Here is a 63,122-nt window from a genome sequence, read left to right as displayed (position 1 = left end):
TGCTCATCGGCCATTGGACATAAACATTACACAACCAGTTGGAAATCCAAAATTAAAAAATGAGTGGTTTGGAAGGAAGTGGCTAACTGCAAGCGTTCCAAAGCAATCACTAGCCTGCTATTCAGTGGAGAGGATGTGTGGTCCAAGTCTGGGTTTAAGGGTCTCTTTTCCAAGCTTAAAAGGATAAACACTCAAATGCTAGCACCATGGGTCAGAAAATGTTGAATACATTGGCCATGCTGTCAATCCAGCATGACTTCTGCCGTGTTCAAAACAACTGGATACTCGGAACTGGGAAATCTCAGACTTCAGTGAGTTCAAGACAACTGGGGACTTGGAACAAAATGAGCTCTGACTAGGAAAATACGTTTTGAACGGTAATCCAAATCGGAATTCCAAGTCAGGAACTCAGGTCTCTTTCTAGAGCTCCGACCTGAAGATCACTGGCGTCATGACTCAACCTTGTTTTTTTGTTGTCTTGAAAGCACCATACATCCAGAGAATGCCAGACTTTGTTGACAAAGTTTGCTGACAAAATTTACCCACAAAAAGTATTGCAGCACCAACAAGGTGAGTCCAAAAATGTATTGTATGCTGCTGCATAGATTATGCAATATACCAGAGAGATATATATACAGTAGCTAAGAAAGTAATACTAAGTGTATGTTGTGTAGTAAGCTCTTAGTACACACTAGTCTCACACTAATAATTTGGTCTATACCCCTCCTAACTTAGCCTACGGTTCTGACTTGGTGGTGCACATGTAACCTATAGCCTGTTTTAGAGAAATATCATCATCGAATATTGTAAGGGCTTTCATTGTCTTCTTACATGCCCCATTATTTATCCTACGCTTCTGACTTGGTGTACAGGGAGAATACTGTCGCTGTACATTTCAAAATTAATGAACAAATAGTTATATTGACTACGTCCATCTTATTTCACTCATTAATGTCTTAATTGAAATTAAGGATTGCCTCTTATCCGCTTATCGTTCCCGTGTGCCATATTTTGTATATCTCAATTGTCAGTAGAAACCACATTTGTTTAAGCAAATCAGCCATATCAGCTATGTTTTTTAAACTTTTTGTAAATGAGGATGAATGAACTGTTTCGCTGCCAGACAATGCTCCTCTGATAGCCAGGTGTAGCTGTTGTAAGGATTCAATCCATGTTGCTGAAAAGAAACCTCTGATGTTGGGACAACATTAAATAGGCCCTACAGTTTGTGGACACCGTTTGTCAATGTTATAATGCAAGTAATGTATTGTTTAGTGTTGTGTTGTGTAGTGGCTTTCCTGACATGCAGCTTCTCAGTCAGTGAGCGAGCACTGCAATTCCTCTTCCAACTACATACGGTCCCCGAACCCACATCAGATCTATATTGTACATACTGATCAATGCATTTCTAGGTTGTTATTGATCATACCTCTGACTGCTCTATTTTCATACTCTGGTTGGCACTGGTTGTCTCTGTTGTGTTGTGTTGGTGGTGGCGACTCATCAATGAAAGATAAAAATTCTAATTGACATAGCAAAGGGATAGTTTACCTACATTACAAAATGACAAAGTAATTTAATGCAGATGCTACCATGATTACGGATAATCCTGAATGAACCGCGAATTATGATAAGTGAAAAAATTAGACGCATAAATATCATACCCCCAAGGCATGCTAACGTCTCACCATTGCAATAACAGGGGAGGTTAGCATTTTTGGGGGGGTGTGATACTTGTTTCAGAACCCCGGAGTCACCTCTTCACTTTTGTCATTGAGACGGGTGTTTTGCGGGTAATGAAGCTGCTAGTTGAGAGCTTGTGAGACGTCTGTTTCTCAAACTAGACACTGTAATGTACTTGTCCTCTTGCTCAGTTGTGCACCTAGGCCTCCCACTCCTCCTCTATTCTGGATAGAGCCAGCAGTAGACAGCATTGTACGAGTTCAGTTTCTTGGCAATTTCTCACATGGAATAGCCTTCATTTCTCAGAACAAGAATAGACTGACGAGTTTCAGAAGAAAGTACTTTGATTCTGGCCATTTTGAGCCTGTAATCGAACCCACAAATGCTGATGCTCCAGACACTCATAGTATAAAGGCCAGTTTTATTGCTTCTTTAAATCAGAACAAGAGTTTTCAGCTGTGCTAACGTAATTGCAAAAGGGTTTTCTAATGATCAATTAGCCTTTTAAAATTATAAACTTGGATTAGCTAACACAACGTGTGATTGGAACACATGAGTTATGGTTGCAGATAATGTGCCTCTGTATGCCTATGTAGATATTGCATTAAAAATCTGCCCGTTTCCAGCAACAATAGTCATTTACAACATTAACAATGTATACACTGTATTTCTAGACCCACTCCCATTTGCATACAACCCCCACAGATGATGCAATCTCTATTGCACTCCACACAGCCCTTTCCTACCTGGACAAAAGGAACACCTAGGTGAGAATGTTATTCATTGACTGCAGCTCAGCGTTCAACACCATAGTGCCCTCAAAGCTCATCAATACCCTGGGACTAAACACCTCCCTCTGCAACTGGATCCTGGACTTCCTGACGGGCCGCCCCCAGGTGGTAAGTGTAGGTAATAGAGGTCGACCGATTATGATTTTTTAACACCGATACCTATTCCGATTATTGGAGGACCAAAAAAGCCGACAGTGATTAATCGGACGATTTAAAAAAAAATGTATTTGTAATAATGACAATTACAGTAATACTGAACAACAATAAATTCAATTTAGCCTCAAGTAAATAATGAAATAATGAATAATGAAATAATTAATATTTGTTGTATTATTTGTTCTGTCTTTTCAGGTGGATTAAACTGAAATTGCAACCAACTTTCTAAGGCTGGTTTAAAAAAATAAAGATATTTTGGAGATTATTTCCTTTTCAAACAACCGAAAGTGGGCCGGTGTAATCTGAATAAAGGGAAAAAGGCCCTTCTTGAACATAGGATGAGACATTCATACCAATTTACTAGAGAACCAGTTTTGATTTAAGTATAACTTCTGTATGACTGATGCCTCTAGTGAGAGGTCTAATGCTTTAATATTTAATAATTTCTGCCCTCCGGATTCATATTCATTGTATAAATAGACCCTTTAAATTTCATCTGGCTTGCCCTTCCAAATAAAATTGAATATTTTTGGTTCATATAATTTAAAAAGCAGGTCACGAGGTGTAGTCAAAACCATACACAAATAGGTAAACTGTGATATAACTAAAGAGTTAATCAGGGTGATTTTTCCACAAATAAACAGGTATTTTCCTTTCCATGGTAGCAAGATCTTATCTATTTTTGCTAACTTTCTATAAAAATGTATTGGAGTGAGATCATTTCTTTCTTTTTGGGATTTGTATACCGAGTATGTCCACATCTCCGTCAGACCATTTAATTGGTAAACTACATGGTAATGTAAAATTAGCATTTTTTTAGTGATCCAATACGTAATGGTCACGACAGATTTCCTCCGAAGAGGTGTAGCAAGGATCGGACCAATAGGCAGCGTGGTAGGTGTCCATGTTATTTAATAAGAAAACTCAACATGAACACAAATACAAAATATCAAAGTGAACTGGCAACGAAACTGTCCCGTGTGGCACAGACACAGGAAACAATCACCCACAAAACCCAACACAAAACAGGCTACCTAAATATGGTTCCCAATCAGAGACAATGACTAACACCTGCATCTGATTGAGAACCATATCAGGCCAAACATAGAAATAGACAAACTAGACATACAACATAGAATGCCCAATCAGCTTACGTCCTGACCAACACTAAAACTAAGAAAACACAAAAGAACTATGGTCAGAACGTGACAGTAATATAGTACAATTATCATAATTTAGTTTTAATCCAGAAAGGATAGCAAAAGTATCTAGATCCTCTATGAGGCCGTGGATAGACTAATTGTAGTTTTAAAAGAAAACATGAATCATTAGCGTACAATGACACCTTAGTTTTTAAGCCACGGATTTCTAACCCCTTAATATTATTGTTTGATCTAATCTTAACAGCTAACATTTCGATGGCAATAATAAACAGACATGCTGATAGTGGACAACCTTGTTTTACTCCTCTAGATAGTTTAAAACTTTGAGATGTAGCCATTATTTACTATTTTACACCTAGGTTACTATACATAACTTTAACCCATTTTATAAGAGATTAAAATATTCTAGGCATTTATATATAAACTCCAGTCATACTTTAACAAAAGCCTTTTCAAAATCAGCTATGAAAACCAGGCCTGGTGTCCCCGATATTTCACAGTGTTCTATTGTTTCTAGTACTTGTCTTGTATTATCTCCAATGTATCGTCCATGTAAAAGACCTGTCTGATTAGGATAAATAATATCTGACAATACTTTAATTCTATGCGCCAAGCATTGTGCTAGGATTTTTGCATCACAACACTGAAGTGTAACAGGTCTCCAATTTTTTTAATGGACTGGATCTTTATATATACCACTTGGGTCCTGTTTCAGTAATAATGATGTCAGACCTTGTTGCGTATCTGATAATCTACTATTTATATAGGAGTGGTTAAAACATTCTAATATTGGTCCTTTGAGTATATCAAAAAAAGTTTTGCAAACTTCCACTGGTATGTCATCCAGCCCTGGAGTTTTCCCATCCTTAAAGGCCCCAATTGCCTCAAGCGGTTCCTCCTCTGTAATTTACCTTCACATGAGTCTTTCTGTACAGATGTTCATTTTACATGATTATTAGGAAGAAAAGCCATACAATTCGTTTCAGTTAGTGGAGATGGAGGAGCCTGAAACAAAAACATATTCTTAAAGTACTTTACTTTTGTAATGGTTTTCTTCCGCTGAAGGAGGACCAAAATGCAGCGTGGTTAGAGTTCAACATGTTTAATCAAGACCATACACGCGAACACTACAAAATAACAAATGTGAAAACCGAAAGAATCCTATCTGGTACAATGACACAAACACCAAAGACAATCACCCCCAAAGAACATGGCTGCCTAAATATGGTCCCAATCAGAGACAATGACAGACAGCTGCCTCTAATTGAGAACCAATCTAGGCAACCATAGACATACAAAACTACCTAGAAAGGTCACAGCCCCATAAACATACAAAACCCCTAGACCAGGGAAACACATAAATCCCCCATGTCACACCCTGACCTAACCAAAATAATAAAGAAAACAAAGACAACTAAGGCCAGGGCGTGACAACTTTCCTCTTTCATAATATCATTTGGTGAATCATGCGTGACTCCATCATTTGTAACAAGTTTCAATACATTTTTTGGGGTAGCATTTCTATATAAAAAATTGAAAAAGAATTTGGTGCATTTTTCCCCATATTCCATCCAGTTCACTTTATTTTTTATAATATATTACACTGGATCTTTCTTGAATAAATTCCTCCATTTCCTTTTTTTTTTCCTCTAACTTATTCTGTGCCTCTATGGTACCGTTTTCATTGCTATCCAACTGTACTGTTAGTCCTTCCATTTCCTTTGTTAATATGGACTCTTTTGATCTAAATTGCTTTTGTTTTACAGATGACTACTGAATTGCATGGACTCTAAAGGCACACATAAAAGTGTCCCATACAATATGGGGATCTGCTGTACCTATGCTATGTCTGGAAAAAGTAAGTTATACATTCTTCTGTCCTAGCTCTAAGCAATTTATCATCTAGTAGGCTTTGATTAAATTTCCAATATCCTCGCCCACGTGGAAATTCTGTAAGAGTAACATATATGCCGATTATGTGATGATCTGACCGCATTCTGTCCCCTATCAACACTTTTTAAACTTTTGGAGCTAGAGAGAATGGCATAAGAAAGTAATCAAGACGACTAGCTTGATTAAGCCTCTGCCATGTATATCTCACTAGGTCAGGGTATTTAAGTCTCCATATATCCACTAATTCCAATATATTCATGACATTCATGATTTCCTTAAGTGCCTGAGGGTGATAGTTTGTAGTGTGATTTCCTTTCCGGTCCATAGAGGGATTTATATTAAAAACTCCCACTATAATAATAGTCTAGTGTTGCTTGTAGAGTTGATAAATTCTTATATGTATTTTCAAAGAAGCTTGGATCATCATTATTCGGACCGTACAGGTTAATAAGCCATATCTGTCCAATAACATATTTAAATAATCCATCTACCTTGGGGATCTGTTTGGACAATTTGCACATTTGGATCCAAATTATTGTTAATTAATGACACGCCCTGGCCATAGAGAGGCTTTTATTCTCTATTTTGGTTTGGCCAGGATGTGACTAGGGTGGGCATTCTAGTTTCTTTATTTCTATGTTTTCTATTTCTTTGTGTTTGGCCGGGTGTGGTTCTCAATCAGAGGCAGCTGTCTATCGTTGTCTCTGATTGAGAATCATACTTTGGCAGCTTGTTCCCACCCGTGTTTTGTGGGTAGTTATTTTCGGTTTTGTGTTTCTGCACCTGACAGTTCGTTGTTGTTTTGCTCTTTGTTATTTTATTCAAGTGTTTTGAGAATAAATCATGAACACTCACCACGCTGCCCTCTGGTCCACTTCTTCATCAGATGAGCGTTAAAACCATCACCTCTTTTGAATTTCTTTGACCACTGCCCTCTGGTCCACTTCATCAGATGAGCGTTAAAACCATCACCCCTTTTGAATTTCTTTGACCACTGCCCTCTGGTCCACTTCATCAGATGAGCGTTAAAACCATCACCCCTTTTGAATTTCTTTGCCCACTGCCCTCTGGTCCACTTCTTCATCAGATGAGCGTTAAAACCATCACCCCTTTTGAATTTCTTTGCCCACTGCCCTCTGGTCCACTTCTTCATCAGATGAGCGTTAAAACCATCACCCCTTTTGAATTTCTTTGCCCACTGCCCTCTGGTCCACTTCATCAGATGAGCGTTAAAACCATCACCCCTTTTGAATTTCTTTGCCCACTGCCCTCTGGTCCACTTCTTCATCAGATGAGCGTTAAAACCATCACCCCTTTTGAATTTCTTTGCCCACTGCCCTCTGGTCCACTTCATCAGATGAGCGTTAAAACCATCACCCCTTTTGAATTTCTTTGACCACTGCCCTCTGGTCCACTTCATCAGATGAGCGTTAAAACCACCACCCCTTTTGAATTTCTTTGCCCACTGCCCTCTGGTCCACTTCTTCATCAGATGAGCGTTAAAACCACCACCCCTTTTGAATTTCTTTGCCCACTGCCCTCTGGTCCACTTCTTCATCAGATGAGCGTTAAAACCATCACCCCTTTTGAATTTCTTTGCCCACTGCCCTCTGGTCCACTTCTTCATCAGATGAGCGTTAAAACCATCACCCCTTTTGAATTTCTTTGCCCACTGCCCTCTGGTCCACTTCATCAGATGAGCGTTAAAACCATCACCCCTTTTGAATTTCTTTGACCACTGCCCTCTGGTCCACTTCATCAGATGAGCGTTAAAACCATCACCCCTTTTGAATTTCTTTGCCCACTGCCCTCTGGTCCACTTCATCAGATGAGCGTTAAAACCATCACCCCTTTTGAATTTCTTTGCCCACTGCCCTCTGGTCCACTTCTTCATCAGATGAGCGTTAAAACCATCACCCCTTTTGAATTTCTTTGCCCATGGGCTAAATATATTTCGCCTCCCCAGTTCTTTTTCCACAAAACTTCATCTAAAATTGTTGAATGGGTTTCCTGTAAACAATAGATATTAAATTCCTTCTCTTTTAGCCAGGTAAATGCTGATCGTCTTGTCTTATTATCTGCTAGGCCATTACAATTCTAACTGGCTATACTTATTTCACCACTTACCATAATGAGACACAACTTTCAATTATTTTCATCAAAATATATGTTTGTAAACACACCATTAAAAATAACATGACATGATGATTGAGTGTCTATATAGCTGTACCATAATATTTTCATTGCTACTAGGTCCCTACTATTCCACCCGCTAAAAGCCCTCCTCATCCCGAGTTGGGTTGTCATCCCAATGCCCGGCAGACCACCTGTATCCCATAGCCTTGAACCGACTGGGATCCATCCTTTGAAAAGAGCACACAGTGCCATTCACCGAATTGAAGTAGATCAACTGCCAAATGCATTTCCATCGCCCTCAACTCGATTTGTATTATATATAGCTGTGAATCATCCTCTATTGTCCCTAACATCTTTTACTCCTTCGCAACGGTTGTGGGATACACACATACCCACACACACTCAACCCTTTCCCCCCACACAACCATAAGATCACATTCTCAACAACTGCACCATCCCAAAGCCCAACTCAAGAAATGTCTTGATTTGCAAATGCACTACAGAAGGCCTGCAAGACCACGCAAAATAATGGGCAGAAATTGAGATTTTATTAACCATTGTCACATCCTAGATGATGGAGGTCAAGTGTACACCTTTTCCCTGAAACACTCACAATACGGTCACCCGTATTGACCATATTCCCAAGCATCTCCATGCAGTCAAACCCTGCCACCAGGGTCACAATAATATACCCCCTCTCTGAATGTCCGAGTGTGACCCCTCTCCATGGGTTACTGCAGCTAGTGTTGCCAGCACTGCCACTGCCTGGGTGGGGCACCCCACCGGAATCCCCACCAGCTAGGTACAAGGTCGTCAAGGTTCTCATTAGCAGCTTTGAGAATTTCCTTGTGTAGTATGCTCTCCCTTTAGGGGGCTTTGGCTTTACAGGACCAACCCTGCCAAGCAGGCTCAGAATCTTGAGGGGGCAGTGCTGCTCTTGGTCTCTGACCTCATTTTGGCTGCATACAGACCACTTACAGCAGGCCCATAAAACAGTTAGGGACTTCTCCTTAGTATCTGGGTCATTCAGGTGGGTGTCTAGGGTATAGGGTCGTGGACCATACCATTAAAATAGGATCATAAATAAATAATTAGATATAATTTATTTAAAAAATTTAGTTCCCCATGATAGGACAGTAAATAAATTAAATGAATAATTTATTTTAAAATTGTTCCACAATCATAGGACAATAAATACATAAGACGTATAATTCATTATAAAAGACATTGTGGCAGCAGACTTTGTGAAAATGTATATTTGTGTCAGTCTCAAAACTTTTGGCCGCGGGTGTGGTGTCCAAATAATATCCAAGCGCTCCGATTGGTTGGGAATAGCAGCGTTATAATGGGTGAGGGATAACTAAGGTAGGCTGAACAGCCAAACTAAGTCAGGTAGAGAGGAGCAGGACAGATTTTTTTACAGGCCTACTGCATAGAAAATGTATGTTTGTGAAAGTGGAGGAGAGAAAGTGCATTGGTGTGACTACTTTTGGCCGGTTATGATAACATTGTCGCACTGATGCATTGCAAATGGTGGCACAGGACATACAGAGATGAACACAGTGAAAAAGCAGACCCAATGGAATTGACAACCATTACAAAAATGGAAATCACTTGCAAACCACTTAAGCAATGAGGCAATGACATGCTGTAAAATATGTGCAGGCTAAACTGAGTTTGTTGTTGAATTACTACATTTAAGTATGAATTACTATATTATTTCTCGTTAGGCCTACATTTACATTGCAGTATTATTTGCAGTTGTCACTATGACAATGAACACACACTGTAAGCACTGAATGGTCTGAACCAGTGTCTGTGAGTTCGAGACCTCATGAATGGTCTTGTGTTAGCACCTTATCAATAGGCAGCTTGCTGTAGGATAGGTTGATCAGTTGATTGAAAGGGTAGGACTGTAGAACGATAAATGATAAACTTTCCTTTAGTGTGGATGCTCACCAACGTTTTACAGTTACTGTATGTAGCCTATAGTTGATCATTAGTTGTTGTTATAGTTATTGGCTTGCTGGGTGGCCCAGGCCTTAACTATACAACACTAACATTATTATCACAACAGAACTAGCCTACTATAAAGTTTACTTACACTAATTCATGATTACTTGACTTTTATTCTCCTAAAATTGACTCTTTCAAATAATTGACTCTGGCAAGTTTGGCACCGGCGTGCTGCAGTAGAGGTAAAGCGGAAGTCGAATCCATCACTTCTGTCATTTGGTTGTGCTCATAGCAACGTTCGAAAATGGGGTGGATTTGAGCTTAAAAATTACATTTACATGTCGGCTATGCCCAGAAATGCCCTTGTCTGGAGCAAAGGATCCCAATTTCAAACTCTCCCAAAAAATTGTTCCAAACTCAAAAAAACTGCCAATAATGAATATTACATGAAAAAAGATTGTATGTAGTTTCTTGCAATTGTCCTCTCTGACTTTAAATAATATCTCTCTCAAAACTGTGATCCCTAAAAAATGTGTCCGGGGATTTGGTCAGATTTGTCTAACATCCTACATTTATCAGGAATGAGCAGGGTTAAACCATAAGGACCCCTTCTCCAGCTAGCCTGTTCTCTCTGTTGCTGCACGGCAAGCGGTACCGATTCAACTTCAGAAACTTCACAGAAAATGATTTGGTTATTACTATGTAATTACCAATTACCATTTCATTTCTAAAGTCAAGTATTGTGAGGTGTAGTAAAATAGATGTACTTGTTTAATATGATGAAAGACACATTTTCATTCAAGACCAGGGTCATGTTCCATTAGGCCACACAATGGAAAAAGAAGTCCAGGTTGTCCCTCTCAATCAGTCAGTTTTCTTTCGTTTGGTGACTACTGAACATGACCCAGAGAGGTCAGCATTACTGGACCCTTCCTGCAGAGACAGAGGATTTGGGACGTTTGGGTGTCCTTGGTCCCAATACGTGGGATGGTTCAGAAGAGTGGTGCTTGCGCACATGGCGCAGCAGCAGCTGGCGGTCCGGTGTAGCGTACGGACAGAGGTGGCAGGGGAAAGACTCGCCTGTGTGGTGGCGTCGTGCGTGGAGATCTAAGCTCTTTTTCTGGATGCTACAGAAAGATTGAAAGAGAAAGAGGGAGATAGTGAGAGCGAGACAGACAGGGAGGGAGAGAGAGAGCTAACTTACAATGTCGGCAGTGTGGGAGACTGGCGAGGCACACAGAGTAGGTCATTGAGGAGTAGAGATAGAGTTAGCAAACGATTAACGTGAACTCTAAACATGCATTAGTGGGTGTGTGTGTGGTTACCTGCTGTAGGGACAGTACTGGCAGCAGTAGGGCCTCTCCTGTGTGTGCGTGCGGGAGTGTCGGCGCAGGGAGCTGCTGTCGATGGAGGCGTAGGGACACTGAAGGCATTTGAAGGGCTTCTCACCTACAGGTAGATAGTTGACAGCTCAGAGGTCACAAAGACAGTAAGGCTTCAATCTGAACCTTTTATCACATATTATTGTCACACTAAAAACTCTGTACAAGATTATTGGTGGGCTCAGAACATTGTTTTTCAATTTGAAAAGCTGGCTTTTCACTAGTCACTACAGTAGGTATTTAAAGGCAAGTACAACAATCTATGTGACTGTGGCCCTCAAGGACAGGTTGGGAACTCTGCACCCCTTGTATAGTAGAAAGACATTTTTAAACCGAAAGCTGCTGTAGATAACTGTTTTATTGGGCCAGAGTAGGTAGCTACTTAAAGGGCAATTTCACCACTTTTCAACCTCATTTTCATAATCTTCAGCAAAAAAACAGTTACTATTATGGGGTTCAGTAGCTTTCCAAACTATTGACAAAAAAAATGTTTTGCTCAGAATCAAACTGCAAATTATTACTCTGTTGACCTGTGCACCCCAATTCCCCAAAAAAATGGCTGCATTATGTAGTAAATATTGGTGTCGGCTTTCCTGCATGTTTCTCGGGGTAGCCCTATCTGGGAGAAACACGGAATTCCCCTAAACATTGTGTTTGTTATGTATATATCATGTCAGTGGAATGGAAAATTGACCTATATGGGATGAACATTTCAGTCTTCAACCTGATGGCATATTATACAACTTCACTACTGTTACCATGGCCACACAGCTCTCAAAGTCATTGCTGGGAGAGAAGGTGCGGGAAAAGTTTTCTAATAAATTTGGGCTACGGCAACATCCCCCCGCCCCTTGGTAAGAACCAACGCACAATGGGCAAATAATTGAGTTACTCCTCCAGCAGTGTTCCCGACACTGGATTTTGAATGTCCAGCTATTCTGGACTTGTCTCTTCACAATACAAATGTAACACTCCAAAACGTACACATTTCCCACATGTACAAGTCACACACACAGTAATATGTGCCTTACTACACAGGTACAACAATGTAATGAATAACACAGTTATTGTGTGTGTCCTTGTGCGGACTACAGCACCAGCTAGGATGATTGAACATGGTCTAAAGACGTTACCTGTATGAACACGGAGGTGCTGTACCAGTGAGGCCTTGAGCCGGGTGCTGTAGTGGCAATGGGGACACTCAAAGGGCTTGTCCCCCTGGTGGATGCCCATGTGGCGACGCATGGTCAGCTTGGTGGAGAACTTCCTGTCATGGCAGGAAAAAGGGCTCATTGAGATGCATTTACAACCTGGTCATACTTTAAATAAACAACACGTTATGAAGGCTTTATATGTCATTCAGAAAGTCTTTATAAGCACTACATCAATGCTTCAGAAATTGTGTATACATTAGGCCTTAAAGGTTGTAGTTTGTTTAAAGTGGGCTTCCTCTATGCATGTCTCTCAAACCCACACTGTAGCATTTACTTGATATGTGCTGCAATTATACCACCATAAAGTGGCAATGATTCTATGAAAGTTTTACACATAGAATTAGAACACTAGAACATGAACCTTCTTATAAACCACGTTTCCATCCACAGCTTTTATGTGCATGTTACGGATACAGTTATCCTGTGTTTCTTTTCTCTCCTTCTCCCCTCTCAGGTGAAAATCATCACTCCCCAATCAGTCAACAATCAATCATCAATCAGAAGACACACCTCCTCATATTTCCTAAACCTATCACAGTTCCTTCCCCATGGTTTAAAAACCCCATCATTTGTTTGTTCAAGAGCTCAGCTCAATCTCTCTGTAAATGCCATGTCTGTAGGTCTCTGTGTTTCACTCTCGCTTTGTGTCGTAACCTCTCTTTTGTTTAAGCACCTCATAGCACTTTGTCATCACCTGTGAGTATTGTTTTTGGTTATGGTGTTTGTGTTTGATTGCTGGTGGAAAAGGGGGAAACCAAGACAAGTCGCCCATGGGCATACACTACCCGTAGGTGAACTTTGTTAAATACACTAGTTAGAACTGGGCGGACCACCCACTGTATTTTTGGTTAGTTAGCTGTTGTTAAAGTAGGCTAGTCTAGCTTAGGGGTGTTTTTGAATACTTATAGTTTCTTTCCTTGGGTCCAGCTCAGCCCCTTTTCCTGCTCCCCCCATTACCGTGTGTTTATAAATAAACCTAGAGTTTGACGGTAGATTTCAGTTGTTGTGCTTATTTCGTTCACACTTTTCCTTTGTCACAATAATAATTTGCATGAGTTATGTTACGAGTCTCATTACCATCCCCCCCCTAGACTGTCGGGCCAAAAGGGATTCGTAACAGTGCATAAAGTCATACCATATATAAAAAAAAATCATGACAGCTGTGATTGAAACAGGAAGCTTCAGTACAATTTTGTAAATGCCGACAGATCATTTGTTCGTTTGACATGGTGGGAACTTTTTGTGTTGGTAAAATTAATTATGCAAGAAATGTCAGTAATGCTTTTATGCGCAAATATTGATATAATAACCATCATATCAAAGTAAACTTCATGTCACACGATGACATGTCCTCCCACTACAACTCGTCAGGAAAGCATGCAGTTTGCTAGGCTACAGATGTAATAAGTTATGATGAACTGATGAGCTTGATGTTCCTTCACAAAAAATATTGAGGGTCTTATTCTGGTGACATGATGATCGATGCTTGGCAAACTAAAATATTATCGCTCTTATCATAATAATCTCATCATTTAGACTAGCCTACCTGCACTGTATCCGTTATTGGCTAGAGCACACGTGCCAAGACCAGAGGAGGTACATTTGCTATTTAACCTAAAGGTTTTTGTGACAAAACTCAGGAGTGAGTGGAGTGGAAAATGTGATGCAAACACATTGAACTTTAGATTTTTATTTTGAACATGAAAACTTAAGCGAAAATTACTTTGTGTGCACTACGCCATCACACACTGGGGCGGCAGGGTAGCCTAGTGGTTAGAGCTGAGCTGACAAGGTACAAATCTGTCGTTCTGCCCCTGAACAGGCAGTTAACCCACTGTTCCTAGGCCGTCATTGAAAATAAGAATTTGTTTTTAACTGACTTGCCTAGTTAAATAAAGGTAAAAAAAATAAGCAAATAAGATTCTATCCGCACAAAGTCCATTTGGTGGAGACACCACTGGTGAAAAAAAATATATTTTCTTAATGCAGATTTTTGAATATTCGCATTAAAATCTGTCGCCAATTGGATTGAAACCTAGCTACTGATGCAGTAAGGCCAATGGAACTCGATCCAAACAATGGAAACGCACGGGGGAAAGATTTGACGAATATCCACTTTGTTAAAATAAGATTTGTTGAATGTGCACCAATCTGGCATCCTTCTATCCGCCATGGTCTCCGTTCAATTGACCTCTTTACCACATCTATGATGGTATGAAAGGTCAGCGATTTTGGCAAGGGAGTTGTTCAACTATGGTTTGCCAGTGCTGTGCTAAGAATCTTAAAAAATTCATAGTGTAAAACTATCTGCACTGTATGTTTGTTAGCTAGCTAGCCATCCATTTCCATAAATGTTTCTAAATAACTGCCAATATGGCAACATTCCATTTGTACGAAACCTGTGTAAACAGTATTTTTAATTGTTAAATGTGATACGCCGTGTGTAACATCCATTTGTTGTTTACTCCGCTACTTGAGTCATCATCACCTATGTCAGTCAGTCACTCACTCCACACAGACCTAGTACCACACCGTCACTTAAGGAGCGCTCTACCAGTGCTGGCAGGGGCCTAAATCCGTATGTTGTTTGTGCAACAGTATCTTCCAAATCAAATAGGAATAGGCGAAGCATGAATATGTTGGCTACATGAATAAAGATTTAATGTAACCAAAGATTATAGGGTCCCCAAAGAAACACAGAACATCACTTTGGTTCCTACCCTGTCACAATAACTCGTCCATGACATTTTCATTTGTTGTCATGTCAAACACACACCTTATTCAAAGTGCCCAGTATTATTTATATTCTAACTATAGACTTGTAATAGAACATTCTATTTCCATGATTCCAAAAGTTCATCCAAGTGTTTTGATCTATATCACAATTGCAACATTTGGTTAAAAATAAGGCCTAGTTTTTTTTGCCCATATCGTGACAGTGTGGAAATTATCTCAAATGAGTGCAAGAAATGCTGAAATTGATGGAAATGCAGGAAATTATTTTAGGTTGAAGTTGAATTGAACAGTATAAAACAATCAATCAGAATGGAGAAAGACCCATTGAAATAATTTAGAATGTATGTGTTTCCACCCTAGGGTCACGTACTACTCAATGTAGAACTTTTATTGATCAAAAACATAAAATACCTTCAAATAGTCATACCGTAAAATTAAAATACCATTTATGATATAATATTTTGGCCATATCGCCCAGCCCTAATCACATGCCTTACTTTTATTGTCCTGCACAAGTAAAAGCAGGAAATGCATCACCTATGCCTCTACTGCCATTCATTAGACTGGTTTGGATTTCTCTCGGACCACAATGGCTGCCATTTTCAGACCATTCTGGAACTTTGAGGGGTTTAATTTAATAGGATCTCTATGGTTTTACAGCCCAGTTTTACATGGTACTGAAAACACACAGAAAAGGAAATAAACAAAGCTTCTGCAATACTCTTTTCTTCCACAACAAACTGTACTCTGACCCCTTGTGGTAAAATGTATTACTGACACTTCTGAGTGACTGTACCTGTTGCAGAGGGCACAGCAGAACTCTTTCCTCCCTTTCTTCCTCACCGATTCCTCCGCTTTCTGCCCTTGCTCCTCTCTGCGCTCCTCTCTGCCCTCCTCTCCGTCCTTTCTTCCCCTCTGCTTCGGAATCCACTTATTCCACTTTTCTGGCTCCACTCCTTGCAGATCTTGTGGGTAATTACTTTCGTGGGTGAACTTCCTCAAAGCACAACTGTGGGTTGGAGATGGCAACGTTAAATGGACAATCTGCACTTGAAAACAACAACAAATCGGTCACGACGCCATTGTCGTTTTGGTAAACAGCTGAGGGATGGATGGGTTGTCGAAATATAACCAGTCTCAAATTCATAAAGACAGCCATTAATGCAAGGGCTGACCATCCATGAGATCATTATAGTTTTAACCATGAGGCTATAAAGTGTCTATAAAAGCATTCGGGAAATATTCAAACCCCGTTACTTTACAGCCTAAAATGGATTCAACTGTTTTCCCAAATCAATCTACACACAATACCCCATAATGACGAAGCAAAAACACACACCTGATTCCAGGGTTTTTCTTAATTTTTTACAATTTTCTACATTGTAGAATAATAGTGAAGACATCAGAACTATGAAATAAGACACACGGAATCATGTAGTAAGCATAAGTGTCAAATCAAAAAATATATATATATATTTGAGATTCTTCAAAGTATCCACCTTTTGCGTTGATGACAACTTTGCACATTCTTAGCATTCAACCAGCTTCATGAGGTAGTCACCTGGAATCCATTTCAATTAACAAGTGTGACTTGTTAAAAATGAATTTCTGGATTTTTTTTCCCTTCTTAATGCGTTTTAGACAATCAGTTGTGTTGTGTCAAGGTAGGAGTGGTATACAGAAGATAGCCCTATTTGGTAAAAGACAAAGCCCATATTATGGGAAGAAAAGCTCAAATAACCAAAGAGAAACAACAGTCCATCACTACTTTAAGACATAAAGGTCAGTCAATACGGAAAATTTGCAGTTGCAAAAACCATCAAGCACTATGATGAAACTGGCTCTCATGAGGACCTTTCTGTTTCCAACCACTGTCTTTGTGAGACACGGAGCGAGGTGAACAGATGATCTCAGCATGTGTGGTTCCCACCGTGAAGCATGGAGGTATGATGGTGCTTTGCTGGTGACACTGTCAGTGATTCTTTAGCAATACGCCATCCCATCTGTTTAGCGCTTAGCGGGACTATCATTTGTTTTTCAACAGGACGTGCTGCATCAGATGACCTGGCCTCCACAATCACCCAACCTCAACCCAATTGAGATGGTTTGGGATGAGTTGGACCGCAGAGTGAAGGAAAAGCAACCAACAAGTGCTCAGCATATGTGGGAACTCCTTCAAGGCTGTTGGAAAAGCATTCCAGGTGAAGCTGGTTGAGAGAATGCCAAGAGTGTGCAAAGCTGTCATCAGCTACTATGAAGAATCTAAAATATATTTAGATTTGTTTAAAAAAAACTTGGTTACTATATGATTTGATGTCTTCACTACTATTCTACAATGTAGAAAACAGTAAAAATAAATAAAAACCCTTGACTGAGTAGGTGTGTCCAAACTTTTGACTAGTACTGTAACTATTCAGACGCTTTATTCAGTATGGACCTTTGGCAGCGATAACAGCCTCGAGTCTTCTTGGGAATGATGCTACAAGCTTGGCACACTTGTATTTGGAGGTTTCTCCCATTTCTTCTCTGCAGGTAATCCATCTCAAAGCATCACTGCAGAGCTATTTTCAGGTATCTTCAGAGATGTTCGATCGTGTTCAAGTCCGGGCTCTGGCTGGGCCCCTCAAGGCATTCAGGTTTCGTCAGACCAGAGAATCTTGTTTCTCATGGTCAGAGTCCTTTAGGGGCCACTCCAAGCGGGCTGTCGTGCCTTTTACTGAGGAGTGGCTGGCCACTCTACCATAAAGGCCTGACTGGTGGAGCGCTGCAGAGATGGTTGTCCTTCTGGAAGGTTCTCCCATCTCCACAGAGAAACTCTGGAGCTCTGTTATTAGTGACCATTGGCTTCTTGGGCACCTCCCTGACCAAGACCCTTCTCCCCCGATTGCTCAGTTTGGCCGAGCGGCCAGCTCTAGGAAGAGTCTTGGTGGTTCTAAACCTATTGGGGAACTTCAATGCTGCAGACATTTTTTGGTACCCTTCCCCAGATCTGTGCCTCGACACAATCCTTTCTCGGAGCTCTATGGAAAATTCCTTCGACGTCATGGCTTGGTTTTTTCTCTGACATGCACTGTCAACTGTGGGAACTTATACAGACAGGTGTGTGCCTTTCCAAATCATGTCCAATCAATTGAATTTACCACAGGTAAATTTCTACCACCAATCAAGTGGTAGAAACATCAAGGGTGATCAATGGAAACAGGATGCACCTGAGCTCAATGAGTCACAAGGGTCTGAATACTTATATAAATAAAATTTCATAAATGCCTTATTTACATATTTTTTTTTTTTTACTGTTTGAGACAAAAGTTATATTCTTCACTAATCAATGGGTATACAGTATATCTTTACCAAGTATATTATCAAGTCCAAAATGGTTGTACCAATACCAGATTGCCCCTTTAATGGTCAAAGACGTATGGTTGAGATAATCAACTCTCAACTGTGTTCCAAGACCAACTTGTGAAAATTCATCCAAATAGATTTTAAACAGTATTCCCATTAAAATTCTTTAAAAAGTTAATTTTTTCCTGAAAGCTATTTGATTGAGCCATTGTGCCATGTCTAATCATTGATTACTTCACAGAATAGAGGGAAGAAGGATGCATTTTTATGAAACTCAAATATGGCATATGTCCAGACCAAATGCTTTTTAAATATTTTGGGTGCACACAATGAGTAGGTTGGTTTGTTGCTCTCAGACTATGGCGCGGGAAGGGAACAGGCAAACTACTTACACGACATGGGTGCTCAGTCCATCCGGGTTTGTCAGTCTGTCTCCAAAGGCTTTGTGCTCTGAGAGAATGTGTTTGTGCAGCTTGTCCCACGACTTATCTGGAAGACAGACAGAGATGGTACAGCTGGGTAAAATTTGTATCATCTGTATTAATGTAAATGTGTTCATCGCTGAATAGAGTTGGAAAGCTGCTGGTAATTTACCAAAGTTAACAGAATCTTTGGTAACTTGGGGAATTAAAGACACTCTCCTGATATTTTCCTTTTGAAAAACAATATCCCAAGAATAAATACAGTACTGTACACACACAGGGTAAAAAAAATACATTGCGCAAATGGTGTACTTTTTAGATTGAATGTCCTTCTTGAAGCTTGCAGTTCTAGGAGTTGTTCTGATCGTGGTATTGTCGGTCCCCACCCTTTCTTGCGGGAACAATTAGCTTGAGTTATCAGGCTATGGTTTGGAGGGCTACTCCAATCCAGACTCATTGCGGAGAAGAAACTAATGTACGTGAGCGTGGCTTTTAGCCGGAGCAAGGAGTCTGGGTAGCCAGTCAACCCAAACCCCACACCAAGCCCAACCCAATGGCCAGTATACAGTATCAGTTTGACAAGTTGTATGAAGCTGCAACTCAGAGCATTGTTTATTCATACTATGTAATGTACTGCCAGTGTTTTTTGTGATGTTTTTGTTTTTTTCCCTGATCAGAGAAATTAGCAATTGAAGTCGCTTGCGTTTCCCCCCAAAATGAAGTGAAAGTACCAGCTACCGGGCTGTTCCTGCTTTTATCCTCTTGTGTAATCAAATGTATCACAGCATTTTCTTTGCAGCTTTGGGTAGAAAACCAATAGCTTTTTGTGTGGTTATCCTCACAAGTTAAGCCAGTCCCCCATGAAAGCAATTCATTTTGTCCTTCTCTTAGCAACCAAACTCTCCTTGAATATGTCCCACATGTGGCAGCTCTCTGAGAAGGCTATGCCTATGGTGCAATTATCATATGAAGCCCAATAATGTGATGGAGAAATGGGTTATTGACTAAACACAACCCAATACCATTACAAAACACTATACAGTGTATGTTTGGGACTTTTATCATTGAAAACCCTTAGAGACTATAACATAACTGCTGTAGCCTAACGGTTTGCTGTAGTCTAAGGGAATAAACCACACACAGGGGCAGTTTCCTGGACATAGATTAAGCCTAAGGGAAGGAAAAACTGAATTGCTTTCATTGAGGACTGGCTTGAATTGTGAGGATGATCAATTTATTTTCATCACAAAAGCTATTGGTTTTCTACCCAAGGTTTGAAAGATAATGTTGTGATACACTTAATAAACACAAGAGACCAGCAAAATGGATAAACGGGTGTGGCAATAGCAGGAACAGCATCTGGTGAGCAAAAGCTGGTACATTGACACTTATTTATGGGGGGAAATTACACTTATTTATGGGGGAAAATGCAGGTGACTTCAATTAATACTCTTTCTGAATGGGCAAAAAGCATCAGCAACAATACTCCAAGCAGCAGCTTCATACTACTTGTCAAACATAGAGAACTGATACTGTATACTGGCCGTTGGGGTGGGCGGCTTAAAAACAAAAGTCTTACTCATTGTTAGGATGAAGTTTTGTCCAGATGTTACGTACTATATTTATTGAATGTTATCTGAATCCTATAAATTAAAATTGCCAATTTGGGTGCAATCAATTAGATTAAATTCTTCAGAGATCAAATTATATTTTAACAAAACAATATTGCAGAAATGCTTATCTTATTAGTTTCTAACTACAGAAACAATTTCAGAACAATCTTAGATGTTGGGTGTCAAAATCCTCTCGCATTTTGAGGTGGAACGACCCCAGAGATAATTACAGACATCTGTGATAATATGTACCCAAAAAGGCAACCGGATGTCACCTGATAAAATTTTAAAAAACTTGACAGATACCAAAATTTGAGTAGTTTACTGGTAAAGATTCCAGTAATAAACCCTCCCTTTGCAACTCTATCCCGGAACAAGTTCAATGTTAGGTGGAATAGTAGGGTAAAATTGGAACAAACACGGGAACAGATCCTCACCACTGTAGTCACAGTGCTGGCACGTGAAGCATTCTTGAGGACTCCGCCGTTGACTGTGGTGCCGCCGCTCATGTGCATCCCGGGACTTAACACTCCGGAACTTCCGGAGACAAACCTGGCAGCCATGGGGCCTTATCCCCCTCTCTTTCTCTTTTTTCCCTCGTCGCATCCTCTTCCCGTGGGCCCTCCAGTGGCGCTCCATCTCCCCCCACCCGGCCGACGTCCAGCCGCACTGAAGGCACTTGAAGCCCCTGTCCCCGTTGTGGCATTTAAGGTGGACCTCAAGCAAGTGTCTAGAGGTCAGGGTGGCGCGGCAGAGGACACAGAACAGTGACCTCCGCTGCTTGGAGCCATGAGGAGGAGGGGACTGCTTTCCCTGGGACTGGGGCATTTTGTCATCCAGGGAGGTGTCTGACTCCAAACCCTCTTGCCCGATGGGAGTTGAGGGAAGCTGGGTAACCGCTCGGCCTGAGAGGCCCTTGTTGGCTGTGGAGATGCGACAGAGGCCCAGGGTCATGAGGTGAGCTGACTGGGCCATTTCATCATCCTTGGCCTCGTTTTTCACCACCGAGCCCATTGGACACGACAGGTTGACGGAGTCGGCAGCATCCAATCGGAACACGCTCTCCTCTTCGTCCTCCTCAACATGTCTCTCGTCCTCCTCAAACAAAGTGCTCACCTGTATAGGACCAGAGCAGGATAAACAAAACTGATTCTCAGCTAAAAATCTGTGAATATATTGCCTACATAGAATTGGAAATTACTAGTCCACCTTTAGTGACGAATCCACTCGACTGGAATTTTCACTGCATTTGAAACACAATTTTTTCCCACTCCAGTTAAACTTCTCTCTTACCTCACAGGTCTGTGCAACGTGGAGGCTCCCGTCCGAGTTGGAACTCAGGGCCATGTCACATGACCGGGGACTGATATTGGGCAGCATGCCATACATGGGCAGCAGGAAGGACATGCGCTCCAAGCCCATATGATCCATCTGGTCATCATCAGCATCCTTTGAGACAGAATGGAGGTCATCCTCCAGGTTGTATCCTGGGGAGCCATTTTGGTCCAATTCATCATCATCATCATCTTCCCTGTCAACTCCCACCCCTACCTCAAGGCCATTGTCCTTCTCAAGACAGGGAAGACCAGGGCAGGAGGAGGCTCCTAAATCATGCCTCTCCAGTACGTGTGTTTGGATACTGCCTTTTAGGCCACTGGTGAACTGGCACACTCTGCAGCGGTAGACTTCAACCAGGAAGGCTTCCACTAAGGAAGCCACTTGGGCCTCCAGCCCCTTAGCAGTGACACAGTACAAGGAGGTGACCGTCTCTTCTGGAAGGTGTAGTGTGACTGGCCTGATGTCCTGGAAATCATAATTGACTGGACTCATCATCTGGGTTGAGCTAACATGGGGAGACAGAGGGATTGCATGAGATTAGCATAACTAAAATGTTGGGGATGCAACATTAGCTTCGTTTGAACTACACTTGTCCTAACCATACTCCGATTAAGGAAGATATTCTGTATTCAAGAGACATAATGAATAGAGAAAGTCTTGCTTAGTGTCTAACCTTACACTTGTTGACCATGCATAATAGGAAGAACTTAGTCATAGCACTACAAGTCAAGCTGGCTAGCTGTGGAAAATGCATGCATGCGAAACTGAAATCTACATTAAATACAAGCACATGCACGTAGGTAGATAATGAAGAACACACTGAATTTGCTGAAATATGCAACGTTTCTATTTACCACGATAGCTAGTTAGCGTTCATTACGTTTAATAAACATGGAATCGCGCTGAATTAAACTCGCTCGTCACCACAGAGCCAAATTCCAGGTAGCTAGGTAGCTAACGTTACCTAGATCTACAGTACATAGCAAGACATATTCGACAATAACGTCACATTTATATCAGCGATGAGTTCATGCTGTATGAAATGTAAACACGTCCGAAACGAACTAGATCCCAGCTGCCAATGAGCCAACCTGCTGACTTTTTTAGGGACCACTGACTGTTAATGGAATAGTTCGTTTCAGTACAGTAAATTACATTTTGTCTTATTGACTTAGAATTATATAATAGTGTGTCACATCAAAATATAGGCCCAAAGAAGATTCATTATTTCGAAATCTCTTATATAGGGGATACAAACAAAACGCAAAATTGTCATTACTTTACAGACAGTGCCTTGCCTTGTCTTCCTATCCATTGCGCATGTCCAAAGTTAACAATGAAAATGGCTGCTATGGGTTTCATACCTGGCGACGGCGAGAGAAAACAAGCGTAAGACATTTTTAAAATTGTGTTTTAGGCAAGATGTATAGTTGTCGCGATAGGGTATTCTGCGTGTGGTCGTAACTAAAGTTAATGAGAAAAAAATATATATCGTATATAACAGAGAGCCTGTTTCAGTACTGTAGCTAACTATCGCGGCTAACTACAGTAGCTAACGTTAGAAGAAATTTGCCCTTTAATTGAAACTAGCTAACTTAGTTATATAGCTAGGTGTTTAACGTTATTTAGGTAGGTAGCTAACGTTATGTAGCTATCTTCCAAGTCAATGTCAGTCAATGTCAGTTATGAAACTCGGAGAAATACTGGAATCAGGTGTGCTTGTTCAAGACTAGAACACATTGTGAAACGACTGAGGGTCCCCAAGGAAAGGTCTGAGAAACACTTAAGTTGCGCCACTAACGTTAGTAGTTGTGGAATAAACCAGCATTAGTTGTCAAATGAACCAATTACAATAGACCTTCCCAATTGACTAATCATTACCCTTTCCTATATCTTTTTCGTTCGCAGGGGAGAGGATGCAGAGAGCTCAGAGAGGAGTGGCAATGAAGAGGAAAATGAGGACCTGTCATGTGAAGAAGGAAGTTCCGGGAAGGTCGAAGCCGGTTCGTTGAAGCTCTGTGTTGCCGTGAGCTCGGCCCAGACCAAGAAGAAGAAACACAAGCACCGCAGCAAACACAAGCGACAGAAGCACATCTCCCCAGAGGTCAAGGAGCGGCGCCACGGGCACCGGCACAAGCACAAGAGGCACAAGCGTAAAGACAACCCCTCAACCTACGTCTTCTCAAACTGTGGCGATGACGACGCTTCCCTGTACTCCTCCTCTGCCAAGCACCCAAGACTGGAAGATGATGAGATGGCACTTCTGGAGGAGCTGGAGAAACAGAGGGCCCTGATCCAAGCCGAGCTAGACGGTGAACTGACTGAGGGGGGCAGGGGGGTACAGTCGGACGTGAGGCTCATACTCCAGGGCTCTGAAGAGGAGGAGGATGGGGAGCTTCAGGTGGAGAGGGAGCACAATGGGCAGCACTGGTGTATAGGGGCAACAGGTCCCGGGTCCGGCTCACAGACCGCTAAGGACACCTGTAGAGGACGGCGAGAGTCGACAGATGCCGGAAAAGCTAAGCAGAGCAATCCCAATAAAAATGCCAGGAAAAGCAGGACAGACGGGAAGACTAAGGATCGGATGAGAGGACGGAGCACGTCCAGGGATAGAGACGGCAGAAGACATTCCAGGAGTTCAGTGTGCTTTAGGTCTCCTCCTGGCACCAGCAAGCAGCCTTCCCCACCGGCTCAGAGCAGAGGAGCCCAAAACCAGGAGCCCAGCGGCAGCAACCACAAGTCACCCGAGCACTACAAGGCCAGGTGGCCAGATAAGGAAGGGGACAAGGACAAGAAGGCGACCAAGTCCCCCGCCAAGGACGCTTCCTCTGGGAAGGAGAACCGCTCTCCAGGCCTGCGAGTGAGGCCGCCAGGCCCCTCCCTCCAGCTGCAGCACAGCACGTCCCCATCACAATGTCAGAACTCCCTGGACTCATCCTCAGGCCCCCAGGCAGCTGAGCGAAGGGCCATGTCACCGTCACCACCCAGAGGGGGTCACCCACGCTCCCCGGAGAGTCGAAGGAGAGTGATTGACCGACTGAGACTTCCACCTGGCAGGTCAGAATTTTTGGGGGCCAAATGTCAATTCCAAAACAAACACAGGTGTGTCATAAACATACACACATCTGTCATAAACACACACATTCATTTGTGTTAAATACAGATAAACATGAGCTATTGTTTTCGAGGAGGAGATGTGTCCCCTCGCAACCAGGTACAGAATCCACAAATGAATTTACTGGTAACATAGTGTGACAACCATCAGCTCCTGGGTTATCACTCTCCTCCCGGGATAGACCATGAGCATTGGAATGGGAAGCCCTGGAGTGTATTAATTAGTTTACTCTAACGCCTTTTTTTGCAACAGAAAATGTTTTGAAACGAAAATTAGCGGGGAGGAGGATACTTGCAATATCACTGTTATTGCAGGTAGACCCTTGACAGCTATCAGCGGAAACGGTGGCAATAAGAAAAAACAAGTGCAGATGTTAGTGCAAGAAAGACAAGTACTTAATTGCTATATGGGAGATGGCACTTTACATGTCGTCATGCCACAATATTCCCAAACAAACACGGTCCATTGTACATCATCCCCACATTGAATCCTGTCCAAATAAAATCAGGCCCACTTTAGGTAATGCATGGAGAATGTTGAACACCTTATCCTTTTGTCACGTGATCTTCAGGATGTGGAGCCAGGAAGAGGCAGGAGTCCGTAGGGACACTAGCCCGGCCCAAGATGCCCGGCGACGGTCCAGCAGGTCACCATTCAGGAGGAGATCGCGCTCTCCCAGGAGATGCAGCAGGTCACCATTCAGGAGGAGGTGGGTGGAGGACAGGTTCAAAAGTGTTTTTTAGTATCCATATTGGTGCATGTCTCATTATCTGTATAACCACTACCTGTGTTACGTATTTGAGTCTAAAACTACAGATGCAGTGCCTTTGGAAAGTATTCAGACCCCTTGAATTTTACCACATTTTGTTACGTTACAGCCTTATTCTAAAATGGATTAAATAAAGAAAAATCCTCAGCAATCTACACACAATACCCCATAATGACAAAGTGAAAACCGCTTCTTAGAAATGTTTGCAAATGTATTAAAAATAAACAACAAATGCCTTATTTACACATGTATTCAGACCTTCTGCTATGAGAGTAATTGAAATTGAGCTCAGGTGCATCCTGCTTCCATTGATCATCCTTGATGTTTCTACAACTTGATTAGAGTAAATTCAATTGATTGGACATGATTTGGAAAGGCACACTTCTGTCTATATAAGGTCCCACAGTTGACTGCATGTCAGAGCAAAGCCATGAGGTCGAAAGAATTGTCTAAGACTCTTCCTAAAGCTGACCGCCTGACTAAATTAAGCAATCGGAGGAGAAGGTCCTTGGTCCGGGAGGTTACCAAGAACCCGATGGTCACTCTGACAGCGCACCAGAGTTCCTTTGTGGGCATTGGAGAACCTTCCAGAAGGACAACCATCTGTGCAGCACTCCACCAATCAGCCCTGAATGATAGAGTGGCTAGACAGAAGCCATTCATCAATAAAAGGCACATGACAACCAACTTGGAGTTTTCCAAAAGGCACCTAATGGACTCTCAGACCATGAGAAACGAGATTCTCTGGTTTGATGGAACCAAGATTGAACTCTTTGGCCTGAGTGACAAGCATCACATCTGGAAGAAACCTGGCACCATCCCTACGGTGAAGCATGGTGGTGGCAGCATCATGCTGTGGGGATGTTTTCTGGTGCAGGGACTGGAAGACTAGTCAGGATCAAGGGAAAGCTCACCGGAGCAAAGTACAGAGAGATCCTTGATGAAAATCTCTGACTGGGGCAAAGGTTCACCTTCAAACAAGACAACGACCATAAGCACACAGCCAAGACAATGCAGGAGTGGCTTCGGGACAAGTCTATGAATGTCCTAGAGTGGCCCAGCCAGAGCCCGGACTTGAACCCGATTGAACATCACTGGAGAGACCTGAAAATGGCTATACAGCTACGCTCCCCATCCAACCTGACAGAGCTTGAGGATCTGCAGAGAAGATTGGGAGAAACTCCCCAAATACAGGTGTGCGTAGTAGAGGTCGGCCGATTTTATGATTTTTCAACGCCGATACCGATTATTGGAGGGCCCAAAAAAAGCAGATGCCGATTTTTATTTTATTTTTTATTTTATTTTTTTTAATATATATATTTTTTTAATTAATGACAATTACAACAATACTTAATATAATACATCAATAAATTCAATTTAGCCTCAAATAAATAATGAAACATGTTTAAATAATGGAAAAACAAAGTCTTGGAGAAGAAAGTAAAAGTGCAATATGTGCTATGTAAGAAAGCTAACGTTTAAGTTCCTTGCTCAGAACATATGAAAGCTGGTGGTTACTTTTAACATGAGTTAAAGAATTTTTGGGTTGTAGTTATTATAGGACTATTTCCCTCTATACCATTTGTATTTCATTAACCTTTGACTATTGGATTTTCTTATAGGCACTTTAGTATTGCCAGTGTAACAGTATAGCTTCCGTCCCTCTCCTCGCTCCTCCCTGGGCTCGAACCAGGAACACAATGACAACAGCCACCCTCGAAGCAGCGTTACTCATGCAGAGCAAGGGAAACAACCACAGGCTCAGAGCGAGTGACGTTTAAAACGCTATTATCCCGCTCTAACTAGCCAGCCATTTCACTTCGGTTACACCAGCCTCATCTCGGGAGTTGATAGGCTTAAAGGCATAAACAGCGCAATGCTTGACCCACAAGGAAGAGCTGCTGACAAAACAAACAAGTGCTGTTTGAATTAATGTTTACGCGCCTGCTTCTGCCTACCACCGTTCAGTCATACTTAGATGCTTGTATGCTCAGTCAGATTATATGCAATGCAGGACACGCTAGATAATATCTAGTAATATCATCAACCATGTGTAGTTATCCTGTGATTATGATTGATTGTTTTTTATAAGATAAGTTTAATGTTAGTTAGCAACTTACCTTAGCTTACAACATTCGCGTAACAGGCAGTCTCCTTGTGGAGTGCAACGATAGAGCCAGGTCGTTATTGTGTTGGACTAGTTAACTGTAAGGTTGCAAGATTGGATCCCCCGAGCTGACAAGGTGAAAATCTGTCGTTGTGCCCCTGAACGAGGCAGTTAACCCACCGTTCCTCGGCCGTCATTGAAAATAAGAATGTGTTCTTCACTGCCTTGCCTAGTTAAATAAAGATTAAATAAAGGTGTATGAAAAGAAATCCAAAAATACCGATTTCCGATTGTTATGAAAACTTGAAATCGGCACTAATTAATCGGCCATTCCGATTAATCGGTCGACCTCTAGTGCGAAGCTTGTTGTGTCATACCCAAGAAGACTTGAGGCTGTAATCACTGCCAAAGGTGCTTCAACAAAGTACTGAGAGTAAAGCATCAGAATGCTTAGTGGCAAGAAAAGGTATGTAAACCCTTTGGAAATACCTGGATATCTGCATAAATTGGTCATAAAATGTGAACTGATCTTCATCTCGGTCACAACAATAGACATACAGTCTGCTTAAACTAATTACACGCAAACAATTATACGTGTTCATGTCTATTGAACTCAGCGTGTAAACATTCACAGTGCAGGTTGGAAAAAGTATGTGTAACTGGTAGACCCTCCTTTGGCAGCAATATCCTCAACCAAACGTCTTCTCAGACCTGCACAATGGTCAGGAGGAATTTTGGACCATTTCACTTCACAAAACTATTTTATTTCAGCAATATTCTTGGGATGTCTGGTGTGAACTGCTCTCTTGAGGTCATGCCACAGCACCCCAATTGGGTTGAGGTCACGACTGGGCCACTCCAGAAGGCGTTTGGGCCACTCCAGAAGCCCCAAACCACGATGCTCCCTCCACCATACTTTACAGGTGGGATGAGGTTTTTCAAGGCGTGGCTCACATCAGAAAATGCTTCTTGTGAATAGCAAACATTTTGTGAGTTATTTTATTTTCTTGGGCAAGGCAGCTCTAACCAACATCTCCAATCTCATCTCATTGATTAGACTCCAAGTTAGCTGACTGCTGACTCCAATTAGCTTTTGAAGAAGTAATTAGCCTAGGGTTTCACATACTTTTTCTTTCCATAGTGGTTCATCCTTTAAAAGTTGCAGTACAGCTTGCGTGATGCTGCAGAATTCTATGGCACGTTATTTAAGTGCCAACCACTGGTACCATTAATGCTAGTTAGTGCTAGTTTGACCACCAAGAGGGCATCTTTGAGAAGCATTTGATAGCCTTCAATAGTGGCTGTACTAGAAAATGTAAAACCTTTTTTTGTAAGAACACAGTATATGGGACTGATTTTAAGAAATTTAGCTTAATTAATTTGTTTAATATTATGGTGTTTCTAGTCCAAGAACAACTAAAATTTCTCTGGGTTTCCATTAGGATGGAACGGAAAATGTCACTACAGCGTGACGGTCGGGAGTAGGCTACAGTACTTGGCTATTTCGCTAAAGAATCCCTCTGTCGTGCAGGAGACGGGTTCAATTCTCTGACGGGAGGAAGGAGTAGGCTGTCCTTGTAAATAAGAATTTGTTCTTAACTGACTTGCCTACCCAAACGGAGATTCAGTGAAAATAAAAATCTCATTGATTTATCAAGACCATGCTAGTCTCAGAGCAGTGCGAATCAGTGCTAAAATAGTTGTGGGCTATTGCTTCAAATCCAATTGCTTCTAACTTCAAATGCTCTTCAAAGAAATAAGACCATTTTTAACTGCACATTACTCAACACTAGTGGCAGCCAGCACCGGGAGACCCATGAGGCCGCTTTTGGATTTAATTCTGAATCCTCTATATGTCATTATTGGCAGTCACGTCATATTTTTCAATATACTGTAGGCCTGAGTAATGTGCTGTTAAAAGTGGTGTAGGTCTTATTTGAAGAGTATATTGAAGTTGGAAGCAATAGAATTTGAAGCACAAAGTATCAAAATACAGAGCGGTGTTGGTAAAGGAATATTGTCCTGCTAATAGCCCATAATGGGCTATAATATTACTGTACATGGTGTCCAGGTCAGGAAAACCAAAGCATTTCTTAATTAAAGACTTTATTTGTTTTGATCCAAAGCCATGAATGAGTGAGTCACTCAGCTTTATGTAGGTGCCGGCTATATGACTTTGCCATCAACTTGAAAATATATAACAATATTTTGGAGGTTGTTTTGTTTTTAAACGAAAGTGAGCGATTGTAATCTGAATAAAGGCCAAAACATTTATTTCTGTTTTTAGAGGGAGAGAAATGCTGGGCCAATTATGCGACGCCCTATGTGATTCCCAATCAGGGGTCGGATGTGATCCATTATATTGTTTGTCTTTTCTGGTGGATTAAACTGAAATTGCAACCAATCACGGCCAACCTAACTACCAGATACCTGCTAATAGCCATGATGGTGCTGGACAATGTGACCATGTGTGTATTTTCCAGTGAACAACTCGCTCTGGATAAGAGCGTCTGCTAAATGACTTAAATGTAAATGTAAACAACAATTTCTTTACCTTCATTAGACAACTTTGTTCCAATATTTCTGTAATTCAGTGATATTGATTCCCATAGTAATTTGTTATGGATCCATAACTAAGTAAACATCTGCATTTTGAAAGTTGTTTTTTTATTTTTATCATTATTTATTAATGAAAGCATAAAGACACGGATGAATAATTACATTTGGATAATAAAGCATTTAAAGAGTTTTGCATATATAAGCCACCTGAATTTGTTTATTAGGCTATAGCAGAACAGCACAACGGTCCGGACCGCCCTTGCTGTGCCTGGGTAGCAGTTGATCAAGTTCTGTTGTCAGAAGATGAATGGAAATGTCAGGATGAACCGACAACCTGATGAAACTGCCAGGTATGTTGACTCTGAATGTCGGAGGTGGAGTTCCAGAGCTCACTGGTGTGCCTGGCATTGTGACTCCATCTCGTTCCTCGCCCTCTTCAACGCGTCATTCTCCGCCAATGCCACCTGGCTCTGGACCAACGCATCAGCTGTCGCCCGTATCTGCCCTCAGATGTTTATCTTTCTGCTGGTCTGCCTTCAATGGCTCGATCTCTGTCTTCAAAGTTTGAATCTGATCCATGTGCACCTTCATCAGATGAGCAGAATGGTACCGCCCTGAGCCCCCATCGATTAGTGGCCTATGAACAGGTACAGTCGGCGACAATACTGTAAAGTAGGCCTAATAATGCAAAAAAACTATGCTTAAATCGACTGCTGTTCTTTACTGTATGCTGCACATTTTTCCATGGTATTCCATTTCCAGCGAGACTATTCAAGCCATCGACTCACTGATGGTTGAAGATTATGAGCGATCGGCAAAGGTAATCTGATGGCATCACGGCACAACATCAACATTGCTCTAATCACTGTCAGAAGACAGTTGAAGAAACTGGCGTGGACTTATGGAAAGGCTCGGTAAGACATATAAATATAATTTTATATATATATAAAAAAAAAAAATCCCTTTTTTTTTGCCCCCTTGAACACTAACCATGTTTGTTCGCTTGTTTTGTACTGTTCTGTAGGTTCGGCCCGATAATTTGTCTGACGAACAAAGAACTTTGCGTCCTGCGGGTCCAGGCATGGATCAAATCTGGCAAGACGTTCCATGTCATCTTCACAGACGAATCAACCGTGGCCCTTGAGCAATTTGCTTAAAATTGCTACAGAAAAAAGAAAGGTTAAGCAAGCCGAGTCCCAAGCATCCGCTCAAACTCTACGTGCGTGGGGCAATTTCTCGCCAGGGACCAGGCCCAAAATTGTTTTTTTGATGGTTAGCTTGGCTATTTACAAATCAAAAGGTACATAAAATATTGGAGCCTACAACGTACGGACTGCTATGTGTTCCACAATTCACTGTTGCCTCCTTTTTCAGGTGTCATGGCTCAAGATTTCTTTGAGGAAGAAATCAAGAGATATGCTGGACCATATGTCAGAGAGGTGTTTCTGGGACCACATTGTTTCTTTCAAGGTCACTTGCTCTGAGACCTTGAAGTAGTGGTTCCCCTTGCTCTGCAAGGGCCGTGGCTTTTGTGGAGCGATGGGTAACAATGCTTCGTGGTTGACTGTTGTTGATGTGTGCAGAGGGTCCCTGGTTCGCGCCCGGGTATGGGGCGAGGGGACGGTCTAAAGGTTTTACTGTTACATTTAGGCCTATGTATATTTCTAGTGTTGTACCTAATGTTGGCTGTTAGGCTAAATGTTTTTTGTTTCAAATTCGGACAATGACCCAAAACACACTGCCGCCTGGGTTTGCATTACAAATGAGGGCATAAACTGAGTCAAGATGCCAGCAGATTTTATGTAGTAAAATAAAGGTTAAATAAGACAACACCTACGGTATGCCGACAGTATATCTAAAAATGTTTTTTATTAATCTCATCTTGTAGGTCTACTGATTTTATACCCGCTCGAACTTGTTTGGCATAAACTGAAAATATTAATCCATATCTCTGCCAAGCCTACAAGCAAAGATGAACTGGTGAAGGACATCAAGATGTTTTGGCAAGAGAAACAAAAGCATGAAGATGTTGATGAAGAAATACTATGCTGCTGTTTTCAGTTATAAATGTAACACTTCAGAGTACTTAAGCGTTGAATACATTGCAGGTAGGGGGATGTTCGCACTTCAGTAGCCGGGCTATAAAGAGTCTATTGTCCTGCTAATCGGGCAACAAGTGTTTTGAAAACCTGTTTTCATAATGCCACCGTCTGTCCATCACTACTGTAAATAAAAACACAGTATCTTGTTTACATTCTTTATTGTAACCATAATGTCACAAATCATTTGTATTTACCTTTCCAATTACTTTTAGAGTTTGGGATTAATTTGATTAATAATATGGTGTTTCTAATTCCAAGAAAGCGGGAACGTTTCCCTAGTCAGCACCATTATTAGTGCGATGCCCCTTAAAGTGTTCTGTACTACCCAGGGTGGGGGTCCACCCCTAACCTTGTGCCTTGAACCTCGCACGCTTTCAGTGGTGACAGCTGGAGAACTGCAAGGCAATCCCATTGTGCGCCACTCGGGAGACATGATCAATATTTTGTTCTGCTAATAACAGGGTTAATAATATATCTGTGAGAATATACAAGGGGCTTTTATATAATTAAAAATTAATAATCGTTTTGTTTAAAAATATATATAATTGGGAGATTTCATTGTGAAATAATGTAAAATGAGCCAGAAAAAGGCCATTCTTGAATATGGGGTGAGACATTGTTGCCAATTTGTAAAAAAAGCCAGTTTGTTATTTAGAATGATTTTTTTCTGTTTTTAGAGGGAGAGAAACCAAAAACCTACTGTCATCTTATGGGTCTCCCAGTCGAGGTCAGCACGGGTATTGAACCAGCATCTGTAGCAGTGTCTTAGACCTGGTCTGGAGCAATGAAGTGGTGACGCAGGGTACCGTACTAATCCACAAATTACCTCTAAGTACCGCAGTATAATCGCAAAACTTTTAGTGGAGCAACCACTGTATGTAAGTGTGATATTTACGTTTTTAATTTTTTATAAATTAACAAACATTTATAAAAACCTGTTTTTGCTTTGTGATTATGGGGTATTGTGTGTAGATCGATGAGGGAAAAAACTAATTGGATTCATTTTAGAATAAGGCTGTAACGTAACAATGTGGAATTGTCAAGGGGTCTGAATACTTTCTGAAGGCACTGTAGGTCACTAGTCCTATTGTCTGTGCATTGAAGGTCTGCTTAGACTGAAACTTCATTCTTTATATTGATATTTAAATACAATAACGATTTTTATAATGGAGAGAATTGCAACTCACATAAGTTTTGGGTTATGAAATTTCGATTATAAGGTGTTTTGCTATTCTTGAAGATTCAATGGTAATATCATTAATATAAATGACCATTGATCAGCAGGATGCCTTCCATATTGCACCTGTAAGATGCTCAGGCTTTTTCTTCGCTCTTCTCCATAGGTCGTTGGATCGGTTGGGACGGAGGCTGCGGTGGCCTTCCAGATCCCAGGAGAGGAGATGGAGCCGGGACAGAGAGGACAAGTTCAAAGGCAGCCTCTCGGAGGGAATGAGGGTCGACAAGGAGGACTCTGAAGATGAAGTGTAGGCAGTGCACTACGGAATTTTAGTTGCTTATACCCTATGAAAGTCATACTTCTGCATCATGTCCCCTAATCTTTTGAATGGGCATAACAATTATATCATAACATTTGTGGAAACGTAGTCATTAAGGTGTGTATATATACAATTATGTTTGTGGATACATTTACTTCTGCCAGATGCCTTTTATAAGTTTTGCCTTGAAAACGCTTAAAAAACCTACAAATGTTCAAAAACTGGAAAATGACAGATGACTTTAATAGGGTATTGCTTACCTCAGATTTTTGTCTTAAGTGTTGACTGTATGGTTCATACACATGATTCAACATTAATCCATTTCAGTCTCATTAAACCACACCATTTTTGTTTTAGGGAAGGCTTTTTGTAATATAAGCTTTTGTTCATGAGTGTGGGGAGGATGACCACATTGTATGTGTTCGTCGAGAGTTGACGTGGTGTTTCCTGTCCAGGCTGGAAGATTACGATGTGGATGAGGAGGACGAGGAGGCTCTCATTGAACAGAGGAGGCTACAGCGCCTGGCCATCGTCCAGGTGGGTGATAAGACCTCAATAATATCATCCTTGATGCACTGACATTACTTTAAACAGAGCCATAAACAGCCGTTTAATGTCATGATATGCCATTTACCCTGTATTATTGGTTATTGTCATCCACTGCATGCACACAGGTGTTTGATTGTTAGTTCATTATGTACATGTTGGCGTGCCTGTGCTTGGTATTCATGCTTACATTGTGTGTCTATCTGTGTTCCCATGAACAGAGGTACAAGGGAGGGAACGAGGGTAGTAACATGTCGGCACCATCGGAGCCCGGCAGCCCCCAGAGCAGCCCACGCAGCCGCTCGCCGTCGCCAGACGACATCTTGGAGCGCGTGGCGGCCGATGTCAAAGAGTATGAGCGGGAAAACGTGGACACCTTCGAAGAAAACATCAAGGCAAAGCACAACCTCATCGAACAGGAAAAAGACGGTACACTGGTGTGTGTGTGTTCACCAAACCTGTGGAAAACTAAGACATATGAAATACTTTCAGATACTTGAGCCACATTTGATGTAATTTGCTCAGTAGAAACAAGTATGAAAGTATTTGGCATATGCATTTGACCCAGGTGCGTGTTTTTGTCTTGCTGATAGAAGCCCATGCTGGTACATTAATCAGTAGTGGGGATAGAAACTAGAGGTCGACCAATTAATTGGAATGTCCGATTAATTAGGGGCCGACTTCAAGTTTTCATAACAATCTATAATCAACATTTTTGGACACCGATTATGGCCGATTACATGTTATGCGAGTGCAGCAAGGAGCCACGGTAAGGTGCTCGCTAGCATTAAACTTATCTTATAAAAAACAATCAATCTTAGCATAATCACTAGTTAACTACACATGGTTGATGATATTACTAGCTTATCTAGCTTGTCCTGCGTTGCATATAATCGATGTGGTGCCTGTTAATTTATCATTGAATCACAGCCTACTTCGCCAAACGGGTGATTTAACAAGCGCATAAGCTAAAAAAGCACTATTGTTGCACCAATGTGTACCTAACCATAAACATCAACGCCTTTCTTAAAATCAATACACAGAAGTATATATTTTTAAACCTGCATGTTTAGTTAAAAGAAATTCATGTTAGCAGGCAATATTAAACTAGGGAAATTGTGTCACCTCTCTTGTGTTCGTTGCACGCAGAGTCACGGTATATGCAACAGTTTGGGCCGCCTGGCTCGTTGCAAACTAATTTGCCAGGTTGAAGGTTGTGTAATATAACAGCAATATTTAGACTTATGGATGCCACCCATTAGATAAAATACGGAATGGTTCCGTATTTCACTGAAAGAATAAACGTTTTGTTTTCGAAATGATAGTTTCCGGATTTGACCATATTAATGACCTAAGGCTCGTATTTCATTTACATTTTACATTTACATTTAAGTCATTTAGCAGACGCTCTTATCCAGAGCGACTTACAAATTTCTGTGAGTTATTATATTATAATTAAGTTTATGATTTACTAGAGCAGTCTGACTTAGCGGTGGTAGGCAGCAGCAGGCTCGTAAGCATTCATTCAAACAGCACTTTACTGCGTTTGCCAGCAGCTCTTCGCAATTCTTCAAGCATTGCGCTGTATATGACTTCAAGCCTATCAACTCCCGAGATTAGGCTGGCAATACTAATGCACCTATTAGAACATCCAATAGTCAAAGGTATATGAAATACAAATGGTATAGAGATAAATAGTCCTATAATAACTACAACCTAAAACTTCTTACCTGGGAATATTGAAGACTCATGTTAAAAGGAACCACCAGCTTTCATATGTGCTCATGTTCTGAGCAAGTAACTTAAACGTTAGCTTTTTTACATGGCACATATTGCACTTTTACTTTAATCTCCAACACTTTGTTTTTGCGTTATTTAAACCAAATTGAACATGTTTCATTATTTTTTTGAGACTTAATTGATTTTATTGATGTATTATATTAAGTTAAAATAAGTGTTCATTGTTCATTCGTTTGTCATTATATATAAAAATGTAGTATATAATGTAGTGCCAAAGTCCATTATTCATTATGTCATATCCTATTTTACACAATGAATTCTTATTTATAAATCAAATGTATGGCCTTTTGACATCAGCAGTATTCACAAAATGCTTTTACAGTTTAACAGTGCTTATAACTGTACTCCCTTTCTTTTTTAGAAGGAACCAACCAGAAAAAAACATCCGCCCCTGATATGTTCACTGAATCCGATGACATGTTCGCCGCCTACGATGTGAGTACTCCTCCTGTTGCTATGATTCCTTTCCGATTCTGACCACCATGACGTGTACGAGTCTTCAACTTTTAATTGAAGTTGTCTACGGAATAGGATTCTGGCAGATAGTTGCACAGTGTGGTGTCCGGGTCACCTTTGTATTACTGTCAAAACAAGCTTCTGTCAGTGGTAACTGTAAACTGGGCCACAGCGTTTTCTCTGGTGACATTTCTGTGAGAACTGCTAGTTTGATTCAGAGTCTGGGTTTCACATAAATCATTAACTGAGGTCAGTGGGGAACAATCAAACACCTGTGTGTGCCACATTGATCCCAAGTCAGAATACCACCTCAACTGTGTCTGAATAGGTTTTGTATTGCAGCCTGACAGTCAGACCTGGGTTCAACAAGTATTTATTACACTGAACAAAAATATAAACGCAAGTGTTAATCCGATGTTTCATGAGCTGAAATAAAAATCCCTGAAATTTTCCATACGCACAAAAAGTTGATTGCCCTCAATTTCTGTGCACAAATTCATTTACATCCCTGTTAGTGAGCATTTCTCGTTTGCCAAGATAATCCATCCACCTGGCAGGTGAGGCATATCAAGAAGCTGATTAAACGGCATGATCATTACAGAGGTGCACCTCGTGCTCGGGACAATAAAAGGCCACTCTAAAATGTGCAGTTTTGTCACACAACATAATGTCACAGATGTCTCAAGTTTTGAGTGAACATGCAATTGGGATGCTGACTACTGGAATGTCCACCAGAGCTGTTGCCAGAGAATTGAATGTTAATTTCCCTAATATAAGCTGCCTCCAACGCCGTTTTAGAGAATTTACGCTATGTCCAACCGCAGTACATCCAACCGGCCTCAACCACAGACCGCGTGTAACCACGCCAGCCCAGGACCTCCACATCCGGTTTCTTCACCTGCGGGATCGTCTGAGGCGGGGTGGTGCTGAGGACTATTTGTGTCTGTAATAAAGCCCTTTTGTGGGGAAAAACTCATTCTGATTGGCTGGACCTGGCTCTCCAGTGGGTGGGCCTCGCTGCCAAGTGGGTGGGCCTATTGAACTCCAAGGCCCACCCATGGCTGCACTCCCAGCCCAGTCATGTGAAATCCGTATATTTCCATTCATTAATTAATTTCAATTGACTGATATCGTTTTATGAACTGTGACTCAATAAAAATGTTGAAATTGTTGCATGTTGCGTTTATATTTTTGTTCAGTATAGATTATTTTTATTCTATGAGTGTTTGATTAAGCCTGCTTATGGCGCAAGATGGACGTGATTTACGCTTCTGGGACTATTAATTTGGTTCCATTGCGCCAGGCAAGCTCAATCAAGCACACTTAATAATAACTTATTACTTGAAAGGATATATTTATTTTTTGTTGTTGTTGAAAAAACAGTTTTTTTACGAAGTGATTTGTGGTCACTGCAGAGTGCAAGGCTTCGAGCAGCAGGCTTTGGGAAGGACTTTAAGGAGAACCCCAACCTCCGAGACAACTGGACAGACGCAGAGGGCTACTACCGTAAGTCTATTTAGCACAAAGTTCCTTCCTTCCTTTGTTCCTACCTTCATTTGTTTGTTAGATCATTCATCACTCAGAGTGAAGTGTTTTGGTTAGATCTATTCTGTTGCATGTTGATATGTTTGTGCACAATTGTGTTTTTAATCTACATTATCCGTCAAAATTGTTCGAAGAGAAAGTTCCCTATCCATAACCAGCTAATATATTCTGTCTTTTGATGTTTGACAGGACTAAATATCGGGGAGATACTGGACAAGCGGTACAGCGTGTACGGCTACACGGGCCAGGGGGTGTTCAGCAATGTCATCCGCGCCCGAGACGTGGCCCGCGCCAGCCATGAGGTGGCCATCAAGATCATTCGGAACAACGAGCTCATGTGAGTGTCAGTCTACCAATAGTTAGTCCTGGGCCCTGTTCAGCAGCTAAATGGAGGGAAACAGGGGAGATATTACCTGAACTTGCCTGTTGCAAAAAGTTTTGCTCGGTGTGCACCACTGAACACAACTCATCAAACTCATAATGTGAACTTTCCCTCATCATTATGCCTTTGTTACATGGAAGAAGCTTGTATTTAATATTTTTACAAGGGGAGCCACCTTCCTCCTGGAGGGATGGGTGTGTAGGCTTTTTTTCAAGATCCTGTTTTTCAAAATACTGTGTATTCATTAGTCTGATTCAGTTGCAAAACATTTTGCAACGGAATCAGACTAATGAATACACAGTATTTTGTTCCAGCCCTGCTCTGACAGACCAGATTCAGCTAAGGAAGTAGAGGTTAGTGGAATCCGGTGTTAGAGCACAAACCGTTTACTCCAAATGGGAAATGTTTTCCAACGAAAATTAGAGTTTCTATTGGACAAATGAATGTATGACCCTCCCAGTTTGGTTCCGTTTGCTTCTGTTTGGTTCTTAGAGTAAATGGTAAACGGTTTCCGTTGCTAAATGTTTTGCAACAGACAAATTAATACTCCTCAGTACACCCAGTAGCTCTCCAGGTGGACCTGTCCTACTGGGACGCCAGTGTGTCCATAACTTGAGACTCATCCCAGTGATCTCTCTGTCCTAACAGGCAGAAGACTGGGCTGAAGGAGCTGGAGTTCCTTAAGAAGCTCAACAATGCTGACCTGGACGACAAGTTCCACTGTCTGCGGCTCTTCCGACACTTCTACCACAAGCAACACCTCTGTCTGGTCTTCGAGCCTCTCAGGTACACCAACAAGGCCACTGGCTCCCCTAGATTGAGTACAGTGTTTCCCCTTTCACTGTGTAGGCAGTAGGGCTTACCCCATTTAGCTGACAGGTAGATTGTTTGGTCGCTTGGCTGTTGGTCGCCAGAGATTTCTTTAGTCGAGCAGAAGCATGGTGTACAAGGCTCTATCTGATTCGCACCTGTCTGAGTGGATTAATCCATTGTAGGGGCTGTGGGGATGGCACAGTCCACTCTAAGACATTTGCTACTCAAATTGTATATGGTTATGTAAGAACAATGGTGCAACACTAATACAAATGATATTGTTTTATAACAAATGCGCTTTTGTCCCCGTCGGATAGCGGTCGCTGTCCGCGGTTCTGAAACATCAGTGCGCTGTTGAATTGGCGCCTTTTCCTAGACCATGTTGCTATGTGCATATTAGCAAAGTTAACCAGCATATTGGTGTTGAGAACAATGCGGTAGAGGCAGCAGCGGAGTTAGGAGTTGAGAAAACAGCCCCTGCCTTAATTGTCAAAGAAAAGTGAAGGAATCCCCAACTTAATTGGGTCTGTCATCAATAGCTTAATTGTTAAATGTGCCTGGCTTTATAAATCATCCATATATACTGTATCTACAGAAATAAGATAGATCCTGCTCCTGTTGCCTGTTAGAGTGTTTAATTGCCTACTGATTCCGTTAGCCCCAAGCCTCACGCAACCACAACATGTCGGATAAACAATTTCACAAATGCGTCTGTTTTTAATCTTTGCAACGCTGTAATAAAGGCTTTACACCTTTTTTTGTTTTTTTGTTAGAACAGCCTCTCGGGTATTTATAATTTATTCACACGGTTCCATATTGTCCTGAAAAATAATATAATAGCCTTTGTTTTTCTTGATCCTTATTGTTATTATTAATATTATTGTAATGTCATTAGCATTAGTAGGCATAGTATAGCGGCCTTGTATAACAACCATCGAGCTGTAGGCCTAAGGGCGTCAGCACGCTTCAGTTCGGCTGGTGGCTAGTCGAAGTCAGCTTGGCGGACTGAACACGTGTGCTCGCAAAAAAAGCGGAAATATTACTGTTTTTCTATTTTGAGACAGATTATGACAGATTAAGAAATTTGTCATAAATTGATGTTTTTGCCGAGGAGATCTTAGATGCACAATTTTACATATAACTAAGATGTTTGGTGCAGTATATCTAAATGAAAAAATATGCATGAAAATGAATCTTCGCTTGTTGAATGACAACAGACTTTACTGAAGAATCCCTACTGTTGACCAATCACAGACAAAGGGGCGTAGACTTCGGCTATCGATTTCGGCTACCGACATCGGCTTGCCTGAGAATGTTTTGTGTGTGTCTGAATAACCGAAAAAACCCTTACCAAAGTCCAAAACGAACAAAACACCACAAAAAGAAAGGATGACCAAGGCACTCTTCATATAATTAATTAAAATGCCTTTATTTGTATGGCATGTTAAATAGAAACAAAGTTTTAAAAATCTGACGCGTTTTGGCTGCAGGGCCTTTGTCAGGGTGTACAAAAAAAGGAGTACAATGTCCTCTTTTTAACAGCTTTTCCAATTACCCCTAATTGGAAGAAGGAGTGGTTACAAAATTGATTGGACACACCTAGTAAACAATACTATACACATTAAAAAGTGAAATACTGTAGGTATGTTATCAAAAAATCTAACTCCAAGCTAGAAGTATCAGAACACCTAGAAAGGTAGTTCTATCCTTAAATATGACTGGGAGAAGCGTCAAGAATAAGAAAGCAATTATATTCCATAGTACACTAGAACACAGCAAATATGAACAACAACAGTCTAAAAATAGCTGAGGGCAATTGAGCAAAATGTCCACTAGATGACAGCAAATGGACCCATCACGACCCTACAGGAAGGGTGAGAAATCCATATCTTCAATTAAACCAGGGTACTTAGTGACCTGTAATTTGTAAATCCATATCTTCATTTAAACCAGGGTACTTAGTGACCTGTAGCTTGTAAATCCATGCCTTCATTTAAACCAGGGTACTAAGTGGCCTGTAATATTTTAAATCCATATCTTCATTTAAACCAGGTTACTTAGTGACCTGTAGTTTGTAAATCCATATCTTCATTTAAACCAGGGTACTTAGTGGCCTGTAGTTTGTAAATCCATATCTTCATTTAAACCAGGGTATTTAGTGGCCTGTAGTTTGTAAATCCATATCTTCACTTAAACCAGGGTACTTAGTGACCTGTAGTTTGTAAATCCATAAACTTTCACTTTGGTTTAACTGTTTAAGACGGTCCCCTTTTCTAATAGAGGCCGGAATATGATCTTGTAGGGAGGCAGGGTTGCCATGGTGTAAGGACTTGGAGTGCCTTGCCATGGGGTATCTTCATTGCCTACCCGTATGGTGTACTTGTGTTCCGCTAAGCGGTCTTGAAGGCGTCTCTTTGTCCGTCCAATGTAGAACGCCTTGCATTGTGGACATTCCAATCTATAGATGACATGAGGGGTTTTGCAGTTAATGAAATGCTTGACGTAATACTCCATTTTAGAAGCTGTGTCAACAAAATACTTTTTCTGTTCAATATTTCTGCAATGGTTGCATTGGTTACATGTAAAAAGCCTTTGGGTTTGTGGTCAAGCCAAATTTTTTCAGAGTCACCCAGAAGATAACTGTGGACTAATTTGTCATTTAGGGTAGGACATCTCTTAAATCTTATGACTGGTGGCTCAGGAAAGACTTGGCGTAGTAGCGTATCACTTTGGATGATTCCCCAATTATTTTTAGTGATTATTTTAATGTTCTCTGTTTCAGTGCTGTATTTTGTAACAAAATATACTCTCTCCGATGTATCACGAGGCACTCCCCTTCGCAACAAGTTCTCTCTGTCAAGTAATCCAGCCCTCATACCTGCATCTTTGAGGTAGCCCCGTTTCAAGAAGCGATTCTCCAATTCAGCACATTTGACATTGTAGTCTGTTTCCTGATTGCAAATTCTACGGACTCTTTGGAATTGGTCATATGGAATGTTTACTTTTAGCCTTTTGGGGTGAAAGCTATCTGCCGTCAGAATGGTATTCCCATCTGTAGGCTTACTAAAGATTGATGTGTGCAAACAACCTTTGTAATTTTTACTGATGTCGAGTTCCAAAAAATGGTTTGTTGTTATAGTTAGTTTGATGTTGGGGTTAAGGTATTGGTGGAAGGAAATAAGTTCATCTTCTGAGCCGGACCAAAACAAGCAAACATCATCAATATAGCGTCCCCACCATATAATCCGGTCAATGAAATGGTTATTAGAAGGATCCAAAATGAAGTTATTTTCCCATTTACCCAAGTACAAACCAGCGTAGGAAAGGCTGTAGCAAGCTCCCATGGCACATTCTTTGACCTGTTTAAAACGGTCCTGAAAGATGAAGATGTTATGATTAAGAGTCCATTCAGTCAGTGAGACAATTAATTCTGTAGGAGGCACCTCAGTTTCAGGCTGGGTACTCAAGAAATGGTGCATAGCTGCCAATCCTTGTTCATGTTCAATTGTGGTGTATAGAGACTCCACATCCATGGTGACTAAAAGGGAAGCTGTACCTATATTGTTCAATTCCTTAATTTTGTTCAACACATCTGTGGTATCTTGAAGATAGGCTGGGAGTGACACCAGAAAAGGCTTAATAAAGTAATCAATGAACTTACTTTTATTACCACTAATGACTGGTCTGCCTGGGGGGGTTTCAAGATTCTTGTGGACTTTTGAAAGAAGACAAAAAGAAGCCATACGCTGACTGCCATTGAAAATAAATTTGAACTCACTGTCTGAAATGTAGCCATTCTCCTTAGCTTCTGTGAGGATCCCTTTCAATTCAGTTTTTAGGTCCTCTGAAGGGTTGAAGGTTAGCGATTGGTAGAATTCATCATTGTCTAATTGATGGTAGGCTTCTGTCACATATTTGTCTTTACTCCACACTAGAGGTCGACCGATTAATCGGAATGGCCGATTAATTAGGGCCGATTTCAAGTTTTCCTAACAATCGGAAGTCGGTATTTTTGGGGAGCCGATTAAAAAATGTATATATTTTAAAAAGTATACCTTTATTTAACTAGGCAGAACACATTCTTATTTTCAATGACGGCATAGGAACGGTGGGTTATCTGCCTCGTTCAGGGGCAAAACGACAGATTTTCACCTTGTCAGCTCGGGGGACCCAATCTTGCGACCTTACAGTTAACTAGTCCAACGCAATAATGACCTGTCTTTCTCTCATTGCACTGCCTTTTACGCGAATGCAGTAAGCCAAGGTAAGTTGCTAGCTAGCATTAAACTTATCTTATAAAAAACAATCAATGATAATCACTAGATAACTACACATGGTTGATATTACTAGATATTATCTAGCGTGTCCTGCAATATGCAACATATAATCTGACTGAGCATACAAGCTTACAAGTATCTAAGTATTTGACTGAGCTGTGGTAGGCAGAAGCAGGCATGTAAACATTCATTCCAACAGCACTTTTGTGCGTTTCTGCCAGCAGCTCTCTGTTGTGCGTCAATTATTGCTCTGTTTATGACTTCAAGCCTATCAACTCCCGACATGAGGCTGGTGTAACCGAATTGAAATGGCTAGCTAGTTAGCGCGCGCTAATAGCGTTTCAAACGTCGCTCACTCTGAGTCTGTGGTTGTTTCCCTTGCTCTGAATGGGTAATGCTGCTTCGAGGGTGGCTGTTGTCGTTGTGTTCCTGGTTCGAGCCCATGGAGGAGCGAGGAGAGGGACGGAAGCTATACTGTTACACTGGAAATACTAAAGTGCCTATAAGAACATCCAATAGTCAAAGGTTAATGAAATACAAAAGTTATAGTTAGAAATAGTCCTATAATTCCAATAATAACTACAACCTAAAACTTCTTACCTGGGAATATTGAAGACTCATGTTAAAAGGAACCACGAGCTTTCATATGTTCTCATGTTCTGAGCAAGGAACTTAAACGTTCACCTTCTTGGCAAAATGTATTTAGTGTAGCATTCTGGACGATGGGACAAAAGGTGGACTTGGGCTTTGTTTTGAGGGCAAAGAAACTGCCTGACCTGAGACACTGGTGTCTGTAGTGTTTTGCTTGTACCAGGCCTTCAGATGTAGATTCCTGTAGAAACGAAATAGGTCAATCTTTGTATTAAATTCATTAGTTGAGTATGTGGGGGCAAAGGACAGTCCTTTACACAAGACCCTTACGCAATCATCAGAAAGGGGTTCTCCAGAAATGTTGATCACAGCCTTGTTCTGGTCCGTGTGGTTGGATAGTCTTGATTTCTTCCTCCCCCTCCGTGTCGGCCTCTTCCGCGTCCTCTCCTTGTCTCGTTGAGGATCCTGCGTGACTCCTCTTCCCGATCTAAAACATCTTGGGAGGAGCTGGCCTCTGAGTGTCTGGGGTGATCCTCACTGCTCGTGAAGTTGAAAAATAAAGATCTACTCTTCCTCCTCTGCGGATGGGATTCTGAATTATTGCTCATTAGTTTTCTCCAGGCAAAGACCTTGCCATCTCTATAGTCTACTTCACAAATTGTTGTCATTTATATGTGCACAAACTCTTTCAAACTCTTTCGGCTTGGAAGTATGCGGACATCTTAAGAGCGCATCCTATTTAGTCTTAAAACTGTAGCTTACTTAGGCCTATATTTCAATACTTATATAGGCTACTGTATTCAGTCATTCATGTCATCACACAGCAGACGAGTCATTCATGATTTGAAATGCAATCAAGCATTTAGTTTTTTTAACACACTTCAGCAATTCTATGCCCGGCACAATCAAATCAATTGTAGTTGGACTCCCTCAAGTCATTTGTGTGTCTTAATTATTTCATCAAACACTGCACTCCAAGCATCAGACAAGCTTAGTGCATATAGTTGATTTGATTAAAATACATAGGATGTGTCTATACAGTGCATTCGGAAAGTATTCAGACCCCTTCGCTTTTTCCACATCTTGTTTTTTTACAGCCTTATTCTAAAATAGATTTTTTATTTTATCATCAATCTACACCAGGCCTGGGCAACTCCAACACTTTAGCCCCAGCTAACACACCTGGTTCCAATAATCTACTAATCATGATCTTCAGTTAAAAATGCAATTAGTTTAAATCAGGTGTGTTTGCTTGGGATGGGGGAAAAGTGTGACACCAGTCAGGTCCCCGAGGACTGGAATTGCCCAGACCTGATCTACACATTACTCCATAATGACAAAGGGAAAACAGTTTATGGAAATTTCATAAATACCTTATTTACATAATTATTCAGGCCCTTTGCCATGAGACTTGAAATTGAGCTCAGGTGCATCCTGTCTCCATTGATCATCCTTAAAATGTTTCTACAAGTTGATTGGAGTCCCCCTGTGGTAAATTCAATTCATTGGATATGATTTGGAAAGGCACACACCTGTCTATAGAAGGTCCCACAGTTGACAGTGCATATCAGAGCAAAAACCAAGCCATGAGGTCAAAGGAATTTTCCGTAGAGCTCCGAGACATGATTGTGTCGAGGCACCACCAAAACTCTTCTTAGACCTGGCCACCTGGTCAAACTGAGCAATCGGGGGGGAGGGGCCTTGGTCAGGGAGGTGACCAAGATGGCACTGACAGAGGGGGTCGCCTCGCTTCTAGTCCTTAGGAAACAATGCCGAATTTTGTATTTTTATGTATTATTTCTTACGTTGTTTGCCCAGAAAATCTTAAGTGTTATTACATACACTTAAGGGAGAACTATTGGATATCAGCGCGACGGCAACTTAGCAACTTAGCAACATTACGACCATACGACTTTCCCGAAGTGGATCCTTTGTTTGCACCACCATCCAGGGCATTTGATCTGATTCCAGAGGCTGACCCAAAACGTCGCCACAGAAGAGAGAGCCGAAGTGGCCTTCTGGTCAGACTTCGGAGGCGTGCACACCACCCACCACTTCTGAGTTTATTACTCGCAAATGGGATTGTAACATACTCTGTTTAATGGAAACATGGCTCTCTCGGGATATGTTGTCGGAGTCGGTACAGCCACCGGGATTCTTTATGCGTCGCACCAACAGAAATAAACATCTCTCTGGGAAAATGGGCGGGGTGTATACTTCATGATTAACGACTCATGGTGTAATCGTAACAACATACAGGAACTCATGTCCTTTCCTCACCATCAAATGCCGACCATATTATCTCCCAAGAGAATACTTGTTGGTTATTGTCACCGCCGTGTATATCCCTCCTCAAGCCGATACCACGACGGCTCTCAAGGAACTTCACTGTACTTTATGCAAACTGGAAACCATACATCCTGAGGCTGCATTTATTGTAGCTGGGGATTTTAACAAAGCAAATTTGAGAACAAGGCTACCTATATTCTATCAGCATATTGATTGTAGCATTTGTGCGGGCAATACACTAGATCACTGCTACTCTAACGTCCGCGATGCATAAAAGGGCCTCCTCTGCCCTCCCCTCGACAAATCTGACCACAACTCCATTTTGCTCTTCCCGTCCTATAGGCAGAAACTCAAATAGGATGTACCCGTGACAAGCACTATTCAACGCTGGTCTGACCAATCGGAATCCACGCTTCAAGATTGTTTTTATCAAACGGACTGGGATATGTTCCGGGTAGCCTGAAAATAATATTGATTTATACGCTGATTCGGTGAGTAAGTTTATAAGGAAGTGCATTGAAGATGTTGTACCCACTGTGACTATTAAAACCTACCCTAACCAGGATAGATGGCGGCATTCGCGCAAAACTGAAAACGCGAACCACCGCATTTAACCATTGAAAGATGACTGGGAATATGGCAGAATATAAACAGTCTAGTTATTTCCTCTGCAAGGCAATCAAACAAGTGAAATATCAGTATAGGGACAAAGGGGCACTTCACCGGCTCAAACACGAGGCTATGTATGTGGCAGGATCTACAGCCAATCACGGACACCGACGTCTTGCTTCCAGACAAACTAAACACCTTCTTTGCCCGCTTTAAGGATGATACAGTGCCACCGACAGAACCCGCTACCAAGGACTGGGGGCTCTCCTTCTTTGTGGCTGACGTGAGTATGACATTTAAACTTGTTAACCCTTGCAAGGCTGCCGGCCCAGACAGCATCCCTAGCCGCGTCCTATGAGCATGCGCAGACCAGCTGGCTGATGTGTTTACGGACATATTCAATCTCTCCCTATCTCAGTCTGCTGTCCCCACATGCTTCAAGATGGCCACCATTGTTATTGTACCCAAGAAGGCAAAATTAACTGAACTAAATGACTATCGCCCGTAGCACTCACTTCTGTCATCATGAAGTGCTTTGAGAGACTAGTCAAGGATCATATCACCTGCACCTTACCTGCCACCCTAGACCCACTTCAATTTGCATACCGCCCCAATAGGTCCACAGCCGATGCAATCGCCATCACACTGCACACTGCCCTATCCCATCTGGACCTTTGGAAGAATGCTGTTCATTGACTATAGCTCAGCATTCAACACCATTGTACCCTCCGAGCTCATCATTAAGCTTGAGGCCGTGGGTCTCAACCCCGCCCTGTACAATTGGGTCCTGGATTTCCTGAATGGCCGCCCCCAGGTGGTGAATGTAGGAAACAACATCTCCGCTTCGCTGGGGCCCCACAAGTGTGCGTGCTCAGCCCCTCCTGTTCACCCATGACTGCGTGGCCATGCATGCCTCCAATTTAATCATCAAGTTTGCAGACGACACAACAGTAGTAGGCTTGATCACCAACAAAACCGAGACAGCCTATAGGGAGGAAGTGAGGGCACTTGGAGTGTGGTGTCAGGAAAACAACCTCTCACACAACGTCAACAAAACAAAGGAGATGATCGTAGACTTCGGGAAACAGCAGAGGGAGCACCCTCCTATCCACATCGACGGGACAGCAGTGGAGAAGGTGGAAAGTTCCTCGGCATGAAATTGTGGACAAACTGAAATGGTCCATCCACACAGACAGTATGGGGAAGAACCTCAGCAGGCTGAAGAAATGTTGCTTGTCATCTAAAATCCTCACAAACTTTCACAGATGCACAATTGAGAGCATCCTGTCGGCCTGTATCACAGCCTGGTACGGCAACTGCACCGCCCACACCCGTTGTCACAGGAAGGGCAAAAAGATAATCAAGGACGACAACCTCCACCCAAGCCACTGCTGGTTCACCCCGCTATAATCCAAAAGACAAGGTCAGTATAGGTGCATCAAAGCTGGGACAGAGAGACAGAAGCTATTTTTCAATCTCAAGGCCCTGATGGCTCTGACTGTTAGACAGCCATCACTAACACAGAGAGGCTGCTGCCTACATACAGACTTGAAATTATTGGACACTTTAATGAATAGTGACTTTCAATGATGGCACTTTAATAATATTTGCATATCTTGTATTACTCATCCCATATGTATATACTGTATTTTTATACGATCTATAGCATCTTGCCTATGCTGCTCAGTCATCGCTCATCCATATATTTATATGTATTCTCTTTTTCCATCCCTTTACTTAGACGTTTGTGTATGAGGTAGTTATTGTGAAATTGTTTGATTATTTGTTCGATATTTCTGCACTGTCGGAACTAGAAGCACAAGCATTTTGCTACACTCGCAATAACATCTGCTAACCATGTGTATGTGACCAATATAATTTGATTTGATTTGATCAAGAACCCGATGGTCACTCTGACAAAGTTCCTCTGTGGAGATGGGAAAACCTTCCAGAAGGACAACCATCTCTGCAGCACTCCACCAATCAGGTCTTTATGGTAGAGTGACCAGACGGAAGCCACTCCTCAGTCAAAGGCACATGGAAGCCCACTTGGAGTTTGCCAAAAGGCACCTAAAGGACTCAGACCATGAGAAGCAAGATTATCTGGTCTGATGAAACCAAGATTGAACTCTTTGCCCTCAATGCCAAACGTCACATCTGGAGGAAACCTGGCACCATCTCTATGGTGAAGCATGGTGGTGACAGCAGAGACTAGTCAGGATTAAGGGAGAGATGAACGTAGATCCTTGACGGAAACCTGCTCCAGAGCACTCGGGGATCACGGAAGTTCACCTTCCAACAGGACAATGACCCTAAGCACACAGCTAAGACAATGCTAAAGTGGCTTCGGGACAAGTCAAACAAAAATAGAACTGTTTGGCCATAATGACCATCATTACGTTTGGAGGTAAAAGGGGGAGGCTTGCAAGCCGAAGAACACCATTCTAACCGTGAAGCATGGGGGTGGCAGCATCATGTAGTAGGGGGTGCTTTGCTGCAGGAGGGACTGGTGCACTTCACAAAATAGATGTCATCATGAGGGAGGAAAATTGTGGATATATTGAAGCAACATCTCAAGACATCAGTCAGGAAGTTAAAGCTTGGTCGCAAATGGGTCTTCCAAATGGACAATGACCCCAGGCATACTTCCAAAGTTGTGGCAAAATGGCTTAAGGACAACAAAGTCAAGGTATTGGAGTGGCCATCACAAAGCCCTGACCTCAATCTGTGTTGGCAGAACTGAAAAGGCGTGTGCAAGCAAGGAGACCTACAAATCTGACTTAGTCACACCAGCTCTGTCAGTAGGAATGGGCCAAAATTCACCCAACTTATTGTGGGAAGCTTGTGGAAGGCTACCCGAAACATTTGACCCAAGTTAAACAATTTAAAGGCAATGCTACCAAATACTAATTGAGTGTATGTAAACTTCTGACCCACTGGGAATGTGCTGAAAGAAATTAAAGCTGAAATAAATAATTCTGTACTATTTTTCTGACATTTCACATTCTTAAAATAAAGTGGTGATCCTAACTGACCTAGACAGGGAATTTTTACTTGGATTAAATGTCAGGAATTGTGAAAAACTGAGTTTAAATGTATTTGGCTAAGTTGTATGTAAACTTCTGACTTCAACTGTATACACACACACACATACACACACACTACCGTTCAAAAGTTTGGGGACACCTAGAAAAGTCCTTGTTTTTGAAAGAAAAACACCTTTTTGGTCATTAAAATAACATACAATCGATCATAAGTACAGTGTAGACATTGTTAATGTTGTAAATGACTATTGTAGCTGGATTTTTAATGGAATATCTACATAGGCTTAGAATGACTTAGAATATGTGGACAACTACAAATACCTCGGTGTCTGGTTAGACTGTAAACTCTCCTTCCAGACTCACATTAAGCAGAGGGCACTGGACAGTTACTTTACAACTTTATGCAAACAGGAAATTAAGTGGGGTGACAGGCAAGTGGTAAAAACAATGGGAAGGGTGGTCTCCAGTGGGATATGTGATATGCCAGGGAGTGTTACCACTACACCATAGCTTTGCACAATGCACCTCCAGATTGTAAGTGTCATCTCTCTCTACTCCTCAGTATGAACCTGCGCGAGGTGCTGAAGAAGTATGGCAAAGACGTGGGCCTCCACATCAAGGCGGTGCGCTCTTACAGCCAGCAGCTCTTTCTGGCCCTGAAGCTGCTGAAACGCTGCAACATCCTGCACGCCGACATCAAACCTGACAACATCCTGGTGCGTCTCCTCTAACCAACCAAAGCACCCAGAGAGAGTCAATAACACTACAAAAATACATGTTTAAAGCAGGTTTTGGTTTAGAAAATTGTTTTTAAGTGTCACTCCACAATGATACAATAATACAGATTTGTTTGTTTTTAAACACATTGTGAACCACTCAAATGTAGTTTTGAGACTCTAACAATCATTATCAAACATGGCAAAGGCATCATCTATAATTCATTACATCATCTATACACATGTATGCATAAACAAAAAAACTGAGTACAGAAGATAAAAGGACAATTAAGCACTTATAAAGAAATGTCTCCGTTGTGGGATAATGTGGCAGGCATTTAAATTATTATTACTTGACGATAAAATGTCACCCAATTAATTATTATAATCTAGACTGTTAATTATAATTTTGTCTGGACAGCTGACTAAAAACATCATCCCTAATGTTGTTTTATAACACACAGTAAAGCAAGACATGAGCTTCTGTTTCAATTGAACCCTTGTTCCAAGAAGTACATACACCTTTATCTAAGGGAATGTTTGTGTATCGACGAGTCTCAATGGCGAAATGGGCCACTCCACATCTAAATTTAACAAAAGAGCTTTGATATTACTTCGATAAAACTGTACGTACATAGGCAGTAGGTGCACAGTTTATTACTTTCAGGTTTGTTTATCAGTTGGTACCACTTTAGTTCATTGTGTTCCTAAAAGCGCTGATTCAAAAGCATTTTGGCTATTTCTAGAATACACTCTGGCTTTGACATTTTTCTTTGAAACTTCACAAGCCCATACAAATACATTTTAACATGTTCATACTGCAAAAGCTCTGCAAATGTTTTTAAATGCATAGCCACTAGTGATACCATTTAGTTTTCCAGCCCATATCACATTGAATAGCAGCACAAAGGTAACATCTGCAGGCACGGTTAAAAACAGCATTGACACAAGTACAATTTATCTGCCCACATACTGCTGCAGCATAGGTAATAATAGGAAGCACCAGTGATTCAAACAGTTTAGTGAAACATTTAAAAGGTAGGCCACCCATTCCTTACCGTGGCGCAGCGGTCTAAGGCACTCCATCTCAGTGCAAGAGGTGTCACTACAGTTCCTGGTTTGAATCCGGGCTGTATCACATCTGGCCGTGATTGGGAGTACCATAGGGCGGAGCATAATTTGCCCAGTGTCGTCCGGGTTTGGCCAGGGTAGACCGTCATTGTAAATAAGAATTTGTTCTTAACTGACTTGCCTAGTTAAATAAAACAATTTACACTTCACAATGACGGCATCAAGGGCACGATTTGCATTGTTAGCTATGCACTTAATCCAAACCTGAATTGATAATCAACCCCAGATACTTGTACTCACTGACAACATCTGTGGCAGGACCACAGGAGAAAGTAAGGTGTTCTAGGCACTGATGAATTCCTATAGTTCACTACCTAAGTTTCGGCTACATTGATTTTCCATTTGCATTGTTCACACCAGTTCAAAGCAATATAAAGAAATCTCAACTCAGTTTCAGAGATCAATACTATGTCATCTGTATATAAAAGAGTAGACACTCGTTCATTGTTAAGACCTTTTCCTCGAGCTTTGATGGCCAGAGTGAGATCATTAATATACATTGAGAACAGAATAGGTGATTAAATGCAACCCTGTTTCCCTCCAATGTCAACAGGTAACCAGTCAGTTAGCAGACAGTTAGCCCGTACATAAGGCATTTCAGGATGTTACCATGTAGACCAATCTGACTCCAGCTTGTCCCATATGGCATTGTGGTCAAAGGCTTTAGAGAAATCTATTAAAGAACAGTAAGTGGACTTGTTCATTTTTTTATTTGACTCTGATTGTGGTAAATCGGGTGGTGTATTCCAGGCATCTTTGTTTCTTTCTGAACCCATTTTGCGCATCTGCTATATTGTTGTATGATTCTGAATGATCCATTATGCTGTCTTGTTGGCATTATGACCCAGTTGCGCTGATAACTGAGGCACTCTGGTACTCTGCCCTGACCTGTTTTGCCCAGTCATGTGACCAGCCGTGGCCCAGTGCACCTCAGTTTAGTCTAATTGTGTGAACAATGTGATCTTTGGGGGGGGGGGGGTTTAACACTGTTAACTAGAGATGACCGTTGTACAATGTCAATGCTCTGACTATAAATTAGATACAGTACATTTAAAATTGTATCACTTACCTAAGAGTTTAGTTTACAGCAGGGTTGTCTCGCTTGCTAACTAGCCAGTAAATAACTAGATGCTTGCTGACTAGTATTTACTGACCTGTGACTGTGGCACGCAGCACTCCTTTTCCACAGTGACGTGAAATAGGGTTATTCACTTCTGCATCTCAGTTCTTTTGATAGCATGTGGTTTGTCATTGTGCTTGAACTCTACAATAAATGCATTTGGTGGAAGGGGAATGCTGGGAGATTTGCCATCACCATTGACCTTTTGAAACATGTTGGCTGGAGTTTTACATAGGTCGAGTGGCATATTTTTTGATTAGTTTGTTTTCAACAGGTCAACGAGTCGAAAACCATCCTCAAGCTCTGTGACTTTGGTTCAGCGTCGCACGTGGCAGAGAATGACATCACGCCCTACTTGGTCAGCCGGTTCTACAGGGCGCCGGAGATTAGTGAGTCTTCGCTTTTCTTCTCCTCTGTTCTTTTTTATTTTCTTCTCTTTGGATTGGTTTAGAATGAATCCTCTCAACTTTTTATCACCAACCCTTGACCTGAAGTACTACTATACTTAGTGTGCAGGCTTTTACATCCCAGCACAAACTACATTAACTACATTAAACTAATCACCTCTCATCAAGTCCTTGATTAGTTGAATTAGTGCATCCAGAAGCTCTCCACAACCAGTTGTTGACCACTGCTGTAGGTCTTAACTTGTAGGGAAAATGTACAACTGTCATGTTTAGTCGGCACCAAACGGAAGAAAACAGATTATTTTGAATATTTTTGAGAAGGTGTGCCCTTATGAGCACATCACTGATCAAACATACTCATTTGCCATGGTTTGTCATAGTCCCCTAAAGCCTACATCTTTCCTTGCAGTCATCGGGAAGCCTTACGACTATGGGATCGACATGTGGTCCGTTGGCTGCACTCTGTATGAGCTGTACACGGGCAAGATACTTTTCCCAGGGAAAACCAACAACCACATGATTAAGCTCGCCATGGACATCAAGGGCAAGATGCCCAACAAGGTGAGACCAACTGTACTGTAGGGTCCATCCAGAAACACCCCCTTCCCCCTACTATTGGAAATGTACAGAAAGAAAAACTATTTATTCAGAAGTGAAATAAGAATTCTGAAATATCAATGAAGTTTCCTATCAATGAGGAAACTTGAAAGTTGAGTTTCTGGTTTCTTCCTGGACAGATCAATTTGAAATGGAATTGACCCCAACTGATATCTTTCTACCCCTTCACAGATGATCAGGAAAGGCGTGTTCAAGGACCAGCACTTTGACCAGAACCTCAACTTCCTGTACACAGAAGTAGACAAAGTCACTGAAAGGGTAGGTTGTTGTCTCAGAGTGGGAATGTTTGCATGAAAACCCCTCTGGTATCAGTCAACTGGGTAGCCTAGTGGTTAGAGCGTTGGACTAGTAACCGAAAGGTTGAAAGTTTGAATCCCCGAGCTGACAAGGTACAAATCTGTCGTTCTGCCCCTGAACAGGCAGTTAACCCACTGTTCCTAGGCAGTCATTGAAAATAAGAATTTGTTCTTAACTGACTTGCCTAGTTAAATAAAGGTAAAATTAAAAAACTGATTTTAGACTGAACAAAAATATAAATGCAACATGAAATGATTTCAAAGAATTTACTGAGTTACAGTTTATATAAGGATATCAGTCAATTGAAATAAATTGATTAGGCCCTAATGACTGGGAATGGGCGCAGCCCTGGGTAGGCCCGTGGTCTGCGGTTGTGAAGCCAGTTGGACATACTGGCAAATGATCTAAAACAGCGTTGGAAGCGGCTTATGGTGGAGAAATGAACCTTCCATTTTCTGGCAACAGCTCTGGCGGGCATTCTTGCAGTCAGCTTGCCAATTGCACGCTCCCTCAACTTGAGACATCTATGACATTGTGTTGTGTGACAAAACGGTACATTTTAGTGGCCTTTTGTCTGTCCCCAGCATAAGGTGCACCTGTGTAATGATCATACTGTTTAATCAGCTTCATGATATGCCACAACTGTCAGGTGAATGGATTATCTTGGCAAAGGAGAAATGCTCACTAACAGGGATATTTAAAAAAATGGTGCACAAAATTTGTGTGTATGGAACATTTCTGGGATCTTTTATTTCATCTCATGAAACATGGGACCAACACTGTACATGATGCCTTTATATTTTTGTTCAGTGTATTTCCATTTTGTGCAAAGTTAGCTAAGCCCATTGTTCATTCTCCTTTTCCTGCTATTCCAATCACCCCTCTACATCTCTATGCCAATTGTATTTTTCCCCACTCCTTTCTTTTCTCTCGCCTTCTTATCAAATGGTTTGTTTTCCTTTTGATGTTTTCCTTTCTCTCTCTATCGCATGCCCTCCCTTTCTTTCCTGACTCCCCTCTTTCCATCCCCCCTGTACCACATCTGTCCTTCTGTCCCACCTATCCACAGGAGAAGGTGACAGTGATGAGCACCATCAACCCCACCAAGGAGCTGCTGGCTGACATGGTGGGCTGCCAGCGTCTCCCTGAAGACCAGCGCAAGAAGGTTGCCCAGCTCAAGGACCTGCTGGACCTGACCCTTATGCTGGACCCGGCCAAGAGGATCAGCATCAACCAGGCCCTGCAGCACCCCTACATCCAGGAGAAGATCTTCTGAGCATCTCTTACTGTCCCACTCACAGTCATGCATTGATTGATTGACACATCCAGAAGCTAGTACTGAGTCCCTGGTTTGACTATGGTTGGACCCCACCCAGCCCAAGAAATGGATTTATTTGAGCTGGCAGACTGATGGAGAGGAAGTAGTATTATCTTTCTTCCCCTGTTTGAACAACACACACATCCCGTTTAACATTGATCTAAGGACTTGTATTATATAACCATAGTAGGGGTGTGAACATTCATATGTTTAATCGAAAGTGTTTTTTTTTCTCTACAAAATTTAAATCCCAGTGCAGTTATCACAAAACTACCACTAACAGGTCCTGATCATCATAAAGGGAATAGGCCTACCTAGCACAACAATGCTGTAACGTTAGTAAGAGGGGATATGCATCCGCACGTCATCGTCGTTAACAGTTTGAAAGAAAGTGCTTATTACAGTTGGTATGCATCTGCTTCCAAAGGCCTATTTGAGTTGTGAGGTCATTTGTTAAATGAAGAACTGCAAACGCCATTTGAGCATCGACTCACGCTACTGAAACGGGTGCGTCTTTCTCATAAATTTCACAGTTTACTCCCATTTCAACAGGGTGTTATTCCTTTTATAATGGTAGTTGAGACATATAGTTAACAGCATTAGAAAGCTAAAATTATTCCCTTTTTAACCAACCTGTATTTAGTGGGATTTCTTTTGCCCTGTGTTTTATTTGTGAGCTTAAACCTGGTGGCAGGCTTTTGTTAATCATGAAATAAAGTAGGCCCCTAGACTATTGAATACACAATTTGCCTTCATCAACATAATGCTTTTGTTTCATATTTTATTATGGAACCTGCCTAGGTTTAGGGGGGGTTGTAACCTATTCTAAATGAAACACTATAGCAGTTCACAAAAAAGCCTAAAATAGCACTGCAGTTATTCCAAATCTACAGCGCGTGGCTGGAACACATTTCCCTACGTTAATCAACCAGTCCATTTTGAATTTGTGATAAAGCTGTCGTGATTCGGCAAGGAATGTAGTTTGTCTACAGTTTTGTTTGTGTATCCCATCAGTTCGATACATTTTTATAGGCGTTAATACTATGAAACTACTATTATGATAATGCCCTTTTAGTGTAAGAGCTGTTTGAGAAGACAGCCTGAAGTTTCAACCTGTTTCGGTGAGATGAAGTTTTGGCCTGCCTATTTGGCCTATTCCAGATGCCACCTACTGTAAGCCCACGGTAGAACTTAATTTCCCCCTAGCGGTCATACCATGCAATATGATTTGACATGGAATTTTGTTAAATGTTCTTATCGTTTTAACGGGGGGGAAACTTTTTTTTTTTAAATTGCAGTTTGAACGTTAAGAAATATTTTCCATTTGTCACATCCCTAAACCATAGTAGGGCTCCAAGCAGAATGCCTGCTTTACAACATATTTTCCATCTCTGCCTACCTGCAAGTCAGATAAGAAACTTATAATGATGCATAACTATCTCATGGACAGTAAGGCACTCATAAAGAGTTAGAGATTCATCCACTTGGATTTTCAGTTTTTGATTGGCCCCTTGCAGGTGACTGAAGGTGGATGATATTGTAGCTGTAAAAATATAATTCTGATGGTTGGAGTTTACTGTCATTCATGAGTTGCCAAGGCTGTGACGAGCAGGGAGGGGGTCCAGATAATGATCACAGTTATTTAACTTGGGCTTTGTTTGATTGGTCGCAACCCAATGCCCTAAACCTTTTGAATGGGATGTTTGTACAGTCTGTAGAAGGTGAAGTCTTGCAGACTTCTTTGACTTACTATTATTCTGTGCGGTTATTACCTGTCATGCCCTGTGTTGTGTTGTGTTGTGGTGCAGGGCCAGTGTAAATGCTATTTATATCTACGTCTCCCCCAGGTATTGAAAACCCACCCCGTCCCCCACCCTGGTGTCTGTGCAGGCCCTGGTCCGCATGCCCGTTCTGCCGCTGCCTGTAGGTCTGTCAGTGCTGAAAACCCAAACTGTTGGGGGTCCTTGGGTCCTACTTGAGCCCACCTGCAGGGATGGCCGCTCATGTTTAAAGCAGATTGTATACCACTTTCAGTACATTGAAGGTAAGCTATCCCCCCTCTTCCAAAAAACAAACCCCATCAACTTCACCTGGTTATTACCTCCTATGTTTATTTATTTTTAAAATAGAATTTAATATTGTACACATTGTTTTAGCCAGATGCCCCCATAGACATGGTTTACATGTTTAAAAATATGTCAACGACAAACTGGATAAAAGTAAACTTAATCAAGTCACGCACCCAAATTGTGGAAAGGAAGTTGGGTCGGGTATGGGGGGGCTGCATCCAACAAGCTATGATGGACAAGAGCACCTTCAGTGTACTTATCTTAATGGAACAGCTCAGAATTTCTTGCTCTCCTGTAACGAATACCTTTTTGTTTTTCATGTGTTCCCTTGATACAATGTTAGAAACTGCATGTGAGGATGGCAGTCTTGCTCTGTATTCAAACTCATGTGTTGCAATTATTTTAGGCATGTTCCTCTAAAAATAAGGATATTTAAGTGTTTTGTTTCCCTCTATCATTGGTTTTCATGTTTTGTATGACCATGTTGTCTTTTGATACAGGGATATTTCTTCTCTGAGCTTTGAGTCTGCTTGTTATGAGCGGTAATTGCCTCTACTTTATTTTGTGTTATATATTTTAATGTTCTTATAGGAGCAAAACAGAAATAAAAGAGCCCACACATGTGTAGCTGATGGAGAATGTATGCCTTTTCCACAAATGTCTTCCCTACATACTCATGCCAACGTTCAGGCCCCTTTAAGTGTCTTACAATTAACCGAAATTCTGTATTTTTAAAACTAATCCACAAACCTTAACTAGAATACTTTTGTTTTCATCAGCTTTTTGTGCAGTTTTTAGGCTGGAATCCCAACTTGATTTGTGCGCATAACTTGACGAACACAGATCTCAAGTTAGGATTTGGCACTTGTATGCTAAATTTAGTTTCAAACCAAATAAGCAAAATACTTTTTTTTACTGACACTAACTGATGTTTGATGTTTTTCCCAACAATGGTGTTTCCTGTGGTGGCTGAGAGCGAGACAGAGCCCAGCACCTTCTCCAGCCTGGGCTCCCCTTTCAGAGAGACAAGACCTCCACAAAGCCACTTATCAAGGTCATTTTTGATGGCATGGGTAGATACAAAAAGCAAACAACACTGGGGTGATAGAAAAGACAAGATGGGGAATCACTTTCACTTATTATTTTATTAAATGCATTTATAATAGACACTCATAATAACATACCTTAAAAGTTTGTTTCCATACGTTTTCTCTCACAATACTTTTATGGCCTCCTTCCTTTTCTCCACATGACATCTACTCTTTCTGGTTAAAAATAGAATTCCACGCTGCTCATATACCTGACTGTGGATGTTTGGTTAATCATATGGCTCTAAACTAGTTCCAGATTGCTACAAGCAAGGCTTCAGGTATCTTGTCTTTTAACTGTGTTAAAGTTGAACCAAGATACTTTTCATTTGTTCTCTATATATTCTAGGTGCTGCCACTTTAGAGAAGAAACTCACAAGGAACCTCATCTGGACAAAGGTTTCTGTTCTGGAGATAGTTACTGTATTTGTAAAGGTGGAGTCGTCAATATGACAATCATACAAAACGGGGCAAATTACTGCATACAACAACAGTATTCAAATCTTCTGAGATTGCTACTTTAGGCTTTTCCCAATCTGGGCTAGGCTCAAGGGAGGGTGCAGATTGGGAAGAGACAATTCGTTTTGGCATATTTCTTATTCTGTTTTTTTTTAAGCAGAAAGAAGCCCTGCTGTGTATGATGTAATTTTGATAAGTCAACCTTTTATAGTCATGATGTCATGATCTGATTTGTTGTTCTTTTTCAAACATGTTAGCAGAAACTACTGTAGTTACCATAAGGAGCCCGTATTGGACACATTGGGTGATATTTTGGACCCATTATAGACATTTGGGATTTGTTCATGAACTCAATGCATTGCTTATGGATTCTGAGCAAAGCGAAATAGATGGCAATCGTATTAGGTCATTTAGATTGAACATATGTTACAATTTGGCTAAATCTATGCCAAAGTGACCATCAACAATAAGGTAATACCTTTTCTTGTTATTGATAAATATGGCCAGATTCATATCACTGTGTTAACGTTGCAATTTTGTGTTTATTTTTCAGGGTAAGTCAGAACTTATTTTCCCTGTCTTGGTTTCATCTGTCTCCTTTTTCTGCTTTGGTGCCCATGTAAGACTCAAGGCCAGAGAGATGTTCAACAATGGGCCCTGTGGATATTTCTCAGAAACATTTTAAAACAGATATGTATTAAAACATATGTAACACTTTTGTCCATGTACTTAACTTTATTCGTGTAATCCAACCCAAATAATTGGACACCACTTTTTTCAATATATGATAAAACATTATGTATATTTTGTCAGCTGTTGAGAACATAACTTGTATTCATTTTCACATAATAAACATGTCAGTGAAAAATATTTGGTATAGTCCGTGCCTATCTGATGATCAGTAAAAGATCTTTGGTAATAGCTTACTTGGACACTGTCAAAGCCTACATAATCATGTAGCCATAATGACATGCTGTCACAAAAATCCTGACTTGGCCTGTCTGCTTAGGTGTAAGCTCTTAGATCGCAATATCTACTAATCTAACATATGGAATTGTTTTAAGATGTTCATAAAAATGTATAATTTTGCCATTTGATTTAAAATTTTCAGACCCCTGTAGGTATAACGGAGAAAAAAAAGTGCCTTTACTGCTAGAGCCCATAGAAATGCATTAAATAAAACAGTTGTACATGACAAAACATGCAGTAGGAAGGTGTGTGTTGAGGAAGAATCGTGCAAAGTATAAACCATGTTCTGCTGTCACTGATAGCTCAGAAATGGAACCTGAGGAGAGAGGATGAATTACCTGTGGTGGCAGGTGTTGTCAAGACCTCCAACCCTTGCCCCGGGCCAAGTGGGAGTGACATTTTTGGAGAAAGTGGATACCTGCCTTTTGGCAGATCCATATGTAGTTATAGGTAGAAAATACGTTGTGTACTGTTAAATTGGTGAAGGTAGTTCGAAGTGTACTTCATTTCTGTGTTCGGTCCAGAGGGAGGGGGTGCATTGCGTCACGCAACTAGGGACAAGACCTGTGACTTGCGTTGCTCTCCGTAGCAGGACGCCTTTGAAATGAGTGTTGTTAAATTCCCTGTGTCTGTGACACCCACTGTTTGGTGCGACGCAGAACTGGTGGCGAGCTTTGTGAAATAGAAGACATTGTCCTTTTGCGTTTTGAAGCAGTCTTTACCTAATGAAACCATGTTAGGATACGTTGGTTATCCAGTGAGAGCTTTTGTTCCGATCTCACTAATTTTTTCAGATGCCAGGCTTATGGTCATGTTGCAATAGTGTGAAGGAGGGAGATTCCAAGGTGTGAGCAAGAGGGCAAGGAAAGTGTACAGTCATGGCCAAAAGTTTTGAGAAAGACACAAATATTAAATTCCACAAGGTTTGCTGCTTCAGTGTCTAGATATTTTTGTCAGATGTTGCTATGGAATACTGAAGTATAATTATAAGCATTTCATAAGTGTCAAAGGCTTTTATTGTCAATTACATGAAGTTGATGCAAAGAGTCAATATTTGCAGTGTTGACCCTTCTTTTTCAATACCTCTGCAATCCGCCCTGGCATGCTGTCAATTAACTTCTGGGCCACATCCTGACTGATGTTAGCCCATTCTTGCATAATCAATGTTTGGAGTTTGTCAGAATTTGTGGGGTTTTGTTTGTCTACCCGCCTCTTGAGGATGGAACACAAGTTGGGATTAAGGTTTGGAGAGTTTCCTGGCCATGGACCCAAAATATATATCAATGTTTGTTCCCCGAGCCACTTAGTTATCACTTTTGCCTTATGGCAAGGTGCTCCATCATGGTGGAAAAGGCATTGTTCGTCACCAAATTGTTCCTGGATGGTTGGGAGAAGTTGCTCTCGGAGGATGTGTTGGTAACGTTCTTTATTCATGGCTGTGTTCTTAGGCAAAATTGTGAGTGAGCCCACTCCCTTGGCTGAGAAGCAACCCCACACGTGAATGGTCTCAGGATGCTTTACTGTTGGCATGACACAGGACTGATGGTAGCGCTCACATTGTCTTCTCCGGACAAGCTTTTTTCCGGATGCCCCAAACAATCAGAAAGGGGATTCATCAGAGAAAATGACTTTACCCCAGTCCTCAGCAGTCCAATCCCTGTACCTTTTTGTTTGTGCAACGCAATGATGACGGCACGTGTTTCCTTCCAGGTAACTATGGTTTACAGAGGAAGAACAATGATTCCAAGCACCACCCTCCTTTTGAAGCTTCCAGTCTGTTATTGGAACTCAATCAGTATGACAGAGTGATCTCCAGCCTTTGTCCTCGTCAACACTCACACCTGTGTTAACGAGAGAATCACTGACATGATGTCAGCTGGTCCGAAATGCAGTGGAAATGTTTTTGGGGGATTCAGTTAATTTGCATGGCAAAGAGGGACTTTGCAATTAATTGCAATTCATCTGTTCACTCTTCATAGCATTCTGGAGTATATGCAAATTGCCATCATACAAACTGAGGTAGCAGACTTTGTGAAAATGTATATTTGTGTCATTCTCAAAACTTTTGGCCATGACTGTAGTATCAGTGGAAAAAACTAAATTGTGGGGGTGCCCATGTTGCTTGGGATCAGAAGTGCCCAGTGCGAGAGAGACCGGTTGAGGTTACGAGGGTTAGAGTAGATGTTGTAGTAGTACATCTGCATGAGGTGTCGTATGCTAAGGCAGTGAAGAGAGTGGAAGGATGATGGGTCAAGAGTGAGTAGTATGCCTAGGCCAAAACAGAGTGATATACACATTTGTGCTTCAAAAAAGGTTGGCTTCTTACTTACTTCTTACAATTCATTGACATTGTCATCAACTCTAATGCAGAAATGGAAGGTAAATCACAGAAAACAGATGTTGAATTGGAAGCTGCAGAGAAGAACATGGATGTATGAGGTTTTACTGCAGAAGAGTTACAAGGTGTGTTGAATGAAAGAGTCCTGTCCTCCCAGGCTGTCGACATGGTGTAGGATCAGTTAGGGTCAAGTAGTGGGATCGGGTGGTGATTTTTATTTTGTATGAAATAGTGGTATATAGGTCACTGGCTTACCGGACACCC

At 41.4% G+C, this 63,122-nt stretch overlaps 2 protein-coding genes across 5 annotated transcripts; one reads left to right on the top strand and one right to left on the bottom strand.

Moving 5' to 3' along the window:
- Nucleotides 1-10,531: 10,531 nt before the first annotated feature.
- On the bottom strand, nt 10,532-22,897 carry si:dkey-154p10.3 (zinc finger protein 454). Of its 3 annotated transcripts, none has more exons than XM_064943427.1 (8): nt 22,793-22,897; nt 21,784-22,333; nt 20,928-21,606; nt 18,848-18,944; nt 15,907-16,119; nt 12,294-12,427; nt 11,104-11,227; nt 10,532-10,905 (listed from the first exon to the last, which is right to left on the bottom strand). In XM_064943427.1, the coding sequence occupies exons 1-8, from the start codon at nt 22,807-22,809 to the stop codon at nt 10,698-10,700; spliced, it is 2,022 nt and encodes a 673-aa protein (XP_064799499.1). In that variant the 5' UTR covers nt 22,810-22,897; the 3' UTR covers nt 10,532-10,697. The 3 variants fall into 3 exon arrangements, with proteins under 3 accessions (XP_064799499.1, XP_064799507.1, XP_064799513.1); XM_064943435.1 differs by having other exon boundaries at nt 22,683-22,894; XM_064943441.1 differs by having other exon boundaries at nt 22,709-22,894.
- A 266-nt stretch (nt 22,898-23,163) lies between these two features.
- LOC135518319 (serine/threonine-protein kinase PRP4 homolog) lies at nt 23,164-60,421 on the top strand. Of its 2 annotated transcripts, XR_010452141.1 has the most exons (16): nt 23,164-23,217; nt 23,737-24,885; nt 25,515-25,652; nt 33,824-33,964; nt 34,432-34,513; nt 34,744-34,951; nt 36,684-36,757; nt 38,194-38,284; nt 38,513-38,660; nt 39,354-39,491; nt 50,891-51,044; nt 53,570-53,684; nt 54,112-54,263; nt 54,492-54,578; nt 55,687-57,979; nt 58,505-60,421. XR_010452141.1 is itself a non-coding variant. In XM_064943410.1 (15 exons), exons 1-15 carry the CDS (start codon nt 23,165-23,167, stop codon nt 55,891-55,893), a joined length of 2,937 nt encoding a protein of 978 aa, XP_064799482.1. In that variant the 5' UTR covers nt 23,164; the 3' UTR covers nt 55,894-60,421. The 2 variants fall into 2 exon arrangements, 1 of the variants encoding a protein (XP_064799482.1); XM_064943410.1 differs by having other exon boundaries at nt 55,687-60,421.
- The last annotated feature ends 2,701 nt before the right edge of the window (nt 60,422-63,122 follow it).

Source organism: Oncorhynchus masou, chromosome 3 (assembly GCF_036934945.1).
Source record: "Oncorhynchus masou masou isolate Uvic2021 chromosome 3, UVic_Omas_1.1, whole genome shotgun sequence".
NCBI lineage: Eukaryota > Metazoa > Chordata > Actinopteri > Salmoniformes > Salmonidae > Oncorhynchus > Oncorhynchus masou.
This window is presented reverse-complemented; position numbering and strand designations above follow the sequence as displayed.

Excerpts from the sequence above, each read along its gene's own strand:
- si:dkey-154p10.3 (XM_064943427.1), bottom strand. Across the intron at positions 16,120-18,847 it reads GGACTGAGCACCCATGTCGT|TTGTGCTTTGAGGAAGTTCA; the intron begins GTAAGTAGTTTG and ends TCCAACCCACAG. Across the intron at positions 10,906-11,103 it reads CAGTACTGTCCCTACAGCAG|CATCCAGAAAAAGAGCTTAG; the intron begins GTAACCACACAC and ends ATCTTTCTGTAG.
- LOC135518319 (XM_064943410.1), top strand. The coding sequence starts at position 23,165 with ATGAAAATGGCTGCTATGGGTTTCATACCTGGCGACGGCGAGAGAAAA. Across the intron at positions 38,285-38,512 it reads AGACGCAGAGGGCTACTACC|GACTAAATATCGGGGAGATA; the intron begins GTAAGTCTATTT and ends GATGTTTGACAG. Across the intron at positions 38,661-39,353 it reads ATTCGGAACAACGAGCTCAT|GCAGAAGACTGGGCTGAAGG; the intron begins GTGAGTGTCAGT and ends CTGTCCTAACAG.